Raw genomic sequence first — 72,089 nt, forward strand, 5'->3', positions numbered from 1 at the left:
AAAATCTAGTCAATAAACAGTACAAAAGAGAAATCCGGGAAGTACAAGATCAGTTGGCAGAAGTAATACAAGAATTACATATTTCAGAGGACACTCACGCTGCGGTACGGGAAGAGGGACATAGAAATACGGAACAGCCACAAAATAATAACACAGGACATTTCGGAAATTATGAAAGAAATTGGCAAGGTGCACCGAATTTTTAAATGGAACCGCCAAAACGACGTAACAATGACCGATATGCGACTCGCCGACATGATGATTTTGACTATAACCTGTTCATTACTACACGTAAATTTAAAACATTTAAGAATTCTGGCAACGACATTCATCCACAAGCGTGGCTCCATCAATTTCTCATTGTTTTCCTCCCAACTGGTCATTAGAGCACAGATTAGAATTTATGTGTGGCTATTTAGAGAATGAACCAGCTGTAAGAATGTGATCGGTCATACACGACTGTCACAGTGAAGGAGAATTTTAACATGCCTTCCTCTCAGCATATTGGCTTCAAGCTACACAAGACCGAGTAAAACATAGCATCATAATGATGAAACATTTCGAACAATCTGAATTTTCCAGTCTTGTGAAACATTTTGAATACATGTTGCACAAGAATCAGTACCTGTCAAACCCATACAGACCCTCAGAACTCATCCGCATTTGCTTAATCAAATTACCTGAGCATTTACGACATATTATTTTGGCAGGACGTTGCAAAAACGACACTGAAGCTTTTCAGGGACTCTTACAAGAATTAGAAATTGACACTGACAATCGCGGAACGTGAAAACAGGAACACAACAATTACAGGTCACATCCGTCACAATTCCGTGATGAAAGAAATAATAACTGGACACGACAAGCCTATACTCACAACACAAATCGTGACCAAAACAGACACCACCCGTATGACTACCGTTGGCAGAGTAGTAATAATTACAGGGAAAGATCACCCCTCCGCAGTAGTAACTATCACAGAGACAATCAGAGAAACAGACAATTTGGGAACCAAAATAATTATTATCAAGGGAGACAGAATAAATTTAAACGCAACAGTCCAGCGCGCAGTTACGATTCAGGGAGATATTCTCCACCACGTGACCGACAAGAAATAAACTATGGAATCTACCGACATGACGACAGACGATATGATCGTAACGACAGACCTAAATTGCATCAGAACTGGCGGAATTCAAACAGATCAGGGCCCTCTCGACAAGGTGAATTTTCAGAAGTTAGGTCTCCAAATCCCAATAACGACGCGCGCCAACGAAGACACAATAGGCAATGACTCATACCGCTGGCAGCCACAAAACGCACTTATGAAACTGACGACGCAGCTGCCGTAGCTAGTAATTACGTCAAAATAGAAGACATTAGGGATATCTTACTCCAGGAGCAGGACGTAAAAATAACAACATTGCATAGCCTGTGAGTCACATTACTGTAAATGACGTAAAATTTACGGCAGTACTTGACTCTGGCAGTCCCATTTCAGTAATTAGTGAAACAGCTTTTAGCAAATGCAACAAATCGAACGATTGTCCCTCACTTCTGTTACGTAAGATTAAATTACAAGGTGCAATCTTTGGAAAATGTGTAGATGTACGCCAACAAACCAACTTAGAATTCTTTTGTCAAAGCCACAGCTTCTCTATGAACTTTCTTATTGTTCCATTATTGTCGAGGGGAATTATATTGGGAGTAGACTTTTTGAATGAATACAAGGTAATCTTAAACTTTCACGATGCTGAAATAAGTTTAGAGAAAGAAGGTAGGTCAATAGCTTTGAAATTTGAAGACTGGCTGTCAAACCATGACGAGGAAATTAATCGGCTTTACCTTCTGTTAGACAACAGTTCGGAATTTTCTACGGAACTAGACACTAACAATCACTCTTCAAGTACTGACAGGGATGATATCGACGGCATATTTGAAACTAATGAGTTAATTCAGAATAAAATTCAAACAATTGAGAATTGTAATGACACTGATAGGCTGGACCATTTTGAGATTTTACAAGCACATTCCACAGTTTTTACTCACAAAACAGGAACAATCAAGGGATTTCAATACCAATTTCGTGTTCGTGAGCATACTAAATTTTGTGTTAGACCATACGTAATTCCAGCGCATTATAGGGACCGTGTTAGAACAGAAATACAATATATGCTTGACGAGGGCATTATTGAGCCTGCAGTAAGCTCATACAACAATACATTACATGTTGTTGAGAAGAAAAATGGATCGATCAGGCTTGTCTTAGATTCGAGACAAATCAATACTATCATTATTCCTGAAACAGACAGGCCGCAAATGTTGGAAGAACTTCTTCAAAATTTTAATGGTGTAAAAGTGTTGTCTTCCATTGATCTCAGATCCAGCTTTTATCAGATCGAACTTCACCCAGAATGTAGAAAATACACAGCTTCCCTTTGTTTCGGCGTTTGTTATTAGTTTCGGAAACTTCCTTTTGGTTTGAACATTTCTTCGGCAGCATTCATTCGCGGGCTAAATTCTATATTACCTGAGTTCTTAAAACGTCACATCACCTTATATGTGGACGATATTCTGATAGCAGAAGCCTCATGGGAACAACACAATCGCATTCTCAACAGCGTGTTACATATTTTTGCAGAATCTGGAATTACAGTTAACTCGGAAAAGTCTGAATTCGGTAGGTCAAAGGTGAGGTTTTTGGGACATATTATTTCTTCCTAAGGCATTCAGCCGGATCCTGAAAAGTTAGAAGCAATCAGAGCCATTCCAGTTCCATCCACAAAAAAACAAGTCCGCAGTTTTCTAGGTCTCGTAAATTTTTACCGTCGTTTTCTGAATATGCAAATTCTTGTTACACCAAAACTTTGTTCTCGCACTGGAAAAAATACTATTTGGAACTGGAACGAACAAGCACAGTTGGAATTCAATTCTTTGAAAGAATCGCTACTTAATGCGCCAATACTAGCTCATCCAGATCTGTCACAAGATCTCTGCCTTAGCACGGATTCTTCTAAAGTCGGTCTTGGTGCCCATTTATTTCAAGAAGCCACAGAAAATGACACTACTCTTCAGAAAACCATTGCTTTTGCTAGCCGAGTGCTAACAAAATCTGAAAAAAATTATTCCGTTACTGAATTAGAAGCTTTAGCTATCGTTCGGTCATTTAACAAATTCCGTTTCTTTATTTCTGGTAAGCATGTAAAAGTATACAGTGATCATCGTGCATTACAATTTCTTATGTCTTCAAAATTAAATCATGACAGGTTAAAACGTTGGGCAATGTTTCTGCAAGAATTCCACTACACAATAGTCTACATTCCCGGAAAGGAGAACATTGTTGCGGATGCACTGTCACGTGCACCGGCTGGGCTTGAGAAAAGTAACACAGAAGGCAACCTCGAGAAAAATTTCAGTATTCTTACATTCAGAAAGTCGCCTTTGAAAACTTCATCACCACATCTTTAAAGGACATTGCTCTTGAACAATATACAGATCCGATTTGGAAAGACATCAAAAGTAAATGGCATGAAAAGACACACACTCAGATTCGGCATTATTACCTGGTTAGAAACAACATACTCTTCAAATGCTGCACTGTTGATGACAAGCTATGGGTACTTTGCATTCCAGGCGATTTTGTTAATAAGCTCATTTGGTACATTCATTTCAGCTACGCACATTTTGGTGCACGAAAATGTTATCATATTCTTCGAACGACTTGTTATTTTAACAATATGGAAAAGAGAATTCGAAGAGTCTTGTCTATTTGTAAACTTTGTCAAAAGGTGAAACCATCTACTATCTCACATCGTGCCCCGTTGTTTCCTATTATTCCTTCTAAATTAAAAGAATTTGCTGCTGTTGATCTCTTGGGACCGCTTGTCAGAGCATCGAATCGATTTTAGTACGTTCTAGTCGCTGTTGAACTTACTTCAAAATTTGTTTCTTTCACACCGTTACGTAAAGCCACTGGGCGGTCTGTATCCAACGCCTTTGTTAAAACTTTCTTACGTGAAGTTGGACACGTTAGTAAAGTCATTTCAGATAACGGAACGCAATTCAGATCTGCTGTTTGGTCACGCATGCTTCGGAATCATAAAATCAAACCTGTTTTTATTTCATTGTACTCACCACATTGTAACCCGTCTGAACGGATTATGAAAGAAATCAATAAGCTTTGCAGACTTTATTGTCACAGAAAGCATCAGCATTGGGACAGATATTTACACTTATTTCAAAATGTGCTGAATGAAATGCCTCATGATTCCACTGCTTTACCACCTACTCTTGTATTGAAGAATGAAGAACCACCGAACAGAATCAGAGAGCTTGTACCTTTCCCGTATACACGTAAACTTCGACACAAAGAGATAATTGATTTGGCTCTTAAAAATATAAATTCTGCTGCAGACAAAAGGAGAAAACTACACGGTAAAGCAAATGCAAAGAAATTATATATTGGTCAGAAAGTTCTCATTAAAGCTCATTCATTGTCACATAAGAAGAAACACTTGAGTCACAAATTCTTTCTAGTTTACAATGGACCTTACAAAATCCTACGTATACCACATGATAATTGCGTTGAAGTTGAAACTCTGTGTACTAGGAAGAGTAAAGGTTTACACCACATTTCACATGTAAAACCGTTTATTGAAAGATAATCTGCTTTTTAACTTTGTCTTTGCCATAAAACTTTTCACTTCACATTTCTAGTATGCATTGTCAGACTTAGAAATTGTTACCATGCAACAATGTTTGAAGTTAAATATTCAATCAAGGACCAAGAGAACTTATTTAAATAGAAATTACAAATGCATTGTTATAGTGAACAGACGTCACAGTGTTATTGTGTGTGTACATTCTTGCTTGTTAGTTGCATGATTATGTAACGACTATAAGGCTTACATACTTAGAACATATACTGGTACTGCTAATGAGATTTTAATGCAACATTTTGGTTTACTTGAAAATACATTCTGGATTTAAAGTACTTTCTGTGAGATACCAGATGACACAGTGGTTAGTTTATGTGACAGCTACACGATTTTATCACGACGCTACTAATGAGTGACAATTTACAATGTTGCTTTTGCAGTGTTTCTGTTTTATATTTTCACAGTTTTTCTGCATTATTGTGTAAAGTAAAACATGTTCTAGTAGTAGCTTTTGTGGTATAGCTACAATGAGACTGCCTTTTCCGTAGCACAACAATACGTTACAGCACAGTACTTTCTTCATCACGGCAATAAGCGTAATAACTAACACATCTATACGCAAAGCATTTCACTTTTGTTTATCATGAGGTAATTACATTGGCTTCTGCAGAACTTAGCTTTCGGAGGACAATAACTATGACACTTCCACTGAGATTATCTTACAGCAAGACGCACATTTAGCGCTACAGGACACGTATTTGAGTGATTAATTTTGCACTTAAATCATTTATTTTTAAAGATATTTGAAGTACAATGATACAAAGGTTTTCTGTGATACATTTCATTCCATTGCTGTAATCTGTAACACCTGAGGGTATAATTACATTAATCCTCAGGGGGGCACACGCTTACTTTCTGTACCATGTGTTTGGCTAGCACAAGGAGCCCTAGCTGATATGGTATTTGCTTATACAACTTTACACATCGGTACCATATTTCTCTAACACATAATTACACAGCTATCTGATCATTTAACTGAGAGATAAACATTTTTTTTACTACATCAGTGACACATGTTTACGCAATTACACAGTTGGGTAACTTCACACTTATGAAATTGTATTTTGTCTGTACTTTGTGAACTGTTCATATTTTTTCGGAACCATTGTGATGCTATGAGAGCTTTGAATGATGTATTTGGTAAGGGAGCACGATTTTAAAGTACGTTTGAGGTAGATGACACTATTGAAATGAGCAGAGAATTTTTTTTAGGTTTTGACATTATTGCAGAAAGCTACGACATTTTTGAGATTTGTCTGAGGTGTTATGATATTATTTTTATGACGACGATGTGTATTATACTGTTGAGGTATGTTTATGATCAATAAGATGATGCTACCATAAATGAGGAATTTGATTATGCTACGTATTTATTTTGATGAAATATTGAAGAAGTGTCAACGAATACATATATGAATAATGAGTAGTGGTTATGGACTCTGATTTGTGGAAAAGGATGTTGGAAACCAAGAATCGTACTTTAAGAGTTATGAAATGTGTGTAAATGTGCGAATGTATCACAATACCGACGAAAACTTTTTGAACACTGTTATATTCATACGATTTTGTTTCTACACATTTACGACGCAAATTCTCGACCTGTGAAATTTCTTATATGAGACTGTCACTGTAATGCAAACTGGTGTCGTAAATATTTCAGTAAGAAAGTTAAGTGACCACCTTCACGTAATGAGTCGTGGGCACCCAGCTGCGCGACAGTCGCCTGGAAAAAAGCCATTAGTGTATGCCTTTCAGAGGCACAGGTGGAAAAAACGGTGCCATTATCCTCGCTATTGACATTCCTTTGTAGAAAGCATCACAAATACGACATGCTCAAACTTGAGAACATATGATAACACTGTGGAGCTCCTAATTTATGAAATTTACTGAAATGCCTAATGAAATGAACAGAAATATTTTTATGTCTATACACCTGATTATGACTACTGTCTTTCTAGTTGAGAGATTTTTTACTGCCTTGCGAAATGCCATATGACTAATGAATGATGTTTCATGCCTTCCCTTGTACATATTTGCTGATTTTCTTTAATATCTAGTTTCTAGCTGCACTGCAGCATTGGTTATTATAAAATTTGATAGATGTACTAATATCACTATTTTCTGTCTACAGACCCAGTAAAGAATACGTTTCTGATATACTTTCTTAGAAAAGTGAGCACAAATAGACATTTCCCTTCACAGGAATTGCATGAATAATTTTTTTAATGACTTGGTAACTTTCTTGCAGAGTAAGTTTTTGTGATGCATCACTCTAGTGTTAAGATGTGACATAGGTATTAAACATGGCCATTTTTACTGTAATATTTTTTCTGCGTGAGCTATGTCATGTTTAAATATAAGTTATTGCATTTGTTGTTGCTGCTTGCCAGGCATAGTGCTACTAAATTTCACTTTACATTACTTTGTTAAGCCAGTTTTACTACTGATTTATTTTTCTTATTTGCTGCTCTTTGCCTTATATTAGTCGTAATATTGTTTCTTGCTTTAGCAATTTGCATTTTTTTGTCATTGCTGTTTGTGTTAATTGTTTTGTGCTGCTGCATTGCCTCGTCCCTTAGTTTAGCATCTGAGTTCAGTAGATTTAAGTTAGCTTAAGATGGGGTAGGCCAGATAAGAGACCAAGTTGTGATGAATTGGAAGAAATGCATTGAGAAGCTATAAGAAAATGGTTTGGCCAAAATAGTATTTTGAAAGAGGATATGAACCAAAAAAGTAGGGTTTAGGGACAACAGGTTTAGGTAGGATTTTCTTGGAAATAAATGATGAGGTAAGATAATGGAAAATAAATAATGAGGTAAGAAATGTGTGAACATATAAATACAGAAAGCATGCTTGGATAGAATTCTTTTGGTGGAAACAAATGTTGAAATAAGAGAAAAAATATATGGAATGAAGTTTTGGGGTGGACTGCAGTACCTAATGTCACACTGAAAACAAATACTGTCCTGTATTTTTGTGTTATTACACTATATGAATTTGTGTTTTTCCTGTCTTAATGTGTTTAGCTAATAAGAGTTATGTTGTAGAATTTTTCTGATAGTATGTTATTTTCTTTGTAAAGATGTTTAGGCATTATTTAGTCTGTTCTGTTTTAATGCTTATGTGTGAAGTTGATGTTTTGAAAGTTATTCCGATCTTTTGTGTATGTACTCATGTCATAATTCCTGTAACACTGATGTATATGTTATTTCGATTCTTTTGTAAAGCCTTTACTACAAATGTTATCTGTATTGTTTTGTACCTTTGTAATTGTATTCTTATGTTATAAAATTGTAATTGACACCAGTTCATCATATCATTAACTTGTAGGTTCCATTTTACTGCACACGTTTCGGTTGGTCATAGTATATGGACAATATGTGAGAATTAGGGACTGTTAGTGTTTGCACGTGTGTTAATAATTCAGCAAGGGACTGGATAACAGCGTTGGTGCTTCTAAGGACAATTCCAAAAACTTTGTGAGTGGACAACTGGTGGTTACAGACTAGCTATATTATCCGCAAGACTCTTCAATGGTGATTGTGCACCTGCACAGTCACAACAGATGGCTGCTGGCCATCTCTACGAGGACTACAGTGGGTCTGCATCTTTGATGACACACCAATACCATTATTTCTACAAGGACTGCAATGGGTCTTCACCTCTGGTGGCCCACCAATACCGTAATCTCTACCAGGACCAGTGGGTGTGCTCTGTGATGACCTACCTACCAATATTCTTCAAAACGTCGAATGACTCTGTTGTGGGTTTGCTCTGTTGTGGCCCATTACCTGACAGCATGTCAAGAGTCAGCACTGCCTTTCCATTGGAAGGACAACACTACTTCTTCAGGGCTGCATGAAAATCCACTACTTCTGTGTGCATTGTGTTTTACTGCTCAGACTTTGAGAAAAGAAACAGCAGTTTTACTGTGATGAATGAACAGGACTGTCTTTATGGACTGTGAGAAAATTTTAGCTTTTGATCAACATTGTATTAATAAGTGTGTGCATTTTATATCTTTCTTACTGTAATTATGAAAAATTTTTTCAAATCTGTATTGGCCAGTGCCCAAAACAATTTGTAAATTTTTTTATGGGGAGCTTGGGGGCTATGTAAGTACGCTGTTTAGGTTTTTATATTGGTAACGCCACGTAGCGCTCTGTATGAAAATCACTGTCTGTGCTGTGTGCAGTCTGTGGCTGGGTGGCATTGTTGTAATATTCGCTGTTGTAGTGTTGGGCTGTCGGCTGTTAACAGCGCGTAGTGTTGCGCAGTTGGAGGTGAGCCGCCAGCAGTGGTGGATGTGGGGAGAGAAATGGCGGAGTTTAGAAATTTGTAAGACTGGATGTCATGAACTGCTATGTATATTATGATTTTTCAACACTATTAAGGTAAATACATTGTTTGTTTTCTATTAAAATCTTTCATTTGCTAACTATGCCTATCAGTAGTTAGTGCCTTCCGTAGTTTGAATCTTTTATTTAGCTGGCAGTAGTGGCGCTCGCTGTATTACAGTAGTTCGAGTAACGAAGATTTTTGTGAGGTAAGTGATTTGTGAAAGGTATAGGTTAATGTTAGTCAGGGTCATTCTTTTGTAGGGATTATTGAAAGTCAGATTGCGTTGCGCTAAAAAATATTGTGTGTCAGTTTAAACACAGTCATGCACAATTTTTCTAAGGGGACGTTTCAACTTTCGTAAGGTATAGACGTTGTTGCGATTATTCCCCTATAGTGAGTCAGAGTATAGAACAATAAACTAGTCTGCAATTCGTTACAAATTCTAGATCAGTACGCACGTGTGTCAAAATGACAGACGCACGGAGGGTATAGAATGAGGGATGTAGGAGAAATAGTGAAACGTGGTGCCATTGCTTTTAGTCTCATTATAATAAATAGGTGCTTCATCTAAGGAAGCATTCCGAATAACCAAGTTTCATATTTTCCACTACTTTCCCTTCTGAAAATGTGTTTCAGCTAATGAGCAGGGAATTTCGTTCCATTTCATGATGCCACTGCGATCAAACTGATGTTCTTCAGCAAGTGTTGATAAATCTTTGTTCACCAACAGTTCGATGGATTATTGTTTCGTTTCCATGGTGGTCTCCAAGAATTCATAGAGGCTGCAGGTACTCTCCAGACTTTCATGATTTGTCAGAGAAGAACACTACCTACTTAAATCATGATATATGATTCCCTCCCATCATACCATGGTACATTTTGGTTTATGTCTTCCAATTTGAAATGATAACATTCAAGGTTTGTTCAATGAAACTGACGACTATAATTGGCAACGAACACTAATTCTTGACAAATTCTCTACCAATTAAAAAAAGACTTTTTTTTCGTTTTCAGTTACTTTTTTAGCCCCAGTAATCATCTCTTCATCAACGATCCTTCTGTTCATGATATATTGTGTGAATAAATGACACGATTTCTCGGAAGATGCTCTGAGATATTAGAACTCAAAATGTTTGGCACTATGAAAAAGACTTCCCGTTAAAAGAATGGATTGATTTCCATCATAAATAATAAATGAAAAGCACCAGTTTTCCATCATAAATATTCACCTCTGCTATACCCTACCATCCCGCTTCACCACGATCCTCTGCTACGCGATGAAGTTATAATTTTATCAACACGTTGTACATTAAGGTCTGCTTCTATCACAATAGCATTATTGGAAAATATACGAACTGATTTCCGTGACTTTTTCCGGAGGAAACTGTCATATGAGTTACTGAGGCAGACAACTGGTATCACTTAAACGAATTACACGATGTGGCGATGTGATGACAGAGGAATAGGGAACCGTGGGCTCTGCTGTACTTTGTTTTAGGATATCCGTCTCTATTAACGTACTGAAACAGTGACAATAGCACTAAAGCCCTGGAGATTTGTTGTCTTACTCATTCCAATACCACTAAACCTGAAAATTCAGCTGGACCGCTACATCGCTAGCACGGACGGCGGGTGACTCACGTACGTGATCCACAAAAGGTTTAGCTTATGTGAATAAACCTGTTACCACCATTATAATTTTGGTCAGCCACATAAGAGTAACCAGAAATCAAGTTGAAACATGTAGACGACATTCATATACTCTCCACAGTAAATTACTCCAAAATCGTCGAATTTCGGAAGTGTACAGGAATTAATCATTAAAAAAGCTCGATGAAACAAAAGAGCCCAAAAAAGAGACGAGCTGTGACATTCCACCGATTCACTCCGTCAAACACACAGACACAGACACACACACACGCGCGCGCGCGCACGTGCTTGCGTCAGCTTCACAATTTCATGCAAACCTCATACAAATTTCGTTTGAATTAATCATGCGTTTTTCTAATTTTTGAAGTATAAAAACCAATGAAAAACGCACGCTTGAAACCACTTATCAGTTTATTTAGTAGCAATAAGATGTGCTATTACAATAATTTTCTAGAGAGTTATTTCCCTTGGTGCATCTGGAACTGAGGAAGCTCAAAACAGCTGCACTCTTCACAAGAAATTTAAATCTCCTCAAAGGTAGGAAATAAGTATGCCTATCAGTAGTTAGTGCCTTCAGTAGTTAGAATCGTTTATTTAGTTGGCAGTATTGGCGCTCGCTGTATTGCAGTAGTTCGAATAACGAAGATTTTTGTGAGGTAAGTGATTCATGAAAGGTATAGGTTACTGTGAGTCAGAGCCATTCTTTTATAGGGATTATTGGAAGTCAGATTGCGTTGCGCTAAAATATTGTGTGTCAGTTTAGTGTTGATCAGAATAAGTAAAGAGAGGAATGTCTGAGTACGTTCAGTTCTGCTCAGCTGTTTGAAAGTCAAATAATGTAAGAAGTTTATCAGCACAGTAATGCATAAATTTGTCTAAGGGGATGTATCAGTCTGTTTTGAACAGTTTTTACTAAAACGAGCCATAAACATAGTCCATCGTAATTTGATTCTCTGAACTAAGAAAATAAAAAAAAAAAAGCCACGGCAGCTGGTGCAACATTCTAAGTGGGTGGAACATTCGATATTTTTTTTTACCTTTTGTAGATATTAAAGAGGCTCCAAAAATTTTAGGCAGACCTCTATTTTTATTGTCGTCAGAGGTGGTCATAGTAAGATTTTCTTCGAATGACCTGATTTCCAGATTTTAAATGTCCAGATCAGCTACGAACTTCCAAATTAAAACAGTTTGACATTCAGCTATGACTGGGAGAAACCATATCTTGAGAATAATGAACCTTAGATGTTTTCTGTCAGGTTATTAAGAGGGATATAATCGGAATAGGGATAAGAATCAGAAACGGAAGGTTTACCTCGCGTCGTATACTACACGATTCAGTCTCCTCTAGTTAGACTAGAGGTAGCTTAAACTGTCAAGTACAAGCTGGTGTAAGTGATGACGAGAAGGCATTGACATATTTCCTAGTAGTTCTGCAACCAGAAATGCAGTGATTTTTTTTAAAAGCAGAAAAAATTAGAAATTAAGATTATGCCGATACTGAGGTTTTTAATGACAGATAAAAGCCCCACAACACAGTACTTCCAAGTGCCCGTGGCAAGAGCAAGCCATTAATGCATACAACTCTACAAAATTAATTGTCACACTATGATATATGCGTATTAATATAGAAGAAACACAACTTCAAAAACACAACAATTGTATAGCAATACTGAGACTGAGACTGATATCAGTGGTGGTTGTACATGGTGTAACGAGTGTAAGTGCAGATACTTCTATTGGTGAATGAGGATGGTATACTGAACAACATTACATCAGCATTCACTCCATTTACAGACTAATAATTGTACCTGTAACAAGTCGCACACTGTAAGGTGGTTAGTACCTCCCAGTACATGTGGCAAGACCAAACCATAAATTCTTATTTTCTTCTGGGCAGGAGGCTACGTTTTGGAAGTGTGGGCATGTAGAAGCATAATGGTAAGTCTATACTGACAGGTGTATTCCACTTAGTACTACAGTTCCGACTGTGCAGAGGACGTCAGGTCATGAAGTCTGTGACGGTTTAATGGAAAGACTGTTCGATGCAGAGAAAAAAAAAATCGAGATACTCATGTGTGTACATATTAAGGTATACCAAATAAAAATAACTGTACTTATACCCGTTACAACCAGTACACTACTTATAACACTGCAACAGCATTTACGTAGCTTGTACAATTAAATACCAAGTTTGGCTTATTACATACTATGCCCGAACAGAACAAAGCAGTCTTATCACGGAAAAGCCACGTATAACACTCCTGTCCGCTACTGCTATACCATAATCTTAAAGTAGGAGGCAGGTCGTGAAATATAATTATCTAGTTAAAAAAATTATCGCATAAAGCGACAGAGCAGTGTTACCCTCTGAGAGGAATTTGTTGTGTTGACTGAGTTGTACCTAACGGAGGTGTCTTATTGGAAATGAAAGTCAGAATTACGTAAATATTTGAACAGTAACAAACAAAATTTTTGCCTATCTGCACTGTTTAACTGTCGCCAGCCTAATTAGGCAAGAGAATGATTAACATTCTTGTTAAGGAAAATAGTTATTAGTAACTTTAGCGGATAAACACAACCTATACTTTGTCACATGCGAGTGCAATGAACTCTGACACATACATATGTTTACGGTAAGATTGAAGCTAACAGCTAGAGCAGCACAAACTATTTGCAAAAATATATCAGATACCGAAACACACTATTACTTTCAGGGCTTGTTCAAACTGAATGGTCTTTATAACATTACTATTAACATTCACTGCAGAATCATAAATTGGATATAGGTTAAGTCTCTCTCAGTTAAATACTCTACTATTTAAAATGAAAGTTAATTGGAATCCACTAACAGGTTGCTTCTCACTATCTTTTGAATAAATAAATTATGGTTTTCATAAATAGTGGTCTTCCCGTTACTTGTTACCCAGCATTAGCACAATAGACAAACTGTGGATCCTATTATGCTATTAATATGCACTTCCAATACACAAGAGAGACAAACACTTAGCAATCATGAACATATAATTTTCTACTATTGCAGTTTTCCACTTTTACTAGAGTGGAACACAATGTTGACAAATTTGCAAGAAACTGACTCACCTTTTAAAATTTACTACAGATAGCACTATGATTATAAACCAAGCAAAACTTTATAAGCCTCAATTTTAAGAACTTTAATTTATAAAAGAAACAGCAAATTGTCTTTATTACCACAGTCTTCTACTTTCAAGTAAATGATGAAATAGGTGACTTTGACACTTCACAAAACTACATTTACTGCCCCCCCCCCCCCCCCCCCCCCACAATTTCACTAAATCCACAGTAAATCTGAATATTCCCTTCTCATCAAATATCAAACAACATTATGTAATTAATTGTCTAACTTTGAGGCTTCCATTTTTTCCCCAAAATAGGACACTCGGTAATCATAGTTCCAATGGAGAGGAACCTGAGAGGTGTTGTGATAGGGAAAAAATCGAGGTAGGTATATAAATTCAGTTTAAGTTACCTGATATTTGTGCACACTAAATCACACAATAAGCTGATCCTTCACTGTACATTATTGTAGTAGGCTACTCCTTTACAGTGATTGTGCAATGTGGTGGCAACTGCATGTTGGTAGGCAGATTTGCAGACAGAATAGCTGAACTCTTCCCCTTCTTGGTGGCGATGATGGATACCTATTCCAGAATCGTTCCAGCTATTTATCCATCCAACCAAGGCATTGGAAAGTGGTAGAAAAAGCCTCTCTCGGAACCAGCACACTATACAACTTTTACATGGCAGTGCACAGTTTGGTAGCTCGTCCCCAACTGACTCTTGTTCCACCTTTTCTACCTAGGCCAACCATAATTTGCGCGCGCTACACAGTTCCGTTCCTGATGGGAACCACTACACCTTTTTCATACAAACTAACTAAGAATCCTAAGTGAAGGTCAGCAGTTTACATAACAGGAACAATTATTTTAAACAAAACATAACATTTGCACATATTGACATTTCTACAAAAAATTATTCACACAGAAATTACAGTTGTATATAGTAAGTTTTGTTCCCTCCGAATGGGACAAAGAATTTAAATGACAGATATACTACATTGCATAGAATCAAATCATGACATCAAAGTTTTTTACAAAGAAATGAGTATATAATGTTTCATTATCGATTCAATCACACACATTTACAGAAGCTCAACGATGTAACATTAAATAAAACAGAAGCAAAATAAATCAATAGGGTATTAGAGCTATGGTGTTACACACTGAATATAAAAACGAGCATTTTGTGTTAGTATTATGTAGTTACAACATAGATAAATAGACTTGCGAGCTAAAACTGTAAAAGGTTGTTGTTCAACTAAAAAAAAAGAAGACATGAAATCGACAAGTCTTTGGTAAGTGTGCGTATTTATTGGCTTCATGTGTGGCACCTCATGTCATATAATTTCCGTAGACTGGGGGGCAGATTGTGAGCGCGAAACTGGCGCCAGATGGTGTCCCAGGCACCCCAGCTGTGTCCTACGGATTGGGATAAGGCGAATCTTGTTGCCAAGACGTCAGCTTAACCATCAAGCTCCTCAAACGACTGTAGCACGATTATGGCCTTATGACACTGACGTCCTGCTAAAAGTCGTCATGGATGTCGGAAAAGCCTTTATGCATGTAGTGATGGAGATGAACCGCAATAATGTAAGCGTAATCGACGGATTTCATGATTTCTTCAACTACAACAAAATGCACCATGGAAGCTCAGGTGAGGCTCTCCCAAAGCAAAATGCTGTCCCCACTGGTATGCATCTGTTTCGAGTTGCATGTTTCGAGCAGCCAGTCGTCTGGGTAACAGCGTGTTCGGACACGACCATCGACGTCGTGTAACAAGAAGTGTAATTCACCCAACCAGGCGACATTTTTCTACGATAATCCCGTGACCAATGTAAATGTAACTGACGATGTTGGGTCTTGATGGGAACACTTAAGAGGTCGGTCTGCTCCGGAGCCCACTGCTCCACAATGTGCGCTGGATGGTTTCCTCCGAAACAATTGTGCGCCGGCCTAGGTGGCCGAGCGGTTCTAGGCGCTATAGTGTGGAACAGCGCGACCGCTACGGTCGCAAATTGGAATCCTGCCCCTGGCATGGATGCGTGTGATGTCCTTAGGTTAGTTAGGTATAAGTAGTTCTGAGTTCTAGGGGACTGATGACCTCAGAAGTTAGGTCCCATAGTGCTCAGAGCCATTTTTGAACAATTGTGCCTCCACTGGGACTGCCGTCAGACTTGCCTGTCCTGCTATATAGAGGGGCCAAGTTTTCGCCTTTCAGTTTCTGTAAAGAGGTATGGACTGCCAACAATTTATTGCCACTCGTAGTTTCACTGTCCTTATACCATCCCATGCATTTTCATGACAGTAGCACGCAAAAAACCGTCAACTACTACATTTCTGAGCTCCTCGTTCGAAGCGCTGGGGTAGACAGTTTGCTCGTGCAAGTCTTTCGAGCTGACGCCACTTCCGCGACTTGCGTGTCGATAGGGATGAAATGATGATGATAAGGACAACACAACACCCAGTCCCTGAGCGGAGAAAATCTCCGACCCAGCCGGGAAACGAACCCGGGCTGTTAGGTATGACATGCCGTCGAGCTGACCACTCAGATACCAGGGGTGGACGTTAAAATCACGTACAGAAACGGATTTCCCCATTTGCGACCGTTATCGTAGCTACAATCACTTCACCCACTTCTTACGTACAACGCCGTCACGTGACATCCACTCCCGCGATGGGCAGTGGTCATTTTTTTTTTTTTGGTCATCAGTCTACTGACTGGTTTGATGCGGCCCGCCACGAATTCCTTTCCTGTGCTAACCTCTTCACCTCAGAGTAGCACTTGCAACCTACGTCCTCAATTATTTGCTTGACGTATTCCAATCTCTGTCTTCCTCTACAGTTTTTGCCCTCTACAGGTCCCTCTAGTACCATGGAAGTCATTCCCTCATGTCTTGGCAGATGTCCTACCATCCTGTCCCTTCTCCTTATCAGTGTTTTCGACATATTCCTTTCCTCTCCGACTCTGCGTAGAACCTCCTCATTCCTTACCTTATCAGTCCACCTAATTTTCAGCATTCGTCTATAGCACCACATCTCAAATGCTTCGATTCTCTTCTGTTCCGGTTTTCCCACAGTCCATGTTACACTACGATACAATGCTGTACTCCAGATGTACATCCTCAGAAATTTCTTCCTCAAATTAAGGCCGGTATTTGATATTAGTAGACTTCTCTTGGCCAGAAATGCCTTTTTTGCCATAGCGAGTCTGCTTTTGAAGTCCTCCTTGCTCCGTCTGTCATTGGTTATTTTACTGCCTAGGTAGCAGAATTCCTTAGTTTCTTTGACTTCGTGACCATCAATGCTGATGTTAAGTTTCTCGCTGTTCTCATTTCTACTATTTCTCATTACCTTCGTCTTTCTCCGATTTACTCTCAAACCATACTGTGTACTCATTAGACTGTTCATTCCGTCCAGCAGATCATTTAGTTCTTCTTCACTTTCACTCAGGATAGCAATGTCATCAGCGAATCGTATCATTGATATCCTTTCACCTTGTATTTTAATTCCACTCCTGAACCTTTCTTTTATTTCCATCATTGCTTCCTCGATGTACAGATTGAAGAGTAGGGGCGAAAGGCTACAGCCTTGTCTTACATCCTTCTTAATACAAGCACTCCGTTCTTGATCGTTTACTCTTATTATTCCCTCTTGGTTGTTGTACGTATTGTATATGACCCTTCTCTCCCTATAGCTTACCCATACTTTTTTCAGAATCTAGAACAGCTTGCACCATTTTATATTGTCGAACGCTTTTTCCAGGTCGACAAATCCAATGAAAGTGTCTTGATTTTTCTTTAGCCTGGCTTCCATTATTAGCCGTAACGTCAGAATTGCCTCTCTCGTCCCTTTACTTTTCCTAAAGCCAAACCGATCGTCACCTAGCGCATTCTCAATTTTCTTTTCCATTCTTCTGTATATTATTCTTGTAAGCAGCTTCGATGCATGAGCTGTTAAGCTGATTGTGCGATAATTCTCGCACTTGTCAGCTCTTGCCGTCTTCGGAATTGTGTGGTAGATGCTTTTCCGAAAGTCAGATGGTATATCGCCAGACTCATATATTCTACACACCAACGTGAATAGTCGTTTTGTTGCCACTTCCCCCAATGATTTTAGAAATTCTGATGGAATGTTATCTATCCCTTCTGCCTTTCAATGTATTCCTTCCATCTATCTGCTCTGTCCTCTGCATTTAACAGCGGAATTCCCGTTGCACTCTTAATGTTACCACCGTTGCTTTTAATGTCACCAAAGGTTGTTTTGACTTTCCTGCATGCTGAGTTCGTCCTTCTGACAATCATATCTTTTTCGATGTCTTCACATTTTTCCTGCAGCCATTTCGTCTTAGCTTCCCTGCACTTCCTATTTATTTCATTCCTCAGCGACTTGTATTTCTGTATTCCTGATTTTCCCGGAACATGTTTGTACTTACTCCTTTCATCAATCAACTGAAGTATTGCTGTATCTATATCGTTAGAAAACTTCAAACGTATCTCGTCATTCCTTAGTACTTCCGTACCCCACTTCTTTGCGTATTGATTCTTCCTGACTAATGTCTTGAACTTTAGCCTACTCTTCATCACTACTATGTTGTGATCTGAGTCTATATCTGCTCCTGGGTCGCCTTACAATCCAGTATCTGATTTCGGAATCTCTGTCTGACCATGATGTAATCTAATTGAAATCTTCCCGTATCTCCCGGCCTTTTCCAAGTATACCTCCTCCTCTTGTGATTCTTGAACAGGGTATTCGCTATTACTAGCTGAAACTTGTTACAGAACTCAATTAGTCTTTCTCCTCTTTCATTCCTTGTCCCAAGCCCATATTCTCCTGTAACCTTTTCTTCTACTCCTTCCCCTAAAACTGCATTCCAGTCGCCCATGACTATTAGATTTTCGTCCCCCTTTACGTACTGCATTACCCTTTCAATATCCTCATACACCTTCTCTATCTGTTCACCTTCGGCTTGCGACGTCGGCATGTATACCGGAACTATCGTTGTCGGTGTTGGTCTGCTGCCGATTCTGATTAGAACAGCCCAGTCACTGAACTGTTCACAGTAACACAGCCTCTGCCCTACCTTACTATTCGTAACGAATCCTACACTTGTTATACCATTTTCTGCTGCTGTTCATATTACTCGATACTCATCTGACCAGAAATCCTTGTCTTCCTTCCACTTCACTTCACTGACCCCTACTATATCTAGATTGAGCCCTTGCATTTCCCTTTTCAGATATTCTAGTTTCCCTACCACGTTCAAGCTTCTGACATTCCACGCCCCGACTCGTAGAACCTTATCCTTTCGTAGATTATTCTATCTTTTTCTCATGGCAACCTCCCCCTTGGCAGTCTCCTCCCGGATATCCGAATGGGGGACTATTCCGGAATCTTTTGCCAATGGAGAGATCATCATGACACTTCTTCAATTACAGGCCACGTGTCCTGTGGATACACGTTACGTGTCTTTAATGCAGTGGTTTCCATTGCCTTCTGAATCCTCATGTCCTTGATCATTGCTGATTCTTCCGTCTTTAGAGGCAGTTTCCCACCCGTAGGACAAGAGAGTGCCCTGAACCTCTATCTGCTCCTCCGCCCTCTTTGACAAGGCCGTTGGCTGAATGAGGCTGACTTCTTATGCCGGAAGTCTTCGGCCGCCAATGCTGATTATTTATTAAAATTTAGGCAGTGGCGGGGATCGAACCCGGGACCAAAAACGTTTTGATTATGAATCAAAGACGTTACCCCTGGACCATGCGTACACTGTTTGGTCATAATGAAGGTAATATCTCCCGGATTTTCAAACCGTGTCACACTTCTGCTATCCGATCGAGATTTAGATCCCTCTTCTTAAGGAAATTCTAGTGTCGACATTTGATTGAAGGCTCAAATGGTTCAAATGGCACTGAGCATTGTGGGACTTATCATCTCAGGTCATCAGTCCCCTAGAACTAATTAAACCTAACTAACCTAAGGACATCACACACATCCATGCCAGAGGAAGGATTCGAACCTGCGACCGTAGCGGTCGCACGGTTCCAGACTGAAGCGCCTAGAACCGCTCGGCCATACCGGCAGGCGTTGAGTGAAGAGTGAACACCAAAAGATCTCGATGAAGATCCCAGTCGATGCAATCGTTGATCTTTTCTATGAAATATGACCCCGCCTAACAACCCAGAAGATTTCAACTTCAGTGAAACGGCCACGAAAGCTGCAGACTTATATACTGTCAATAATGTTTTGACTCATCAGTTTATCTCCTACTGTATTGTTCATGGTTGTGGACGACTCAATAAGTTTGCAGCCTGCAATGCTGCACTGCCCCCATCCTTGCCACTGTGGCAACACCGATTCCCGTCAGATCACCGAAGTTCAGCTATATTGTAATTGATTAGTACTTAGATGGTTTGCCTCCCGGGTCTACAGAGCGCTATCGGCCAGTGGTGAGCACTCAGATCTTCCGACGGTAATTGAGACGCTACTTCTTAAAAAGTAGCGGCTCTGGTCATGAAAGCTGACAACTGCCGGGAGAGCGGTGTGTTGACCACCTGCTCCTTCATATCCGCATCCAGTGACGCCTCACGGCTGAGGATGACACGGCTGTCGGTCGGTACCGTTGGGCATTCCGAAGCCTGATCGGACGGGGTTTAGTCAGAGTTTATTTCTCCACTCCTCCTATCCGCTTCACATTGTTGCCTCCCTCCATTCTACTTTATTTCTAAAATGAGAGTTGATCTTCATAATTAAACATGTTAGTTGCGGTTACACACTGTAGCACAACGACTGTACTAAGTGACCTCCACAAGCACTTTGTATTGAACCTTTCAACGCACTCTCATTACTATCACCGATTACGTTACTAGTCCGACGCGGGAGCTGTTCCCGTTATCCTTATTAGCTGCCTTCCGGCAGCTCTCACACTGTAAATTTTACACTTTCTCACCTGCTGCTGTAATGTGAAATGCGTGTTGCTGTCGCCGGCGGGACGGCGCGTTTCGCGGAAAGCACACGTGTGATGAGATCTGATTCCCTCTGTCACGCGGTCCCCTGAGCACGCCAAGGACAGTAATCATTACTTAGCCGGTGTCGTCCGGATAAAACATTAAAGTAATTACACCGCACGCAGTGCATTAAGTGACCCAGATATGGATCCCACCGTGACGCCACACCCGCTGCTACGCGACAGAAACCTCGAGACTACACATGGCCTGTTTTTTAATTTATACGAGAGACGATATTTCTGAAATTTCGCTCATTTCATTGTTTTAGAGAAGCACAGATGTGGTTTTTCCCACAGATATCCAATCCAACCAGAAACCTTAACTTCACATCTTTGCTTACATTTGATAAAATCGCTAAGGAATAAACATCACTACTGTATTACCATTGACTTGCTGTTTATAGTGTTGGTCCTAATAGATAAGGAAAACGACAAAAGCAGAGACTGCAGTTTCTATCGTTTCTCAATTATTTACTGCTTATAGGTAACAGTCAGTGGAATATGTACAAAATAACATAAAACGGCAAAATTCATCAGTCATATAAAAGCTAATGATAATGGCTATCGCTCAGTCCCCTCGATAAGATCGTTAATTCTAGAAATTTCAAACAATTGTATGCAGACAGAAAATCTGGAAATATGTTATATAAATGAAAAGTTTTAAAATAAATTTCTTTAAAAACCTCTGACTTCAGTAGATTTTCGAAAGAGCATTCATCCCCATCATTTCTTTAGTATTTCTAAGGAATTAGACCAACACTACCTTCTCCCGATGTTCATGCATTAACATCAACTGAAAATAATTTTTTTTGTAACTGATAAGGTGGAAATAAATTGAGGATGTGTTAGATCATGGTTTGGCTTTAGGAAAGGTAAAGGGACCAGAGAGGCAGCTAACGTTTTGTGCTTGATAATGCAAACAAGACTGAAGAGAAATCAATGCACATTCAAGGCCTTTGTCGATCTACAATGGCGCAAGAAATTACATATTCATAGAAAAATAGAAGTAACTCACAAGAAAAACGGGTGGTTTGCAATATGTGCAAGAACAAAGACTGGAAGGCCAATAACAAAGTCCTCGGATTAACGAGGCTGTAAGAGAGACCTGCAATATGTCGCCCCTACTCTTCAATCTATACATTGAAGAAGGACTGATGGAAATACACTTATCAGCTGGAACATTAGGACCATTTTCCTAATAGCCGGTATATCCACCTATGATACGGATAACAGCGGCGACGCGTCGTGGCATGGAAGCAATGAGGCCTCGGTATGTCGATAAAGGGAGATGGCACCACATCTGCACGCACAAGTTACCTAATTCCCGTAAATTCCGGAGAGGTGGGCTATCGGCTCTGACGCCACTTTCAAACACATCCGAGATGTGTTCGATCAGGTCCAGATGTGGCGAATTAGGGTACCAGCACATCAATTGGAATTCGATACTACGTTCCTCGAACCACTAAACCACTCTCCTGGCCTGGCATGAAGGGATGCACGTGGTCTGCAACCAGTGTAGGATACCCCTTGGCCGTCAAGGTGCATTGTAGGAGCTCCACAGGACCCATGGATACCGACATGAATGTCCCCCCGCCGCCACCAGCTTTCCTCCGTCCCGTTGTACAGATGTCAAAAAGCTTTTACCGTAGAAGACGACGGGTTCATGCCCACTCATTGACAGGATGAAGAACGTATCGGGATTCATCAGACCATATAATGGTCTGCCACTGCGCCATGGCCCAGTGCCGAAGGTCACGTGTCCATTTCAGTCGTAGCTGCTGATGTCGGGGTGTTAAAATTGCCACTGCTGCGCAGACCCATCGTCAGGAGTGTTCAATGTACTGTATGTTGAGACACACTTGTGCTCTGCCAAGTATTGAAGTCTGAAGCTAGTTCCGCCAAAGTTCGCCGCCTGCCGTGTTGCCGTCCAACCCCATGACGTCTGCAAGTGATTTCACCTTGGTTTCGCCACGTGTTGAAGACATTCACCACAGTAATCCTCGAACTCCCAACAAGTTGTGCAGTTTCCGAAGTACTCGTTCCAGGCCATCACAATCTGCTGTCGGTTAAACTCAGATAGATCTCGCGCCTCCCGCATTCTCCACAGAGGGTCAACGTGCTCACCGTTACTACATGCACCTTGCGCGTGTCTGACTAGCTGTCATTCCATTCCAGGTGACGCTGGTACCGCCTGGACTGGTTTATATCGACACTAGGTCGGTGGTCATAATGTTGTGGCTGATCAGTGTGAAGTAAAGATTTGATTGTGGGATTAAAATTCAAGATGAAAGGATACCAGTGGTAAGATCCATTGATGACATTACTGTCCTCAGTGAAAGTGAAGAAGAATTACACGATGTGTCGGTTGGAATGAATAGTCCAATGAGTACAGTATATGGGTTGAGATTGAAACGGAAATAGATAAAAATAAAGAGAAGTAGAAGAAATGCCAAAATTGGTGATCACGAAGCAGGAGAGGTTAAAGAATTCTGCTGCCTTGGAGCAAAATAACCCCCGAACCAAGAAGGACTTAAAAAGTACCAGTGCAGGCAGGGAGGGCATTCCTTGTGAAGACAAATTTAATTGTTTCAAACATAGACCATAATTTGAGGATGAAATTTCTGTGAATGTCTGAGTGGAGCACAGAATTCTATGCCAGAGAATTCAGTGGAGAAACAGGAATAGAACAGGATCGAAGCATTTCAGATGTGGTTCTAGGGAAGAATGTTGTAAATTATGTGGACTGATAAGATAAGGAATGAGGAGGTTCTCCACAGATTCTGTGAAGGAAAGAACAAGTGGAAAACAATGACAAGAAGACGGGACAGGATATCAGGATTTTGTTAATACATCGGGAAATAACCTCCTCGATACTAGAATAACCTCCTCGATATTACAGGAACCATTAGAGGGTAAAACTATAGGGCATGGGTGGCCAATAATATGGAACGCAAGCCGTGCCTTGGCATGGGTGTTATAATACCCAGCCTGGTAGCACGTTTCTTCCACCGACACAGCACACATTCTGAGCGTGGTGAGGGGAAAGAGGGAGGAAATTGCAAACGCGCTGCATTTAAATGGCAACGCAGTCACACTGTACGTGATTTGATTTCGTATTTCACATTTCTCAACAACATAGATGAGAAAGAAAACAAGTTTTCAGTATTTTTCATTATTTTTGCTGCACGGTAAATGTAATGTACATTTTATCTGGTTCAAGCTGTCGGTCCACGGACAAACGGAGACAATTTCACAGATTATCGCTATCCGGTCTCCACGTAATCGTAACTTACTCAGTTTCATAAACTAAAATAGGTCTTTCTCACTCATACATTGATAGAAATGTTGTAGCACTTTTATAACCTCATTATGAAGGCGTGGAAACTCTACCTGTGGAAAATAATGTAGAATTCCTGAACAATTTTAACGTAAAATAAATTCTCTCTAGAAAGAGAATTACATAACAAGTCAGTTAGTCACATGTGTACACGCACATGGCCACATCCAGCTAAACCGGCAAACGGTCCTTGAAACAGCTCTAAAACAGATGTAAGTTTGGCAGCGTCTGCAAAACGTTAGAAAGTTCTCGTTCTAATTGTTTCAAGACCACTATGAATTCTTTACCACACGCTTTTTTTTTTTTTTTTTTTTTTGATTAGTGAGCTTAGGGAACTGCATTTTTATCAGAATTTGACTCTTCTACAAGTGAGTTTTTTAAAAGCTGTGAGGTCTTCTGGGAAGTCCTGTAACAATTAAAATAAATCCATGCCAAGAGTGTAAATGTTAAGCGTAAAAAAGGTACAAAACTGAGTGTATTTATGTCGATAAATACGGTAGTCAATATGAGAGATAACCATAAACTCATTAATATGATATTTTTTGTGTTATAAATGTTAATAAAATAAGTATTTTAGTACAAAAGTAACTATACAGTATAAAGATACTGTTTGTAACCATGGATATATTATCTAATTAAGGTTAAAAAAAAAACCTTGAGTCAAAGATCAATACTTCTTTTGTCCCTGCTGTTGAAGAATTAAATCGTTTATCTGTTCTGACGCACTAAGTATTTGCTGTAAGTATTTTCTTTTCTATGGTAAAAAGTGAATTTCTTATTCAAAACCTCTCCCTCCCTGTGGAAATATTAAAGTGAAAAACAATTATTAATGTGAGTTATGTAAAAGATTACCCATCTAGCTTCCTTTTGTTGAAATGGCGCCCAGGCAGCCATCACGTAATATTTCATTAAATATTAAATATGAGACTCAACCCTCAAGTTAACATTATAAATACTTTGAATAGTGATAGAAATTTTCAAGCTTTGATATTTGCAAAGTTCATTTTATATGAATTTTTACGGAATCGCATGTATATATTATAACAGCGCTAGGCAACAACGGTCAGGCTTGCTTCACGATATCGCTGAGCTTGCAATTACATCAATTTCAATCAAGGAAATTCTTAACCTGAAATAAAGCCAGCTTGCTATTAATTAAATTATTTATCATGAATATAAATCCTGAGGCTAAGTAGATGGTTATATCGTCTCTCTCTTCGCAAGCATTAATTTAACGGGCAAAAACAGTAATAGTTTCATGATACTCCTGATCTTCTTTTAGCGATTTTAGATAACATAATTAAAGCATTACAAGCAAAAATGGACCCATTTTTAATAATATTTGTCCCGGGGTAGTAACTTTGATTGCCGGTGGCGTATACATAAGCCCCATTTACGAGCGTGCAGAATACACGGGACGTCAACAGCGTATTAAATATCATATACCTTCTTCAATAAAATTCTTCAGGGTATCAGATCGCATCGTCATAATTTAAAATGCGCCAACGTTTCGGCCAGCGTTGCAGCTAGCCTTCATCAGGGCCTTACGTTAACTGCTAAATGAACACACTTGATTCCTTAAATAGCTGCACGAGAAAACCATGTCGTTACTTGATTGGCTGTAAAGGGAGGAGGAGGAGGGGTGAAAGGTATGCTTTATTGGTGTTTCCTTTATTATCTGTCATTGGCTGAAATAGCTGTTTTCTATTGGTCTTTATATTAATCCACCCCATTGGAGGAGACGGACGAATAGCAAACATGTGATGGCTGTGACGTCACACTGTTTCCATGCTGTCCAGAAGCCGGCTGCGGCGTGCCATTGCTCTGTGTGCTCGCGACCACTACTGCGGCTCTCCGCGTGTCTGCATGGGCCGCCACGGCTCTGCCGCCGCTCCGTAGCCCTGCTATTGCAGGCAGCCAAGACCTCGGAAGCTTGTACCCGTCCTCTCTATTCATGTTGGCGGGTCTTTTGGCTATTTCTATCGCCTCTCTAATCTTTCTTTTGAAAGTGAGAGGCTGTTTCGCCAGGACGCGGGCTTCTTGAAAAAATATTGGTTTGCCGCACTCGTCTCGGTGTTCCGCCACTGCTGACTTAGTGTGTTGTTTCAAGCGGATATATCTTTCATGTTCCGAGAGCCTTGTGCTAATCGGACGTCCCGTCTCACCTATGTAGACTAATCCACACGCACAACCAATTTCATACACGCCAGCTGTGTGTAGTTTGTCAACTGCATCCTTGGTAGAACCGAGCATGTCTGATATTTTGTTTCTGCTTCGGAAAATTGGTTTGATGTCGGCTTTTCGTAGAATTTTGCCAATACGTTCGGTGACCCCTTGTACATATGGTATCACAGCAATGCTCTGTGCCTCCTCCTCCTCTTCCCTATTAGTCTTCTCCCTTGTCGACATGGTGCTGTCTATCATCTGCTTCCCATAGCCATTAGTTCCGAAGATGGACCTGAGGCGTTCAAGTTCTGTCTTCAGATGTTCTTCGTCGCTTATCCTGTACGCACTCTTCGTTAGCGTGTGCAGGGCGGACTTCTTCTGCGTGGGGTGATGGTGGGAGGAGGCGTGAAGGTACCTGTCCGTATTGGTTGGTTTCCTGTACACTTTGTGGCCAAGTTTACCATCAGGTTTTCGATAAACTTCCACGTCGAGAAAAGGCAGCACCCCATTCTTCTCTGTTTCCATTGTAAACTGAATTTTCCTATGCTGTTGGTTAAGGTACTTGTGGATGTTCTGTAACTCCTCTTCTCCGTGGGGCCAGATGACGAAAGTATCATCGACATAGCGAAGCCAACAATTTGGGCGTAATGGTGCGGACTGGAGGGCTGTTTCCTCAAATGCCTCCATGAAAATTTCTGCTGCGATAGGCGATAGGGGTGAGCCCATAGCTACACCGTCAGTTTGTTCATAAAATTGACCTCTCCACTTGAAATAGGTGGTCGTCAGACAGTGGCGCACAAGCTCACATATATCAGGTGCCACGCGTTCTTCTAGGATGTTCACAGTATCTGACACTGGGACATTCGTGAATAGGGATTTGACGTCGAAACTAACCATCATATCTTGGTCCGTAACACGCATTTCCTTTAGGAGAGACACGAAGTGAGTGGAATCCTTAACGTAGGACTCGGTTTGGTGCACTAGGTGTCGGAGCCTAGGTACCAGTTCTTTCGCTAGGTAGTAGGTCGGCGAATTTATACTGTTTACTATCGGCCTTAAGGGGAAGTCGGTTTTGTGTACCTTCGGTACACCATATATCCTTGGTGCCTGTGTCACTTGCGGGATGAATCTTCTGGCCTTGTCGAAGTTGATTCTAGAGTGCTTGAGCAGTGCCTGCGTCGTTTTGATTACCTTGGCCGTCGGATCTCCGTGAAGTTTCTTGTAGATAGGTTCTGCGAGAATATCTTCCATTCGTTTGTTGTAATCAGTTGTGTCCAGGACTACAGTGGCGTTGCCCTTATCTGCCTGTACCACTACTAAGTGGGGGTTGTCCCTGAGGTCCTTGATGGCATGGTATTCCTCAGCGTTGATGTTTTGCTTCGGTGGCTTTGCTTTGTTCAGAACTCTGACCGTTTCCTGCCGGATCTTCTCCGCCTCGGCCTGTGGCAGATGACGTACCGAAGCCTCTACGGATTCTATGATATCTTCTTTTGGAACTCGCTTAGGTGCGACTGCGAAATTCATCCCCTTGGCCAGAATTGCTGTGGTTGCTTCGCTCAAGGTGTGGCTGGAGAGGTTGACCACTGTCCGTCGCCTGTCCAGCGTCAATGTTTCGTCCGTGGCTTTCTGTTGTAGTTTGTCGTACTTTCTCATCTGGCGGTTAGTAATACTATTGCTGGTCCTTGATGCTTGCTGAAAGGTTAACCTGTCGACTTTATCCCAGTCTTCCATCTGAAGTTTTCCGGCCAGAAATAGGTGCAGCTCACACAAATTCCTGTTGTGAGCATCGAGACTTATGCGGATGTGGCGGATCCTTTCCCGTAGCAATGCTTTACTGGCTTTAACACAGATATTCCTCGCCTTGTTCGTTTTTATGTGAGACGTCAACCGCAAAGAATACGGCACAACACTCGTGTCTCTGCATCTCTTCAAAAAAGCAAGGTCATTCAGCAGTTTACATCTTTTTAAACGCAGGTTAACCTTTCAGCAAGCATCAAGGACCAGCAATAGTATTACTAACCGCCAGATGAGAAAGTACGACAAACTACAACAGAAAGCCACGGACGAAACATTGACGCTGGACAGGCGACGGACAGTGGTCAACCTCTCCAGCCACACCTTGAGCGAAGCAACCACAGCAATTCTGGCCAAGGGGATGAATTTCGCAGTCGCACCTAAGCGAGTTCCAAAAGAAGATATCATAGAATCCGTAGAGGCTTCGGTACGTCATCTGCCAAAGGCCGAGGCGGAGAAGATCCGGCAGGAAACGGTCAGAGTTCTGAACAAAGCAAAGCCACCGAAGCAAAACATCAACGCTGAGGAATACCATGCCATCAAGGAACTCAGGGACAACCCCCACTTAGTAGTGGTACAGGCAGATAAGGGCAACGCCACTGTAGTCCTGGACACAACTGATTACAACAAACGAATGGAAGATATTCTCGCAGAACCTATCTACAAGAAACTTCACGGAGATCCGACGGCCAAGGTAATCAAAACGACGCAGGCACTGCTCAAGCACTCTAGAATCAACTTCGACAAGGCCAGAAGATTCATCCCGCAAGTGACACAGGCACCAAGGATATATGGTGTACCGAAGGTACACAAAACCGACTTCCCCTTAAGGCCGATAGTAAACAGTATAAATTCGCCGACCTACTACCTAGCGAAAGAACTGGTACCTAGGCTCCGACACCTAGGGCACCAAACCGAGTCCTACGTTAAGGATTCCACTCACTTCGTGTCTCTCCTAAAGGAAATGCGTGTTACGGACCAAGATATGATGGTTAGTTTCGACGTCAAATCCCTATTCACGAATGTCCCAGTGTCAGATACTGTGAACATCCTAGAAGAACGCGTGGCACCTGATATATGTGAGCTTGTGCGCCACTGTCTGACGACCACCTATTTCAAGTGGAGTGGTCAGTTTTATGAACAAACTGACGGTGTAGCTATGGGCTCACCCCTATCGCCTATCGCAGCAGAAATTTTCATGGAGGCATTTGAGGAAACAGCCCTCCAGTCCGCACCATTACGCCCAAATTGTTGGCTTCGCTATGTCGATGATACTTTCGTCATCTGGCCCCACGGAGAAGAGGAGTTACAGAACATCCACAAGTACCTTAACCAACAGCATAGGAAAATTCAGTTTACAATGGAAACAGAGAAGAATGGGGTGCTGCCTTTTCTCGACGTGGAAGTTTATCGAAAACCTGATGGTAAACTTGGCCACAAAGTGTACAGGAAACCAACCAATACGGACAGGTACCTTCACGCCTCCTCCCACCATCACCCCACGCAGAAGAAGTCCGCCCTGCACACGCTAACGAAGAGTGCGTACAGGATAAGCGACGAAGAACATCTGAAGACAGAACTTGAACGCCTCAGGTCCATCTTCGGAACTAATGGCTATGGGAAGCAGATGATAGACAGCACCATGTCGACAAGGGAGAAGACTAATAGGGAAGAGGAGGAGGAGGCACAGAGCATTGCTGTGTTACCATATGTACAAGGGGTCACCGAACGTATTGGCAAAATTCTACGAAAAGCCGACATCAAACCAATTTTCCGAAGCAGAAACAAAATATCAGACATGCTCGGTTCTACCAAGGATGCAGTTGACAAACTACACACAGCTGGCGTGTATGAAATTGGTTGTGCGTGTGGATTAGTCTACATAGGTGAGACTGGACGTCCGATTAGCACAAGGCTCTCGGAACATGAAAGATATATCCGCTTGAAACAACAAACTAAGTCAGCAGTGGCGGAACACCGAGACGAGTGCGGCAAACCAATATTTTTTCAAGAAGCCCGCGTCCTGGCGAAACAGCCTCTCACTTTCAAAAGAAAGATTAGAGAGGCGATAGAAATAGCCAAAAGACCCGCCAACATGAATAGAGAGGACGGGTACAAGCTTCCGAGGTCTTGGCTGCCTGCAATAGCAGGGCTACGGAGCGGCGGCAGAGCCGTGGCGGCCCATGCAGACACGCGGAGAGCCGCAGTAGTGGTCGCGAGCACACAGAGCAATGGCACGCCGCAGCCGGCTTCTGGACAGCATGGAAACAGTGTGACGTCACAGCCATCACCTGTTCGCTATTCGTCCGTCTCCTCCAATGAGGTGGATTATTATAAAGACCAATAGAAAACAGCTATTTCAGCCAATGACAGATAATAAAGGAAACACCAATAAAGCATACCTTTCACCCCTCCTCCTCCTCCCTTTACAGCCAATCAAGTAACGACATGGTTTTCTCGTGCAGCTATTTAAGGACTCAAGCGTGTTCACTTAGCAGTTAACGTGAGGCCCTGATGAAGGCTAGCTGCAACGCTGGCCGAAACGTTGGCGCATTTTAAATTATGACGATGCGGTCTGATACCCTGAAGAATTTTATTGAAGAAGACAACGGCCGCGGCAGCCTACGCTTACATTTATCATATACCTTTTTCCCCAACAATTCCGACCACGTCTTACATTCAAACCAATACATTTTAATGCCAGAGAAGAAAGAAGGACGTTATAATGCATCCCCATAAAATTATAAATAATTTGTTTCTCACCTTGCAGTCTCACTGTGAACAGTGTGCAGTCAAGTCCACTTAAAAGGCGACCAATTCTGAATGTTTTAATTTTTGTTCCTGCAGTCTCTTAACCTTCATAAATTCAACAATAGCGCGTTTGAAATCTAAAAATCGTTTTACACATTCCCCTTGACTTAACTATCGTGCTTTATGGTAAGATATTTAAGTCTCCACACACTTCGTTCAGTTCTAGCGAGAACTGCTGCAAGTGACTGTGGGGTAACGCGTATTCCGTAGTGTTTTAAGAAACGCTCTTTTTGTTTTCGTGTGGACTGGAAGACTTACTGTTATTCAATTAATATAATAGGTCATCAAACAGTTCCCGTTTGAGGGCATAGCGGCAGCGTGTATGCAAACTGTACGTGCCTCCGATGCGGGTGTATAAACACCAAGATGTAAGCAAGGGATTAGTGTTGCATTCGTGGCATTCTGCCGTGCTTGTGGTAACAGCGAAACGTGCACTGTGAAGACATTGTTACTAAATACGTCCAAACAGGAACATCCTGCTGTTATTCTTTCCTTGGCTGCTGAAGAAAAAATCCGGTACCCATTCATCGCAGAATGAAGGATGTGTGTGGGCCAGCATGTCTATCGAAAACATAATTGTGGAATGGTGCACCAGGTGCCATGCTGATCGCGATTGCACAAAAGACGCCGGTCCATCTGAGGGGGCAGCCAGAAATTATGCCATTACAAGTGGGAGGCACTCAAGCATTCACCCTATTGTCCTGATATTTCCCCACGCGACTATCACGCATTCGGTCCCTAAGAAATGCTTTGGAGGGTGGACGATTCCTGTCGGATGAAGATGTTCAACAGGACACGATGTTTTACGAAATTGGTATCTTCAACTTGGTGCGTCGGTGAAATGTTTGCCTCAGTGATCACGATGATTTTGGATGACTGGCATATCGACTATGGGCAGTGCGAAATTAGAACAGAAGCTTTTGATCGTCCCTTATACGGGCGAATTCAGCCTACATCGATTCTTCATCGTCGTCATCTTACATACAGGAACGATGTATCTTCCTTTTCCTTCTACACAATGTTTATGTCCATCGTTCCCTTGATCAACGTTTATATCTGCTTCCTTCTGGTTAGCAGATCGGGATTTTCTTGGGTAGGGTTTCATTCTGTTCGCATATTGCTTCCATCTCTCCCTGCATTGGGTTGTTTGCTCATTGACAGGAATTACATTGATCTCGTATTGAACATCACATTTCTTTTCCTGCCCTTCTCCCTCTCCCCGAGAATTTCATCTCTGCTTCTTACATACACTGCTACCTTTCTTACGGTCTATCAAGTTTTTGTCTCTTCCGATTTTATTGTTAAATCTGGTGTTAATTGTTCCACATAACATATATACATCTCGCAGCCCGGATTTTTAATTGGGACATCAGTTCATTTACTTCGTTGTTAACTGCTGTTTGTAAAATGTAATCTTTCATGTCCGGAAATGTCACGCTTCATAAAATGTTCCGGGCTATTATGCCGTGGTCGAATGCATTTCCCCTTAAAACCCAACATTTCCTTCCTACATGAGGAGGACATTTTCAGGGGGTATTCTCACCCTGGCTCGCTACAGGCAGTACAGAGCCAGCGTGTGAGTCGGACATGCTAAGAAGCAACGACCCCCTGAAAATGTCCTCGGTTTCAAGGTGAAATCCATTCGACCACGGCATAACCGCCCGGGATATTTTATGAAATGGTGCAAATGGCTCTGAGCATTATGGGACATAACGTCTGAGGTCATCAGTCCCGTAGAACTTAGAACTACTTAAACGTAACTAACGTAAGGACATCACACACATCCATGCCCGAGGCAGGATTGGTACCTGCGACTGTAGCGGTCGCGCGGTTCCAGACTGTAGCGCCTAGAACCGGTCAGCCACAACGGCCGGCGATATTTTATTAACTGTAACTGCTATTTTCGACTATATTTGGTATTTTCCGTAAAAGCAGTTCCTTTAGTTTAACAGATGTACTGCAAATTAGATGTTGTTATTACTTTCTCTATTATTACTTTATCATCCGCAAAAAGCAGTGCACCTTTATTGGTGTGTTTATCTAATTCTGACCTTAGATTTTCTGTTTTTAGAACATTGCCAACAGATATGTGTTGAAAAGAGTCTTCCAAGAAAACTCTCCCGTGTCAATCCGTCATTGATTTGTATCTCCTTTATCCTTTTTTCTCCTGCATTAAATATTTTCGTTTTGTTTCACGATGTAAGGTTTTGTTTGGCCTTATTACTTATCAGAGTCATGAGATGAACGATCCGATCCAAGGGCCCTACGTTCTCGATCGTGGGATTGCTACACGAGTCACTTGGTTTATTCTAAATTGTATTTTTTATGATAATTCATGAGAAAGGTTGTTGAATTTTCCTAGACAGAAAGTAAAAAATAGGAAGACACATAGGAACACACAGTATTCTTTATAATTTTCTGGTTTATATTATAAAGATAAGGCTAACATCAGATTTAGGGTTTATGCCAACACAGCAACGCATTACTAGACGTGGTCTTAATGGCGGCGGAACGACGTCATCGTCTTGCGTCCTGTGAACTGACTCACATGCATTCAAGTACAGAGGTTTCGTTGCTGCAATGAAATTCAAAAGCCCAGTGCAATCTTTAAGTAAAGGCTCCTCTGACGCTGAGTCTTTAAGAATTTACATAGTAACTTAAAGCCACACGCCAGACATTAAAAAAGAAGATTGCTTAAATGCAAATAAGAAATCTTTGAAGTTAATATAACTCCACTAGAAAACTTACAACAACCAACATCTTAAATGTAAGACAGAAACAATTAAACACTAGTAATTTACACTGTATACAGTCTATCAATTAGTAAAACTTGGATATGTTCGCGTATTAGTTTTAAACTAGGGATACATTTGCGTTAACGTTGTTGAATTATGTCTTTATTTACAATTCTGTCCTCCATTTTAAATACTCATCAAGAATTTTAGTCCATTTTGTAAGTCACGTAAGCAGTCTACTCAATTTCAATCACTACAGTTTCAACTAAAGTTAACATTGTTACCAATACTACACTGGAACTGACATAATCCATATCGCAGAGTGCCGCAGAAGTCTTTGCCCCACCTATCATGTGATGACGGCTTTAATTTTGGCGGGCACGGCACTCCGCTGGCGCCACTAACTATTTGGGCTGCTGATATCGACCCTGATCACATGTCGGGAGCTGGGTCTTTGGTCGAGGGGTGTGTGGCTGGTTTTGGGGCATGAATGGCAAGTTGTTGGGTTCTGGGAAATCCTGCTTTCCAGTGCGGGACTCGAGGAGCCTCGAGTGGTTAAATTGGTCGGAGGATTAAGGGTTGACAGCGGCGAGTTGCGGGAAGAGCAGCGGACGCTGCGTGCAACCTGGTCAGCAAGTTCCGGACTAACTCGCGCAAGCTTAAATTTTTCGGCACCTGGAAGATCACCTGTACAGATAGGATGCAGTAACACCCCTGCTTGGAATTCTGAAAGTCACTGCTGCTTCACACCTGAGTGGAGACAAGTGTTGTTTTTTATTAGTAATTCTTATCGTAAGGTCACGTCTGTGTTAATTTAGAATTAGAACTGCCATACCAACCCGCCTTCGAGTGAATGTGTGCGTGGTCATTGGTCAGTGTAACATAATAATTTGTTGTTCCAAGCTATATTTCATGCAAGTGTACGAACATTCTATGTTGTAAATTGAATTGTTAAAACTGAAATTGCAACATAGTCTGTCAATTTTTGTAGATGAGGATGCCCTATTAATTGGATTTCCACGGGCTGATACTTCACCTTGTTAATTTTCAAGTAATTGTCAGTAGTGTTAAGTTTGTAACTTGTATTTGTAGACAATTCCGGAGTAAGTTAATATTGCATACATCTTAGATATTCTCGTTTGTAGCCTTATTTGGGCTCATTACTGTTTCCTTCTGATGTGTGTCGGCAGGTTAGTTCGGGCAGCAGGCAACGTAGTCCTATTTCCTGGGCCCAGAGAAGAGACTTGTTTTCTTTCTGATGCAGTGACACATCCGTCATCACACGACGTCTAGATTGGCTTCAATCTGGGGCCTCTACCGGCCGCTTCGTGTTGGCTCAAGTTAAGTAAATGTGATGATTTGATACGTGCCACGTCGGAGTGTCACCAGTTAATTTCGGAACTCTTGATCTATTGAGTATTGTGAATTCAGCAAACACATAATCTACGAAGCTTGTTCTGCAAATCCGAAGTTATGGTCACTATATTCGCTCTTTAACATGTTTAAGCGTTCCACCCTTACTGCTAGTTCTGGAGCATCTTAAGTTTTACAGCCCTTTACTCATGATCATGAACTGTTTTCCTTTTTTACCCACACTCATTAGCTAACTCTATTCATTGTGAAACTCTCCTGCTTCCTGCCTGTTGGCTGCGCTAGCCGTCTGCCGTAATTTGCCACCTTTTGTTGTGTTTTGGGGGACCGCATATTTATTTAAGGTTCATTGTTAATATTTCTGCTGGACTTTACCAACTGGGAGTTACGTTTAAATTGCATGTCTTCCCAGCGTTATCTTGTATTTTGGGGGATTGTATATTTACTTACGGGTATCAATGTATCTGTGTACCAACTGGGACTCACATTTAAATTGTATGTCATTCCAGCTTTTATTTTATTTTAAGAGACTGTGTATTTTGTTGCTTAAGGTATTTTTATTAAGGTTATAAATTGTTAAGGGCCTTCCAGCAGCTACAATCAGTGACATGACTTGCTATTCTTTCTGTATTCTGAATGTACGTTGTCTATTTGTCTTATGTATTATCTATGAGTGGGAATTGTTACTACCCTTAGTGGCAGTGATTTGTAATTCATTTTACTGGTAAAAATTAGTTTCTTGAACGAGCTTCGTGTGACTTCTTACTTGTATTTGGGGACTTATGTATATTCCTCGTTTTAAGCCCTGTTCTTCATAATATAGATTGTTAAAGGCTTTTTACTAATCATCTGATTCCATTCAAGTTTAAATTATTGTGACCATTGTTACTTACTTTCTGAGAAGGTTTTCAATATGTAATCATAGTAATTGTTGTTAAGCAATAAAGTGTATTCCATGAGATGACACATGATGAACTACGTGGATCCACCTTCCATGTGTTTTCCTCAAACATATCCCAAAACTTATTGTGAGGTATCAGTACATTTTAGCAAGGAGTAAGTACAAGTGTGTGGTTATCTCTAGTGTTTGGATAATTAAGATAACTGAGTAATGTAAACAGGAAACAAACGATTTTCGGCCTCAACCGTTTTCGGTACAATAAGTTAGACATTGTGACTTATACTCGGTATATTCTGGAAAGGAATAGTGTCGAACCTAAGGAAGAGCATGCTGTCACATGTCACATGGCTCGGACACCACATAATTTTGGAGATATTTTCTTGTATAAGTTATAAAATGGAGATTATCGTGAGCCTGCAATTTGTTAGAAATATTTGTCGATAAGCAGAAAATAATGGAAGAATTAATTTGATTGCATGTACTTACAGAGCCCCTGGTCCGACCTATGCATACACTATTTTTCCGTTCCTACATTTCCGAAACCGATAAAAATTTTCCTTCAGTTTTAATCGAATAAAGATTGAAAGGACCTGGACCATGCTTTAATTATTCAGTGTTTTAACTGAAAATCTGTTTTTCTTTGAGTGTTCATGAAGGAGCAGAAATTGAGGCTAGACACCCAGAATTTATCACATGGCTTTAATAAGTCTAACTGAGCCATGAACAAAAAGATTTTAGGAATTTCATTCCAGGTCTCAAAAATATTCATCGAGTGAACTATTGTTCGGATTTTGTTCGGTTCTCTATCGGAAACTCTGTTCTTAAGTAAAACACTTTCATTATAATTTTGGAAGACTTGATGACTAATCTCACTTATTAAAATACACAAATGTCAAATGCTTACACGTAAATAACGGAAGTGAAATTCCATTCAGTTCTCGTACTGATGTGTGGAAAGTAGTAAATTAGTATGTAATATGCAGGGTGTCCCAGAAACGTTGTAATATACTTCGACAGGTTGTGGAAGATCTCTTGACGATGCAGCAGAGGACAGAAACCCATGCACGGAAACGTCATCCAACGACTCTACAGAGCATCGAAGTTACTGGCGAAGGAGTCTGCCATAGGCCACCCCTTCGGCAGCAAACGTGACTTTGTGTCCTGACGGACCGTAGGTGGAACGTCCCGCAACGTTGTTTGTTGTTCAGTGATCGCGACTGATTGCCACGATCACTAGTGGAGCAGACTGAGGTAGTTGCTGCGAAGACAGGCCTTCGCCATCAGTCGCGATCACTGAATAACGAACAACGATGCGAGTCTTTCCGCCTATGGTCTGTCAGTGTACAAAGCAACGTTTGATGCTAGTGGCCAAATGGCAGATGCTGCTGCCTACAACTTCGAAGCTCCGCATCGTCGTTGGGTGGCGTTTTCAGACACGGGTTTCTCTCTCCCATTTGTTCCTATAGACGCTCTCTAGAGCCCTTCGAAGTTTGCCCCAACATTCGTGGCATACCTGTGTAGTGGGAAGTAATCTGATTACATTTTGTAAGAATGAGGAAATTAAATTTCACTACGAACGTTTTGGCTTAAACTTCCCATTGTTAACGGGGTAATGGGGGAAGCAGGCCTTATGATTGATTAGGGAAAAAGTTATTACCCCAGACATCAAGCAAAAAGCCTGCTCTTCAATTTACCATCTCATCATGGATTTCGAGGCCGCTGGCTGCAGTACCAGATGTACCCGGAAGATATAAATGAAATGGATGCGCAGTATGTTCTCTGGGAACTATGTATTACTGACATCAACCGTCCTTAAATAATGTGCGCTGTCATATCAGGGCCCCACAATATTAGACATGATGTGACACCCCCAGTGACTGATAGCAAAATTTTCAGCTCGAAGCTTCGAAATCGACCGTAATCTAATAAAACGATGAGTATTTAATTGCAGTTTGGGTCAAGTTGGGCCTTATTGTTTCTTGTTTAAATATGTCTGAACTGGAAGCAATGTTGTAAATTTCTAGTATACTACGTTTTTATTAGGACCAAATAGAAATGCATGTTTCTATTTTTCATTTCTATTGTAATTGATAGCGTAGCGCAATTCATATATAGCGCATGCAGTTAATAAAATGTCCATCAAAACGTGGATCAAATTTAGTGACTTGATAATTAAAATTCTGTGTAATATATTCATATAACTGTATTATCATGGTAGAAGGGAGTAGGTGGGAAATGTGTGTGTGGCGTCTTTGAAAAAGTATGTTTTCAAGAAATGCGATATACGTAATTTCCCTAAAACGAACGTCCCTTTGTTCCAGATTGCACTAGTGCACTGTAAGACAATGTTGGCGCAAGTGAGGTCGTATTTCAGCATAATTGCTTCTACAGTCAAAGGGAATCCGTGGACGTTGGCACTGGCTCTGAAAAATTACAGAACCGTGAAATGGAACTGCCTTCACAGCAGGCCATTATACCCTTCTGCTCATGCGAGGCTTTCGTGAAGATTAAGAACGAGACGGAAATAAAATCCTTGTGGTTTAGTGTGCCCGAGTATGTGGCTTCAATGGCCTTACCGTAAAGTTTTATTCTCGAGTTTTATTCGCTTGATAAAACTGCGCCGTTCGTCTTCAGATAAGCAGACTTTGCATTCTTAAATTCAAGGCGATTCTCGCCCAGTGGTATATCATTTCTGCCAAAGTTTATACTGACCCGTCAGTATTCTTCTAGAAGCACATGGTTTTTATTTTACCGCAAAATATCTCACTCTCTGCAGTTTCCAAGCTCTCATAAAAAAAGGTAATCCTGTCGCTCCTATCACAGATCATTTAATACAGTAATTCAACTATAACGTACGTTGGTTCTCCAGAAACTAAACAAAGACCAAAAATACCAACGAATGACTTTATTGACAAAGTTATAACTCCTTAGTATATTTTTCAATGCAGTCGCCATAGCTGTCAAGACACTTACGGTAATGTGAAACCAATTTTTCCGCTCACATGTTGCACTCCCCAGCCGCTAAAGCTTTCAGATTCAGTACTTGTTTAAGATCTTCATCGCCGGCCGTCGTGGCCGAGCGGTTCTAGGCGCTTCAGTCTGGAACCGCACTGCTGCTACGGTTGCAGGTTCGAATCCTGCCTCGGGCATGGATGTGTGTGATGTCCTTAGGTTAGTTAGGTTTAAGTAGTTCTGAGTCTAAGGGACTGATGACCTCAGATGTTAAGTCCCATAGTGCTTAGAGCCATTTGAACCAAGGTGTTAATCGTTCGCGAACTGTTATGCACACAAATATTCCTTCAGGTTCGACAATCAGAGCTGCATGGACAATATCCAGAAATTTCCCATTCAAGCCGGCCGGTGTGGCCGAGCGGTTGTAGGCGCTTCAGTCTGGAACCGCGCGACTGCTACGGTCGCAGGTTCGAATCCTGCCTCGGGCATGGACGTGTGTGCTGTCCTTAGGTTAGTTAGGTTTAAGTAGTTCTAAGTCTAGGGGACTGATGACCTCAGATGTTAAGTCCCATTGTGCTCAGAGCCATTTGAACCATTTTTTCCCATTCAAGACGGTGAAATTCTTGCTGAAGCATGAGGCCGCGCATTGTCGCACAGCAAAAACGTCCTTGTCAACAACTTTACACATCTCTTGCGAATGGGATACGTGGTCAATGTGTTTTTGTTTAATGACAATGCGTGATACGCGTCGGCTCGAACACAGCTAGAAGTTCAGTGGAAATTTTTGGACATCCTCCTTTCAGCCCTGACTTGGCACCAAGTGATTTTCACTTCTTCCAAAACCCAAAGGAATTTTTCGGTGGAAAAAGAAATCGCAAGCGATGAACACTTCAAACAAGCAGTGACATTCTGACTCAAGATTTTCGCGGGTAAGAAGTACAACAGAGGACTGGATTAATTTGTGAAGTGCTTTGACAGCTATGACAACGATACTGAAAAATAGTGTAAGGTATTGTAACCTGGTAAATAAAGTTTTGCATTTTTATGTTTCGTCCTTATTTAGTTACGCCAAAACTTTCTTTACTTTCTGCGTGAGGCTCATATAACATGTCACAGATAGTTCCGTGCATAGGCACTTTTCAACAGCTGAAGTAGCCAGTATATTCGACCCAGAACTCAGTGGTAAACTGGTATCATCTGAAATTGGGCTTCAGTCCGGAACCGCACTGCTGCTACGGTCGCAGGTTCGAATCCTGCCTCGGGGGTTGATGGGTGTGACGTCTTTAGGTTAGTTAGGTTTAAGTAGTACTAAGTCTAGGGGATTGATGACCTCAGATGTTAAGTCCCGTAGTGCTTAGAGCCATTTGCACTATTTGAAAGGATCACCTCCCTCGTCTGTCTACAAGCGAGATAGATTAAATTCGATGTACGTGTGGTAAGATCAACATTGAAAGAAAAGCTTGAATACAAGGCGAAAAGAACATAAGACTTTGACGACTACGAAAATTGGAAAATTTGGCTGTAGCAGACCATTTTTTTCAATAAGGAAATCATGAAGTGAAATTTTCAGAAGCCAAAATTTTGTCTACAGTGACAATGTATTATCCAGGGCTGTATAGCAAAGCCATGGAAATATATAAAAATGTGTATAAATTTAACAAAAGAGAAGCAATGAAAGTTACGACGTATAGAGAATCGATAGATAAGTTTTATCTTTGACTGACGACAATCCACAGTTAAGTTTCATTACTCACAAGGATTACCTCACCTGATAACGTCCATACTTCTACCACGCCTCTTTCTCATAGGGTTTATACAGCTCTCCGACGTCTGACCAGTCAAACTTCAAGACTCGTCGGAATGGAAAACACCTCTGAAAATGTCTAGCGTTGTTCTGAGAGAAACGTCAGAAACGGAAAAATTTCATGTATCACTATCATACAACCCTGAAGTTTGCCAGCATCTACGACGTCTGGCCGTGAAAATCTTCAACAGATGAAAGCACATAATTTTAAAACCTGCAAACTTATTCCAGTTATAAAGTGAATACAAGGATATTTCAAACCTAGCAAGGAAATTATAGTCTAAAAGCTTTGTTAGTTATGAAAGACTGTTCAACATTGTGCATTAAGTCTCAGTGAAGAAATGCCATTGGAGCCCCACGTAAAAAGTAGATGTCATTCATCTATTAAACATAATTACAATTCTTTAAGGTTTATGATTTGATTTAAATGTAAAATAAAGTAAATGATGTAGCTGTGTATTTTATAATGCAGTTCCTAACAATGATAAAAAGTGTCCAACACAACCTACTCAGGATATTTCTGATTAGATCAATTTGTAACTACGGAAAAATCAGGAAGTATACGGATTCCATCGACAGAAATGATAACGGTTGGGAGTAAGCGTCTGATAAGTGTTATTCACCATCTGATCGTTGAAATATGGGGAAAAGAAGTGATGCCGGACCAGTGGGACGTGACCATTATTTGCCCTACTCATAAGAAGTAGACAACAAATCGTGCAAATCACCACATCACTTGACACACAACGGAATGGTCCAGTCAGACACGTCACAATCCACCCTGAAATTTATTATGCAGTATGAGTACAACGAAAGGAATAACCTGCCAAAATTCTAGCTGCTAAGGCACTATACAAACATCTTTTTAAAAATTATTGAAGCTCCTCATTTTTGTCGCGTGGAGAACCACTTGCACACCCCTTCCTACCTGCTGTTACGTTATTTATGACAGTTCATTGTAAGCTAGTTATTTTTGTTACTGTTTTTGTGGGAAACAAAGCGCGCGATCGACCGTAAAAAGAGAGCGTAGCTCCATGTGGTGTTAATACCGGGAGTGACGCAAGCTAATCTGAAACACATAAACCTTTAAAAAAATGTCACCTATCATTAATGTTTTAATTAGATACGGTACGTATCGACAGCTGAGCTGCGGCACATTTAGTTATTACGAAAGTGAGTAGCAGAAGAAATTAAATGAAGGCAGTATTTAATGTTACATCACAGGCGACTTTATCAGTCGTGAGTTTAATTTATGGAAAAGAACTATTTCTTACACATACATCACTTTACAACAAATCCTGTAGCACAGTTATTATGATACGCTTTGAATAATGTATATTTTAGTAACAATGGAATAGTTCCTTGTTCATTCCCTGTAGTCTTCAAATTAATGCTAAATGTCATCTGTATGACGAAAAGATACGTTTTTATAACACCAGGCACATGGCGAAAGAAAAATCAATGCTTTCAGGCAAGTCACAGTAATTACTAATTTTATTTAGACATGAAAACGGCGGATTAAGAAATGGCCCAGGCCGTTGCTCAGGTTATTGTGCTGCATACAGATCATATTTAAAGCAATTCCTAAAATGTGCCGAAAGAAACCGATAGTGCACAAATGCCTGAAACTTACGAATATTGTTTTCCCGATAAACCTCAAATGAGACAGACCTATCAGAAATTAAATTGTCCAACAACCTCCATAAAAATACTTTCCACAGTCGAAAAATTCTTTATTGAGAGTCACACTGGTTCTTCTTGGTGGAAACTAAATTGTAACAACAGTCACTTCATCGTCCTCTTGAAAGAGGTATCGTTATGTACAGGCCAAGAGTGCAACATAAACAATAAAGTAATTTTTGCAGCTGGTTAGAAACAGAGTCGAATGACATTTTAAAATTATTCTTTCCCAATTTACCTGATTTTGATAGGTCTATTATAAGATTTTTGCCACTGAACAGTCCCTTTTTATTTTTAGTCCTAATATGCCTTGATGTCACTGAAGACAGGTTTAAAGCTGCCGAAACAATAATCCACTCATTCTTAACACTGTTACTGTTGTATATGAATGTGTCAAAGCATTTATGGATTGCACAACAGGCTCTGCCGTTTTTCGCCTCGAATGATGAGGTACGGCTAGCTCAGATTTCTGGGTGATAGGCGTTAGACACAGCAGATGTTGGAGTAAAAAGCTTCGTGTGCACGTCAGCTCCGAATTAAAGGACTCTCCTCTATGCTTTTTGCTCAAGTAAACTTCATTGTTTCGAGACTTTCTTAAGTAATTCGAAGAAGACTTCACATCAGCAATGTTCATCTCAATTGTCATTCGGGGGCTCCGACTCATAGATCTGTATCGATAACGGTGCATTGTTTCTTAAGGACAGCGCCACATGGTTCACATTCCAAGGAAACTCCTATAAAGAATCGTTATTCATATTATTTGATCCAGATTAGGTGTTTATGTTGGTTATAAATGGGAGTTAGCGAGCACTTTTTTCAGTAAATCTCACATAATTTTTCTTTCACAGTTTTGTAAGTTCAATTGTTGCGTCTTTCTCCGGTGTATGCAGTTCATGATTAGATTTTACGAAGTGAAACCAGGCTTATACACTGCTTAACATAAGCGTTAAATGCAATGAATATTAATTCAGTTTTATCTCCATTGTTAACACTTACGCTACAGCAAAAGAAACCGGTAGTTACTATGAGTATTAAATAAGTCTCAGATTTGAGTGAACAGTAAATGCGGAAAGTTGTTTCACAGAAACTACCCACGAAAACTGAAATCCGCTTTGCAAATTACGATCACGCTGAGTCGTCTTACCTGTTTACCGATGTGCCGCCAAGGATATGTGACTGCCACCTTGCACAGGCGCAGCTCTCCGGAGCTCTGGTAAGGCTATACATTTCTCCACCTGCCAGGCTACCTATGCATTTCCCAGTCTCGAAGATTTTTCTAAAGAAAAATACTTAAAGTGCGTCTTAGCAGCTAAAATTTTGAAGTAGTCTTTCTTTTGGTGTATTCTTCCTGTGTAAAATATTTCAGGTCATGTTTCAATATGTCGGATTGGACCATTCCTCTGCTAGTATTGCATACAAAGCCATAGAGAAAGTCATTCCTATGGCACTCAGTCCCCTTGCAGTAGATTACTTGGAGACGACCAGTGTCGTTTACGACAATGCAGAACAACAGCTGGCCGTAACTTCTCTGTAAGGCAAACAATGTAGAAATGTTATGATTGTAATGCGGTTGAACATCAGCTCTTTGCACGTTTCAGACAGGCTTATGGTACCGTTGAAAGGAAAAACCTGTGTCAGATCCTAACGGATATGGAATTTTCAAGTAAAGTAATCAGATTAGTACAAAAGACACTTACCGCCATAAAATGCCAAGAGGGAGTAGGAGAAAATCTCATTAAAGAATTTAAAATTAACCAAGGGTTGCGACAGGAGGCTGTATTATTTAACACAGTTTTGGAGAGGATATTGAGATCAATAAACCAGGTCGGACTCTGTCCGTATGAACCAAATCTAGCATACATAGATGATGTTTATACGCTGTTAGGAGCACTTGGTAGACGGGCAGGAGGCAGAAGAGATGGGGCTTGGAGAAAACGACCCGAAACACAATATTTATTATCTTCCAGGAGAGACGCTGATGTTACAGAGAAATACATCAATCTTTCATTTCATCATTTTGTTGATACATGACCACCAGCTTTTTTTTAATATTTCATACAAAGTTTACTAACAAATCTCTCACAGTTGCAGTGCACGAATTTGCCAAACAAATGTACTGCAATTGTGACAGATTTGTTAATAGTCACTTCGTGAAAGAAATACATCAAGCTGAATGGAGCCAACTACGAGAGGGATGAGAGTTCCAGAGCTTCGGAGCACTTGTAATTGATGATAACAGCTTAGGTGAAGATATAGAAGCCTGTATTCCGGCGGGAAATAGTGCTTACTGTGTCCGCTTACAGTGTCCTGATTAAAGTTATTCAGTCACATAGCCAGAGCAGAAGATCGAAGATGAGTGTCTAAGTAACAGTTATTAAGCCGGCGGTAACGTATGGCTCAGAAAACATGGACAGAGACTGAGATGATGCGAAAAGACAATATTAAAAAACATTTTTGAGACAGTGAGGGAGGATACGACAAAACAAGGAGCTGGTTCTGCTGACCTAGTATCGAAAATCAAGGGTAACAGATTAAGGTGATAGGGCCATGTAGAGCGTATGGCAGAGGACAGATCTACCAAGAAGGTCTACGGAGGAAATCCAGGTGGCAGAAATCTGCAAAGGGAGACCACAGAAACAATGGGTATACGGAGTGGAGAATAACTTGAGAACTATGGGAATAAGAAGGCGGAGGAGACGAGAAGAATATCGTTAAGACGGGCAGCAATCGTCAGAGAAGCCCGGGTGTTACCTGGGCTGTGGTGCCAAAGAGTAAAACAGAAGTGATTTCTGGCGTTCCTCAAGGTAATGTTATAAGCCCTTTGCTGTTCCTTATCTATATAAACGGTTTTGGGGACAATTTGAGCAGCCGTCTTAGGTTTTTTGCAGATGACGAAGTCCTTTATCGACTAATAAAGTCATCAGAAGATCAAAACAAATTGCAAACCGATTTATAAAAGATATGTGAATGGTGCGGAAATTGGATCTTAACCCTGAATAACGAAAAGTCTGAGGACATCCACATGAGTGCTAAAAGGAACTCGTTAAACTTCGGTTACACGATAAATCAGGATAATCTAAAAGCTGTAAATTCAACTAAATACCTAGGTATTGCAATTACGAAAGACTTAAACTGGAAGGAACACATAGAAAATGTTGTGGGGAAGGCTATCCATAGAATGCGTTTTATTGGCAGGACACTTAGAAAATGTAATAGATCTTCTAAGGAGACTGCCTACACTACGCTTGTCCGTCCTCTTTTAGAAAACTGCTGCGCGGTGTGGGATCCTTACCAGATAGGACCAGATAGGAGTACTTAGAAAAAGTTCAAAGAACGACAGCACGTTTTGTATTATCGCGAAATATGGGAGAGAGTGTCACAGAAATGACACAGAATTTGGGCTGGACATCATTAAAAGAAAGGGGTTTCTCTTTGCGAGCCGGCCGCTGTGGTCCAGCGCTTCTAGGCGCTCAGTCCGGAGCCGCGAGACCGCTACGGTCGCAGGTTCGAATCCTGCCTCGGGCATGGATGTGTGTGATGTCCTTAGGTTAGTTAGGTTTAAGTAGTTCTAAGTTCTAGGGGACTGATGACCACTGATGTTAAGTCCCATAGTGCTCAGAGCCAGTTGAACCAGTCTCTTTGCGACGTAATCTTCTCACGAAATTTCAATCACCAACTTTCTGCTCCGAACGCGAAAGTATTTTGTTGACACCGACCTACATAGAGAGAAATGATACCCACGATAAAATAAGGGCAATCAGAGCTCGTACGGAAAGATATAGGTGTTCGTTCTTTCCGTGCGCTATATGAGATTGGAATAATAGAGAATTGTGATGGTAGTTCGATGAACCCTCTGCCAGGCACTTAAATGTGATTTGCAGAGTATCCATGTAGATGTAGATGAAAGAGTAAGTAGTAAGTATACTGACCCCCTACTGCGAATCGTGAGGTGGGAGCTGTAAATAAGAAGGGTGACGAAAAAGGCTTATGTTCTGGAATCCGAAGCAATTGGGAAATCGAGGAATCAATAAAATACCTGAAGGGTAATTAAATTTTGAAATTACGTAAACTTACTTGAACTATTAACCGGAGCTCCGAATACAATAGTATTGCTATCATTGGTCATCACATTTGGGAAAGATTGCAAAATGTCTAAAATGAAAGCATATTTGTCAGCATGCGCTCAAGGGTCGCTGCTCCCTTTTACTCACACGTACACTCTTGCACACACACGCACTACGAACAGTCTATTACTGCCGTACCACACTGCACATTTGCGGGCTGAGCTGTTGTCACTGGACGAACGTTACGTCGAACGGCGTCGTAACGGCCTAGTTTGCTGACACAGCTGTTTGCCTTCCACCACTTTGTTTGTATGCTCTTCACACCAATAAAAGGTCCATACCGTCCCTCTTTAATTAACGTTAACTCCGAGCCCGAAATTCTATTCAAAGGCGTTCTCGTGGAACGGCTTTTACGAGTATCTGCTCGCTGACTTGTTGTATGCGTTTTTGAAAATCTCCTCCACAGATTCAGTGCACGTTTTACAGTAAATATAAGGTAAAACTGTATTGAAGAAACGTTTAATTTATTACTTTGACGTGCCGTTATTGGCTGTTCTAAACTAAATGATACAGCTGATCCTGCCTCACATGCACGAACAACACATTGCTCTTCCACGAATCACGTTGTGTAGTAATTGGGTAAATACTGAAGTAAATACTGAACTTAAGTGAATATTACACGTGAAATACATTTAACCCATCAAGCAGTTTCCTGGACTGCCATCCTCATGCAGTTTTCTACGTACATTGCTATTGACGGCAAAGCAGATGGGTTTGCTCGTGGTTGTTCTCGTACTTCTACAATGTAACTGCAACAGTAAACTTTGTGGGAGTATCCTATACATGCGAACATATTTTGAATGTTAGCTACAACGGAACACAAACGGTAATAAAATGGCAAACAAACATATATTAGGAAGCACTACACCATGGTAGGTTTCGCATTTCAAACAGGTATCAGAGGCTTATACGTTCAGGACATGTATGGCGCGAAGAAGAGGTGGAGAGCATGTCTAACGCTCAATTGATCACAAGTTCATTCGACGAGGAGCACAAGCCTGGTTAGGATAACGATTGAGAAGCAGACCGCCCTTTACTCTTTTCAACGGAATCGTAGCACTATTTACACGATAGATTCGCAGGATCTACGGAAAATCTGTATCCGGGTCGCCAGGCGAATAAAATAGCATTCCTTCGGAAAGCAAGTACACCGCCCCAAAGTAGCGCTATCCTCTTTGGTGGACTTTTAATGATATGATACTCCAAGGCGAAAATTAAATAGGTTTTTAAAGTAATCAAATCCAGTGAAAATTATCATTTACCTTTCAACTGACCTATTTATTATCCACTTGCAAGCAAAGTTCTTTTGAAGCTTACCTCTACTGGCAGTTGGTGTGAAATTTTCAATGATAGCAAAATTGGTAGCGACACATAACATGTACATTTGGCAGCAGTCTTAGAGGAAGGAAGTAAACATTGTCACCTCAGTGGTCTATTATTAAAATCTTTCTTTTTCTAAAATCACCTACTACATCTACATTCCTAAGATATTGTTTGTATTGTTCATTTTGTTGGAACTTGTTTTGTAAGTTAAGATTCCTATTTTCCTGCGTTTTCTTTAAACTCAATACTTCCTCACTAGCAGTGCTGCCTTGCCTAAAACGAACATTAAAACGTGCTGTTACCTTACACTAATCGTGGTAGAGAGGGTTGACTTTGATTTACACTGAGGTGACAAAAGTTATGAGTTAGCGACATGCACATGTACAGATGGCAGTAGTAACGCGTGCACTAGTTATAAAAGGGCAGTGCAATGACGAAACTGTCTTTGTACTCACGGGATTCATGTGAAAAGGTTTCGAACGTAATTATGACCACGCGACGGGAATTAACAGACTGGAACGTATAGGACATTCCATTTCAATGAAATGAACACCCTTAGCTGCTTATAGGCGTTGACATACGTCAACGGGGACAGATGAAAATGTATGCCCCGACCGGACTCGAATCCGAGATCTCCTGTTTACATGGCAGACGCTATATCCATCTGAGCCACCGAGGATACAGAGGATAGTGCGACTGCAGGGATTTATCTCTGGCACGCCTCCCGCAAAACCCACATTCTCAACGTGTTGTCCCGCACTACATTCGTAGTGCCCCGCCCATTATACTCATTACTCGCGGCGCGTTGACGATTCCCGTAAGAGTTCGAGCACTGTTTGTGCATTCTCACAGAAGAAGAAGATGGTCAAGCGGCCGGTGAGCCTAAACTATATATATATATATATATATATATATACTAAGATGGTATCTGTTCTGACATGTCCGAAAGAACAGATACCATCTTAGTATATATACATTCCATTTCGTCGGAAATCGTTAGGGAATTCAATATTCTGAGCGTGTATCGAGAATGCCTAACTTCAGGAATTACCTCTCACCACGGACAACGCAGTGGCCGGCAGCCTGTACCTAACGACGAAGAGCAGCGGTGTTTGCATAGACTGTTAACAGACAAGTAACACTGCGTGTAGTAACAGCAGAAATCAACGTGGGACGTACGACGAACGTATTCGTTAGGAAAGTGAGGCGGAAGTCGGTGTTAATGGGCTATGGCACCAGACAACACCTGCAGCGACTCTCCGGGGCTAGTGATCATATTGGTTGGATGCTAGAAGACTGGAAAACACTAGCTGGTCATACGAGTCCCGATTTTAGTTTGGAAGAGGTGATGGTAGGCTTAGAGTGTGTCGCAGACCCTACAAAGCCATGGAACCAAGATGTGAGCTAGGCATTGCAACTTGGTGGTGGCTCCATAATGGTATGAGCTGTGTTTACATGAAATGTACCACGTCCTCTCGTTAAATTGAACTGCTCATTGATGGGGAATGGTTATATTCCACTAGTCATTGGTAGTTGGGAGATGGGAGTGCTGGCGCAATTTTGATATCAAATTAATACGCAATTTAATTACATTGATCAATTAATTAGCCCACAAACACCTTCATTCCACTCCACCCCACCCCTAGATGACTATGGGTTTTCCTCAGCTTGCACGTGTCTCCCCGTCCCCTCACCCATCCACACCCCTCCCCCAACCCTTACACACCTACCCTTTTGCTAGCAATTTCGATTTTTGAAGAGATCGAATTTTGATGAGAATTTCGAATTTTGACGGGAATTTCTCTGCCCCAGGACTGTGCTGATGACCCACCTACCTCCTATCCAGAAACTGGCTGGAAATAAAAAATGGTGGTGCCCCTACCGGGACTCGAACCCTTGTCCTCCTGGGCGGAAAGCCCAATTGCACACCATGGTACATGGAAAATTTCCTGATGCAGGAGGTGAAGGTTACTTGTTTTTGTTGGGAAACAGAAGTACAGATCGGTCCTAATTACGTAATCCTAAAGATTTGGCCTAATTACACAACTATATGCTTAGTGCTATACAAGCACTGCCTAAACTCGCAAGACAGCTAAAAAATTGAAGACGCCATATAACTGGCATTATCCTGCCGGGAAAAATTTCACAATACGACTCGAAACTAGTGGCAGACACACTCAATCCTACACCTACAAGCTGACAGGAAAAGGCTGGGGTGTAAGGTGCTATCTTTTTGTTTCTGGCAGGAAATGTGAACTGGTTACGTGCTGATGTTGAACAGAGAGAAGTTTAATAAGTGTTTTATCTATAAGCATACAGCTGAGGAATGTATCTACCACGGTTAACGTCAGGATTCACTACAGATGTCTGCTTGACAACCACCCCGCAGCCTAGGTAATCAGAGCCAATACACGCTCCCACAACTGATGGAAAACGCATCACTGCTCTAAATACACATCGAAATTGCCGTGAAAAAAAAAAACAAAAAAACAAAAAATAACACTCGTAATCAACAGGTCCTAATGCAGCACATGTACTGCGGATTGGGAAAAAAACATCGTAATAGCACATCTACAACAAAAACTGACCCCAGAAGGTTGGAGAGGGGCAGTAGTTGCACATGTGTCCACCTCAATGGGCGCTCACTAGCTAACCAACTTGGACGCAATCTTACCCCTCCCCCTTTCCACTCCTCATCGCTCCTAATCTCTCTTCCTCTCCTCGCCATAGCTAGGGATAGAGTCCTGTTCTATGTTTCCGCTGGTGGTCCACAAAGAGATCCTTCTGGTGTCATTGATATACTGCTTCCTGTCTGCGGGAATAAATCACAGATAGACAAAATACAAGAACGAGACGCGCCATGCAATCTCGTAAATATGTTTCTTGGGAAGATTGGACACTCCACAGAACAACAACGAAATTTCGGAGAATTCTCCAGACTGCTTTTTCAAACGTCTACTGCTGGGAAAGCAGGAGGCCCTCCTCCTAAAGCGACCGCAGACCACCCCTTCCCCCCCCCCCTATCTGGCACCAAAGTCTTCCTCAGCTGCGATAAGAGCAGCCTGAAGGGCATTGCACGAGCTCCTGGTCGCCTTGAGGTGATGGTCCTTTACCAACGCAAAAGGGAAATTTAGTGGCAATGCCCCAACCTACGCGCTGCCCCTCTAGAAATGCAGAACTGCATCTCTGATCTCACACACACCAGTTTGTCCTCTACTCCGCCTCATTGCAAGCGACCACAGTTCTGTGATAGACAACAATTTTATTGAACGTCATTGCATCTCTTACAATCTACCACGTTTTAAAAGCGAAAAGACAATTGCGATAATAATAAATGTCCTCTTTCCACAAAAATAGGCGCGGTCTATATTATTTTAGTTTTAAGAATAAAATAGGTATAGTTTTACGGTCGACTGCAGGATACAGTTCGCATCTCAGTATTTTGAGACATCCAACGAAATGCACCACCGTCATTTACAACTGAGCAAGATCTACACCTCCTGTAATGTACATCCTGTGTAAAATTGGGAAAAAGGTTTCACTATTTTGCCGATGGAAATTCCGATTACCGTGGAATGTTCTCATTCTTTCGAAACCATCATCAGAGTAAAGAAAAAGCGAGAATTCAAACTGAAAAAAAAACATCCGTGTAAAACAATTTCTTTCAGCTTGATGGACGAATTACATTACCTGAGAGCATCTCTCGCAATCTAATCAGTGTCTGTAAATCAACTATCATGCGTTACATACATTCTGACACGTGAAATAACATTAGAGAATACAATCTATCACTCAAGTGGCTCAAATGTCGGAAAGAACACAATCGTCTTATATTCGACAACAACAAGTTATAATTTAAGATGATATTGCTTTTTTGCACACTATGACAAGTCCCGTTTTACCAATGTGAAGCTATATTACACCTGTGTTTACGAAATAAATCGTGAGAGCTTGTCTTGTAATAGAACCTCCCATAAGATTTTACCGCATGATTCTCTCTTCTGTAACATCGAAACGAGTTACCCCCAGTTTGCTTACATTTGACATTTTTGCTCCATAACTTCCCTCTACCGACATGTCTGTAATATTTCTACCATACAGGAGATACTTGCGTTGTATTTCTGTAAGCAATTTGATCATTACAGCATGTTTCGCACAATCTACTCACATGTCGGGAAAAAAAACGCTGTCATTTCTAGGTGCCATAAGGAGCTATAATTCAAGATTTTTCTACTTTATAATTAGAGTTTACGAAGTATGAAATAACACAGGACCTGCGGTAAGCTAAGTTTTGAAACAAGAAATCATGATGATATTAATAAGAACAATCATGATTCTATGCGAGCAGATACAGCCAGTTGCTATTAGTTTTATGAGCAAAATTGGTGTAGTTTTGCGAGAACAATCTGCAGCCAAACTTTGAGCAATTATACCACTCCTTGTAGTACAACCCCTATAAGATTTTTCCGCATCTCCCTCTTTTTTCTGCCATGGCTTCGAGGTGTGTGTCAGCTGCTAAACCGATATTAACACGTTTCCATCCTTTGGCTGTCAGAGAAAGCTGAACATCACGTGGTGTAAACTATGCAGCTCTCACAAGATATAGATTGGTAGAAATAAAACACAGAGAAGATGTGTCTCATCGCTAAAAATATGAAGATATCGGAACATATGGAATCTGTGGTGTCACCGCCAGACACCACGCTTGCTAGGTGGTAGCCTTTAAATCGGCCGCGGTCCGTTAGTATACGTCGGACCCGCGTGTCGCCACTATCAGTGATTGCAGACCGAGCGCCGCCACACGGCAGGTCTAGAGAGATTTCCTAGCACTCGCTCCAATTGTACAACCGACTTTGCTAGCGATGGTTCATTGACAAAATACGCTCCCAATTGCCGAGACGATAGTTAGCATAGCCTTCAGCTACGTCATTTGCTACGACCTAGCAAGGCGCCATTACCAGTGACTATTGATACTGTAATCATGTACCGTCAAGAGCGACGCTCATCATTAATGGATTAAAGTTAAGTATTCCACCAGCTACGTCCATTTTTCTAAAGTCTAATTTCCTTGTCCTGTTCCAGACCTCACGCCAGCCTGCGTGAGCTAAAACGCGTGCCTTTCGGCTTCCTCTAATAATACGGTGTTGGCTCTCCTGCCAACCCACAACAGAATCTCTAAGAATTTGTAGGATTTTAGAGCGTTTTCAAGAGATACTCTAAGGTGGTGACCTATACAGTTAATCTCATCTTCCACAGCGACCGGGTAGTGGATGTCTCAGCGTTATGGTTCGAAGAGCATTGTTTGCTTATATTGCAATCATGTATATGATTACTGTTCCAGTGTTGACCATTGACAAAAGGTGGCTTTCACAAAATTCGTGAGATTGTACAAATAAAAAGAGGTACTATTATCTTATTGGTGAAAGAAATTAAGAAAAATATAAAAAATGAAGGGCATCGCAGTGTACGGAAATAGGACTGGTCTGAAGCACTGAGGAACGCTTCCCAACAACTGTCTGAAGGTGATGAACTCTACATTTAATCCCTTGCTCCACAGTGACAAGGAGCAGATACTCAACGTTCCGCCATGTCTCCCACCATCTCAACCAAGTGGTCTCAGTCAGTCATTACGTGGTAATTAACAGCGTAGGGTAGCACCTCTTATCGGTGTATAGTAGACATGACAGTGTTGCGGTGATATAACAGATAGTTAAGAAGAAACGCGGGGTTTATACATGATGGAGCTCCAGGTGAATGGAGTTTGAAACATTCCACGTAAACAACCGTGCTATCAATTCTGAAGCATTTTTCCACTATCTTGAGTCAGTGCCAGGAAGGCATTGGCATGAGAGAAATGATCATAGAGCATAAACACACAATGTAATGGTTACAAGGTTCTGCACCTAAAAATGCTATGCTTTTAATGCCATATGGTTTTCGATGAATTAGTCATGCAGAATGCAATGCTGTTAATACTGTAATGCGGGATATATTTCTCCAACATCAGACATACAACCACCCTGCCAGTTAGCTACCCCCATGATTACAGTGACAAACTTTAAAATGATAAAACTAGTTCCTTCTACAATATTCTGGGGTCCTAGTATGGCATTGTCAATATACCCCTACCCTAAATCACACTTCCCGCAACGCTTCCCGCATCCATCGTGCATATAATTAACAGCAGCAATATTGGGTTTGATGGATGCGGCTATGTCTCACTAGGAAATAGAGTGAAGAAAAACCGACATGAATATTTTCGATAGCTGATCCATTGAGGCACCATCCACACACTGCTGCATGATAATGCACACAAAGAAGCAGCCACTTCTTATAAAGGAGCAAGCACCACGATCAATACATAAGAATAATACCCATGAAGGACTGTCTCCGTCCTTCAAATGGACATCTAGGACACAAAATAGTGGAACTGGGAAGAGTATGTGCCGTCATCATGTATCTTTAAGAGTATGAAAGGAGATGTGGTAGGCACAGCAGGATGCCATTGTTTGTTATTATCGGAGAATCTATACAATATTGTTACGAAATATCGGTAATAGAACTTGCATCGAAGATGTTATGCTCTTTAGCAGGATGAATTTAAATGTGCTTACATCCTCTACAGAATAGTTTTGCGAAGACTTTTTCGCTTTTTGCAGGGCTGTAGCAGTGTCGAAAATGACGTACAAGTAGTTGAAATCGAGACGCAGAGTAGTATGTTTGTAGAGATGTCAGCGGCGGGCGGTTGAAGTTTGCATGCATAAGTTGATAACTGTTTATTTATAAATTACGTTTCTGTGGTACATGCTCTATTGGTATGGAGATGCTGAGTGCAGTCGCCACACTGTTACCTAACGAATAACGTATTACTAGGATAAAAAAATACTACAGTTTGTAGATGCCCTGACATGGTTGTGGGGACGTATCAGAGTAGGAAGACGTAAACAAAACTAGCGAAGCTAATCTGGTCAGCAATAAGAGTATATACGTATGGGAAAGAAATATCAGGGCATCAGCAGAAATCAACTCAGTAGCAATGTCAGCTCCCTGTAGCGCATCCCTACATGATAAGGCGGAAGTATGACGAAAGAGTAGCCAGCCATTGTGGCCGAGTGGTTGTGGGCTCTTCAGTCCAGAACCGCGCTGCTGCTACGGTCGCAGGTTCGAATACTGCCTGGGGCATGGATGTGTGTGCTTGTCCTTAGGTTAGATAGGTTTAAGTAGTTCTAAATCTAGGGGACTGATGACCTCAGATGTTAAGTGCCATAGTGCTCAGAGCTATATGAACCATTTTTATGAACGAGTAGCTGTGCCAGACCTTGAGTTTCCATCAAGTGTGTCGCTACATAAGTCTGCAGACAAGTTCTTTGAAGTGCCATAGTGAGATGTAACAAGGTACACTCTCACCTATTTTTCATTTACGGAAAATTATTAGAGATTTTTTTTTTACAACCTGACATACCTTGAGCAAGACTCTAGAAAGTTAACAGCCTGAGCAGATGTTGATGGAGCCTGGTAGGGTACTAAGAGCATGAGGTATTTTTATGGTTCTTAGCTCATAGAAACAGCATGTTGGGAGTTGGAAGCAATTGGCGGCGAGCCCATCCCTCAGTAAATCTTGTCGCACAGGGCCACAGTCGTACAGGGCAGACAGAGCAGCTCCTCGTTGAGACAGTTCTCCAGCAGAAGAATGCCACGATACTTGCATTGGCGCCAGCCGGAGCCTAGGCTGGGGCTATGGACTGATGGAATGTGTCTACAAAGTGGAGTCGTAAACTTGGTATTATGTACAGAGCCATGTGTAATCAAATTCACAAGTTTTCATGTTCGCTGATACTGCAAATAGGCCTGTGACCTACTTGCATTTGCAGCCTTGCTTGTATAAGAAACTCCAGCGTCTGAGGAACGTTTAAAGATAGAATCTTTATTACACCTCATAGCTAGGACTAACATGCTCCAAGGCACAGGCGATTTAGATAAAAATATTTAAGCATGTATCTGTTTCTTTGTTGTCACAGGAAGCAATGTGGCTACTCCCCCCTTCGTGAAAAATTTAAAAAAACCAGTAATTGGCGGTTTTTTTCCAGAGATGCAGGTTTCTTAACTCTTGTCCTCGTTCGACAGGAGTTTGTGCTGTCATGTGGGAGGGGAGCCTTAGCGCCTCTAGAGCACTATGATTGGCTGAAGATGGCATGAAGGTGGTGTAGTTCGTGCGCTTTTGGAAAAACGGATTTTTTTTTCTGAAGAGGTGCAAAGTACACGGGTGCTGGACTTTGGTCTGATGAGAAGACTACTGGTCGAGGCTCTGGCATGTGTGGTTGGTGCTTGTGACCTGTCCTGAGACTGACTGCACTTGCGAGAAGTTTAGACTGGGGAGCCTGAGCTGAAGTTCTTACTGTACCGACAGAGTGACTTCAAACGTCTCGCACTACTCATTTGCTGAGAGCACACTTATCCGTTTTTGGTTTACCAGTCTTGACATTTGGTATCCTTGTGCGCTTTGTTCTGTAAGTGAGCCAAATTGGTCCTTGGTGCGTGTAGCGAATGGGTGTGTCACGCACTGAAATTTATTGTGATTTCATGGCTCTGGTAGAGAGTAAATTGTGATCCATCTGTCTGATCGCTAGACCATGAGATTTTTGCATTTATTTCGTGGCCGCGATGGATATACAGGTGCCGCCTCAAGTCTCTCTCTGCCACACCCATCTCATCAGCTAAAAGTTACATCACCACACGAAGCAAACAGGGTAATGTACTGCTGCTCCGGCAATGTCAGCGCGTACAGACCGCAATCGCCACTTGCTGTCAGCTGTACATATGTAGTGAAACCACAGTAGATTTAATCCATCAAAGTCTGCTCAGCGTCAGATCAATTCAGATTGTGTTATCCACATTTTTAGGGCCAGAGTACTTGACTCATTTCCGCTGCTCAGGATCCTTGCCCATTGTACTCTTAAACCAACTGTTAGTTGTTTACAGTATTCAATCAATAACTTGTTTAGCATAATTTACGTGTGCCTTTGTTTTGGGAAAGTAAATGTTGTTAGGAAACTGAATTTTCGATACATTCTCAATCGTTTACATAACAACCCCCCCCCCCCCCCAATCCAAAACATATGCATGTAAAACAAGAAGAGGAAATTCTTAGTATTTTTAAGTAGGCCGGTGCACACAAACATCTCAGCAGAAAATCAAACAACGCATGAGTATGTCGGCATTATGACCACATACATACGGAAAAAAGTCAAAAAATATGAAAAAACTATAGAAAATCGTTAAAAACCTAAGAAATCTGGTATAATTACGATAAACTAATGGGAAATATGTAAAACTGAAACACGATGAAACGAAAAAACTTGCAACATTACTTAAACTGACTGAGAATATATAAAATTAGAGAAGAAATACTACGAGATGTGGGGAATTAAGGTGGTTTGGATGTACCCAGACACTCAAGACCGAGAATAGCTTAAAATTTATGATCTGGCTGCATTCACTTTTAACCCTCGCCCACTACCTGTGAACTGCATTGGTTTTTGTAACCCATACTCCAACAAAAGTGACGTAAGTATTACACAGAGGCCCCATACTAAAGGCCCCAAAACATATGAATCCCAATCCATAGTTGTGTTCTCATACATGAAGCTGAATATATATATATATATATATATATATATATATATATATATATATATATATATATTACCTAATTACGGCTGATTGTTACGAACAATGTTATTCCCTAAGTATTAAGGAGAAGAAACAATGTGTTTATCATAATTAAGCCATTCCATAGAGTGCCTTTAATAGGGTGAGGAGCTGTACTCGAGAGAAGTGGTGTTAGGCCGAAATTACTGTATTATTCTACACATGTTCAAAACTACCTATCATCAGACCAGAACTTCTATGTGCAAGAGGAATGCTACGAGAGCTGTGGTGATGCTACTATAAACACCTGTAAGAGTGTTAAATCTCCTTTGGTTACTGATCGTGGTGCTTACTCCCTCGTAAGTGTTTGCTGCTTCTTTTTATTTTTTTATTTATTTATTTATTGTTCCGTGGGACCAAATTAAGGAGAAGTCTCCATGGTCATGGAACGAGTCAATACATGAAATTATAACACGATTGTAGAAACAGATAAAATGAAATATTAGAAACATATTCAGGCGACAAGTCGTTAGTTTAAATAAAGAAAATCAAGAATGTAACACTGGAATTTGCTTAATTTTTTAGCTCTTCCAGGAGCTCCTCGACAGAATAGAAAGAGTGAGCCATGAGGAAACTCTTCAGTTTAGACTTAAAAGCGTTTGGGCTACTGCTAAGATTTTTGAGTTCTTGTGGTAGCTTATTGAAAATGGATGCAGCAGAATACTGCACTCCTTTCTGCACAAGAGTCAAGGAAGTGCATTCCACATGCAGATTGGATTTCTGCCTAGTATTAACTGAGTGAAAGCTGCTAACTCTTGGGAATAAGCTAATATTGCTAACAACAAACGACATTAAAGAAAATACATACTGTGAGGGCAATGTCAAAATTCCCAGACTACTGAATAGGGGTCGACAAGAGGTTTTCGAACTTACACCATACATAGCTCGAACAGCCCGTTTTTGAGCCCAAAATACCCTTATGAATCAGAAGAATTACCCCAAAAAATAATACCATATGACATAAGCGCATGAAAATATGCGAAGTATACTACTTTTCGTGTTGAAATGTCACTTATTTCAGATACTGTTCTAATGGTAAATAAAGCGGCATTTAGTTTCTAAACAAGATCCTGAACATGGGCTTTCCACAACAGCTTACTATCTATCCGTACGCCTAGGAACTTGAACTGTTCCGTCTCGCTTATAACATGCCCATTCTGTCTGATTAAAATGTCAGTTCTTGTTGAATTGTGGGTTAGAAACTGTAAAAACTGAGCATTACTGTGATTTAGCATCAAATTATTTTCCACAAGCCACGAACTTATATCATGAACTACATTATTTGATAATGTTTCAATATTACACACAAGATCCTTCACTACCAAGGTGGTGTCATCAGCAAACAGAAATATTTTTGAATCACCTGTAATACTAGAAGGCATATCATTTACATAAATAAGAAACAGCAGTGGCCCCAGCACCGACCCTTGGGGAACGCCCCATTTAACAGTGCCCCATTGGGACTGAACATCATTACCACTCTCAATATTGCGGAGGATTACCTTCTGCTTTCTGTTCTTAAAGTAGGAGGCGAACCAATTGTAAGCTACTCCCCTTACTCCATAATGTTCCAACTTCTGCAGTAATATTTTGTGGTCAACACAGTCAAAAGCCTTCGTTAAATCAAAGAAAACACCTAACGTTCGCAACCTTTTATTTAATCCGTCCAAAACCTCACAGAGAAAAGAGACTATAGCATTTTCAGTTGTTAAGCCATTTCTAAAACCAAACTGTGCATTTGACAGCAAATTATGTGAATTTAAATGCTGCAGTAACCTTGTATATACAACCCTCTCGATAACTTTAGCAAACACCGATGGCATAGAAATAGGTCTATAATTGTCAACATTATCCCTGTCTCCCTTTTTATAAAGTGGCTTCACTACCGAGTGCTTTAATCGGTCAGGAAACCGACCACTCCTAAAGGAAAAGTTACAGATATGGCTAAGTACTGAGCTAACATACGTGGAACAATACTTCAGTATTCTGCTAGATACCCCGTCATATCCATGAGAGTTCTTGGTCTTTAGTGATTTAATTATTAACTCAATCTCCCTCTTGTCAGTATCATGGAGGAGCATTTCAGGTAACAGTCTCGGAACACTTTTTTCTAAGAGCGCTATATGATTCCCTGTTGGGACTAGGTTTCTATTTAGTTCACCTGCTATATTCAGAAAGTGATTATTAAGTACTGTACATATATGCGACTTATCAGTAACACGGACATCCCCACTACGCACTGATTCTATATTCTCGACCTGTCTCTGCAGACCAGCCACTTCCTTTACGACTGACCATATGGTTTTAATTTTATCCTGAGACTTAGCTATTCTATCTGCATACCACATACTTTTTGCCTTCCTAATAACTTTTTTAAGCACCTTACAATACTGTTTGTAATGGGCTGCTGCATTTAGATTTTGACTGTTTCTAACGTTTTGATATAGTTGCCACTTTGTTCTACAAGATATTCTTATCCCTTTAGTCAGCCACCCAGGCTGCCTGTTTGTTCTAGTACCCTGTTTTGAACGTTCTAACGGAAAGCAACTTTCGAAAAGCACGAGAAAAGTCTTGAGGAAAGCATTATATTTATCGTCTACTGTATCAGCATTATAAACATCTTGCCACTCCTGTTCCTTGATAAGGTTTACAAAAGTCTGTACAGCAACTGGATCAGCTTTCCTAAAAAGTTGGTAACTATATTTAACATGTGTTGCAGCACAAAAATCTTTTAGACTTAAAATTTGTGCATCATGATCTGAAAGGCCATTCACCTTTTTGCTAACTGAATGCCCTTCTAATAATGACGAATGAACAAAAATATTGTCTATGGTTGTTCTACTGTTCCCTTGCACTCTCGTTGGAAAGAATACGGTTTGCATAAGATTATAGGAATTAAGGAGGTCTACCCAGCATCCTTTTCCTTGCACAATCACTTATACAACTAATATTGAAGTCACCACATATAACTAACTTTTTGTATTTCCTATAAAGTGAACCAAGAACCTCCTCTAGCTTTAGCAAAAATGTTGTGAAATCGGAGTCTGGGGATCTATAAATAACAACAGTAAGAAGTTTAGCTCCACTAAATTTAACCACACCTGCACAACATTCAAACACCTTTTCAGTGCAGTACTTTGAAACATCAATTGACTCAAATGGGATACCGTTTTTCACATACATGGCTACTCCCCCACACCGCAAAGAGCTCCTAGAAAAGCTGCCAGCCAACCTGTATCCTGGTAAAGGAAGCCTCTGAATTATCTCCTTATTTAAGAAGTGTTCAGATATACCAATAATTTCAGAGTCAACATCTATAAGCAGTTCACTAACTTTATCTCTAATACCTTGTATATTTTGATGAAATATACTAATTCCCTCATTAATCGGATACCCAAGCTTTGTAGAAAGTGGTTTCTTTGTTAGAGAGACTTCCCTTAAGCAGGAATACCTATCAGCTGACTTCAATCTAAAAAAGGTACAGCTCTAACACCCACAACTACCGGAATTTTCCAATGAGTGATCCCACCACCCCCACCTATGCTGTCACCTATAAGTTTTGCCAACTTCTCCTTCCCATACCTGTTGAGGTGCAGGCCATGTCTAGTGAAACCCGTCCTACTGATAGACTCCACCGACACCACTGAAATGTGACTCATGCCTTCTGTCATCAGCGCACCCCCAAGTCTCATGTTATTACGCCTGACGGCTGTATTAAGATGAGGCCGATCGTGACGCTGAAACAGTTCCACGAAATGCACATTCGTGTTGCCAGTCTGAGTGGCTATCTTTTCCAGGTCACCATCTATGTCATACTCCCCATCCCTATCAATACTATTACCAGCCCCACCCACAATCACTACCTCATCCTCTTTAGTAAAATCCCTACATAACCCCCCCTATGTTAAAAGTCACCTGAGCCAATCCTGCATTAGGCTTCACAATGCTGGTGACCTGGTACTCACTCCCCAAAACTTCCTGCAACTGCTGGCCTACACCTCTACCATGAGAACTACCTAACAGCAGAACCTTCTTCTTTCTCTTAGACTTTGCAACTGTCCTAGCCACCGTAACTGCTGAGGTCTGCTGCATACTTCCTACATCTACAGCTACTAGAGATTCCTCTCCACTAGACTCTGACAGTTGGTCATATCTATTACAAACACCAATAGTAAAACTATCTGAAAATCTCCTTCTCCTAGCAGATCTCTTGCCAACAGCCAGCTCCCATTCCCCAACCCCCTTCTCCCTCCTCATCCTATCTAGCTCCTCCTGTGCGTTTTTCAACTGCACCTGAAGGGCACAGATCTTACGCTCCTGCTCCTCTATCAACTTACTCTTGCTACATAACCTGCAGTTCCAGGAGAGGATCTCACCAGAATACCCACTGGCTTCCCCACTGCATTCCCCCCAGTGAAAATACTTCGAACAAGTCTCACACCGCAATCCACTACTCACGAACCTACGGCAAAGCCCACACTTCTCACTCATGGTAAAATTTTACAATTATTGAAACAAGAACACAACTTTATCTAAGTTCCGCTGCTACAATAAGAAGATGTTAAAAACTGACTACAATAATCACAAACTTGCTCTACAAGGGAAGTAACTACTAGTGTTGACAGTATTAATCAACAACAAATGAGAATATAACAAAATACTAACACAGAAAGAAAATCAAACGTCTAATGACAGTAACGAAACTGAAAGCAGTTCGCAAAAATTTTTTCTGAAGTTATTTCACCGGAAAACACCAAGAACACCGGTTGAAGACTACTAAAGTTCCTAAATAAACTACTATACACAAACAATTAATTAGTACTTAGCTTTCGATGCGCCGCTACAGCTGCAACTGGTCAGCGCGGAATGTAAACACGGGTAAGAGGTTAAGTTGCTCGATACTAAATACTCACAAATATCAGGCCACAACACAAGAAATGCAGAGGTGAATGAAGAAACCACTAATAAGTCACTTATATAGTAAATATTATCACAAAAACAGTTAAAATATATATCTGAAACTTAAAAATAGATGAAAACTTAGAGAGCGATCTCACACGCAGTCACGCGCTTATGATGGAGCAGGATGTGGGCGGTACCTCAATGAATGAGCTATTGAAAATATGTGTGTTTTTCTTCACTCTATTTCCTAGTGAGACATAGCCGCATTTGTAAAATCGATACTACTGCTACTAATGACATTTATGACTGACGAGGGAAGTGCGGTTGAGGGTACCTACGTTTCCGACTTGATAAGACGTATAAAATCAATTAATTTACTAAGAGACAGAACAACAGTCTCCATTTCGTTTATAAGCAGCTCGAGTGGTGGATATACACTGACGATACCATCCTAGGACACCAGAAGAGTGTATAGGGAAGTAGTTTTATCATTCTTAAGTTTTTCTCCGTGGTTATTTGGGCAGGAAACTTGTGGGATGATTGTCTGATGTTTGGCAAGTATGTCCTGCATTAGAGTATGAAGAGCATTGCATTCCGCATGGCTAATACATCGGAAACCGTACGGCATAACAATATAGCATTTTTAGGTGTAGAACCGTGTGAAACTCGCTATTATGGGTAAAGGGATGTAAGCTAAAGGTTAGGGCTCATGTCCCATCATATGCCATTTAGTGTACTGCCTTATTGACCCATATATCCCTGAAACAGGTAGGGGTTTGGCAAACACAATTTGAATTCATTAAAACGCTGATTGTGTAAGACATTAATCTCAATCATATAGCAAAAAGAGAGGCAGTCCTAGCATAATAAGCGTTTCAGCTAACCCAAATTATGAAATAGCTCTTCATTTAATTGAAAGAAGTTCGGCTTTCAATAATATAAACATCAGGTAAAGTCAAATTACCAAGTAGAAAGCAGGCAGAACTTCAGTAATAACAGCTTCAGTTAAGTCAAATTACCGATTACAAAAAGGCAGGCCTTCAATAATAACAGCTTCAGTTTAGAAAAATTGTTGTTGTTGTGGTCTTCAGTCCTGAGACTGGTTTGATGCAGCTCTCCATGCTACTCTATCCTGTGCAAGCTTCTTCATCTCCCAGTACCTACTGCAACCTACATCCTTCTGAATCTGCTTAGTGTATTCATCTCTTGGTCTTCCTCTACGATTTTTACCCACCACGCTGCCCTCCAATGCTAAATTTGTGATCCCTTGATGCCTCAAAACATGTCCTACCAACCGATCCCTTCTTCTAGTCAAGTTGTGCCACAAACTTCTCTTCTTCCCAATCCTATTCAATACCTCCTCATTAGTTACGTGATCTACCCACCTTATCTTCAGCATCTTCTATAGCACCACAATTCGAAAGCTTCTATTCTCTTCTTGTCCAAACTAGTTATCGTCCATGTTTCACTTCCATACATGGCTACACTCCATACAAATATTTTCAGAAACGACTTCCTGACACTTAAATCTATACTCGATGTTAACAAATTTCTCTTCTTCAGAAACGATTTCCTTGCCATTGCCAGTCTACATTTTATATCCTCTCTACTTCGACCATCATCAGTTATTTTACTCCCTAAATAGCAAAACTCCTTCACTACTTTAAGTGTCTCATTCCCTAATCTAATTCCCTCAGCATCACCCGATTTAATTTGACTACATTCCATTATTCTAGTTTTGCTTTTGTTGATGTTCATCTTATATCCTCCTTTCAAGACACTGTCCATTCCGTTCAACTGCTCTTCCCAGTCCTTTGCTGTCTCTGACAGAATTACAATGTCATCGGCGAACCTCAAAGTTTTTATTTCTTCTCCATGAATTTTAATACCTACTCCGAATTTTTCTTTTGTTTCCTTTACTGCTTGCTCAATATACAGATTGAACAACATCGGGGAGAGGCTACAACCCTGTCTCACTCCTTTCCCAACCACTGCTTCCCTTTCATGCCCCTCGACTCTTATAACTGCCATCTGGTTTCTGTACAAATTGTAAATAGCCTTTCGCCCCCTGTATTTTACCCCTGCCACCTTCAGAATTTGAAAGAGAGTATTCCAGTTAACATTGTCAAAAGCTTTCTCTAAGTCTACAAATGCTAGAAACGTAGGTTTGCCTTTTCTTAATATTTCTTCTAAGATAAGTCGTAAGGTTAGTATTGCCTCACGTGTTCCACCATTTCTACGGAATCCAAACTGATCTTCACCGAGGTCCGCTTCTACCAGTTTTTCCATTCGTCTGTAAATAATTCGCGTTAGTATTGTGCAGCTGTGACTTATTAAACTGATAGTTCGGTAATTTTCACATCTGTCAACACCTGCTTTCTTTGGGATTGGAATTATTATATTCTTCTTGAAGTCTGAGGGTATTTCGCCTGTCTCGTACATCTTGCTCACCAGATGGTAGAGTTTTGTCATGACTGGCTCTCCCAAGGCCGCCAGTAGTTCTAATGGAATGTTGTCTACTCCCGGGGCGTTGTTTCGACTCAGGTCTTTCAGTGCTCTGTCAAACTCTTCACGCAGTATCTTATCTCCCATTTCGTCTTCATCTACATCCTCTTCCATTTCCATAATATTGTCCTCAAGCTCATCGCCCTTGTATAAACCCTCTATATACTCCTTCCACCTTTCTGCCTTCCCTTCTTTGCTTAGAACAGGGTTGCCATCTGAGTTCTTGATAATCATACAAGTGGTTCTCTTCTCTCCAAAGGTCTCTTTAATTTTCCTGTAGGCAGTATTTATCTTACCCCTAGTGAGACAAGCCTCTACATCCTTACATTTGTCCTCTAGCCATCCCTGCTTAGCCATTTTGCACTTCCTGTCGATCTCATTTTTGAGACGTTTGTACTCCTTTTTGCCTGCTTCCTTTACTGCAATTTATATTTTCTCCTTTTATCAATTAAATGCAATATTTCTTCTGTTACCCAAGGATTTCTATTAGCCCTCGCCTTTTTACCTACTTGATCGTCTGCTGCCTTCACTACTTCATCCCTCAGAGCTACCCATTCTTCTTCTACTGTATTTCTTTCCCCCATTCCTGTCAATTGTTCCCTTATGCTCTCCCTGAAACTCTCTACAACCTCTGGTTCTTTCAGTTTATCCAGGTCCCATCTCCTTAAATTCCCACCTTTTTGCAGTTTCTTCAGTTTCAATCTGCAGTTCATAACCAATAGATTGTGGTCAGAATCCACATCTGCCCCTGGAAAAGTCTTACAATTTAAAATCTGGTTCCTAAATCTCTGTCTTACCATTATATAATCTATCTGATACCTTTTAGTATCTCCTGGATTCTTCCAGGTATACAACCTTCTTTTATGATTCTTGAACCGTGTTAGCTATGATTAAATCATGCTCTGTGCAAAATTCTACAAGGCGGCTTCCTCTTTCATTTCTTCCCCCCAATCCATATTCACCAACTATGTTTGCTTCTCTCCCTTTTCCTACTGACGAATTCCAGTCACCCATGACTATTAAATTTTCGTCTCCCTTCACTACCTGAATAATTTCTTTTATATCGTCATACATTTCATCTATTTCTTCATCATCTGCAGAGTTAGTTGGCATATAAACTTGTACTACTGTAGTAGGCATGGGCTTTGTGTCTATCTTGGCCACAATAATGCGTTCACTATGCTGTTTGTAGTAGCTAACCCGCACTCCTATTTTTTTATTCATTATTAAACCTACTCCTGCATTACCCCTATTTGATTTTGTATTTATAACCCTGTAATCACCTGACCAAAAGTCTTGTTCCTCCTGCCACCGAACTTCACTAATTCCCACTATATCTAACTTTAACCTATTCATTTCCCTTTTTAAATTTTCTAGCCTACCTGCCCGATTAAGGGAACTGACATTCCACACTCCGATCCGTAGAACGCCAGTTTTCTTTCTCCTGATAACGACGTCCTCTTGAGTAGTCCCCGCCCGGAGATCCGAATGGGGGACTATTTTACCTCCGGAATATTTTACCCAAGAGGACGCCATCATCATTTAATCATACAGTAAAGCTGCATTTCCTCGGGAAAAATTACGGCTGTAGTTTCCCCTTGCTTTCAGCCGTTCGCAGTACCAGCACAGCAAGGCCGTTTTGGTTAATGTTAAAAGGCCAGAGCAGTCAATCATCCAGACTGTTGCCCCTGCAATTACTGAAAACACTGCTGCCCTTCTTCAGGAACCACATGTTTGTCTGGCCTCTCAACAGATACCCCTCCGTTGTGGTTGCACCTACGGTACGGCCATCTGTATCGCTGAGGCACGCAAGCCTCCCCACCAACGGCAAGGTCAATGGTTCATGGGGGGGGGGGGGGGGTGGGGTGGTGGGGTTAGAGAAAAATTACCAAACCGAAATCAACCAGGACTCCAATGATAAAAGCTTCAGTTAAGTGAAATTACCAAATAGAAAACAGACACACCTTCAGTGATAACCGCTTCAACGATGGCAAAAGACCTATTGGTATGTGCAGGCCTCAAAATCCAAAACGTATTTAAGATTCACGAACAGAAACTGAAAATGGCCAATTCCAAAGGGGTCTAGAATTCAGCACAGCGAAAGAGTCTTCAGCTCCCTCATTGGTGCGTCACGTGCCCGAGTTGGCTGATCAGGCTACACGAGAAGACGGCATTCAAAATCAGCCACAAATTTAAATTGACTCACAAATATGTCCTGCAGCCACTCGCCAGACTCCATGCTCAAGACGCTTGCGCAAGTCTTCGCCTTACTCGCCAGGTGGACCTCTCACACCCTCCTCCTCACTCCGTTACCACTCACCGTCTCACCATGCCACAACACGGCCTGTCCCCATCAACAACTTCGACCAAAGATCTTAGTGGCCGCAAACCAGAGTGACATCACATGACAGACCGAGCTAGTGCCGTTCGGATTACGAAAAGCGACGCCAGCAACCCCACCATGGCTCAATGTGTGGCCATCGCAGTGGGTGTTTATGCTCTACAATAATTGCACTCATGCCAGTATCTTCCTGGTACTGATTCAAGACAGTGGGATAATGCTACAGAATTGATAGCACAGTTGACTTACGTAAAATATTTCAAGCTCTATCTGTCTGGAGCATCAAGGTGTATAAACCGCACATGTCGTCTTAACCGTCTGTTGTATCAGTGAAACACTTTCATGTGTACTATACAACACACACGCGTCTGGAGAGATCTTATGCTGTTACATGGGTACAATGGGTGAGACTGGTGTTGCAGGGAGGATTGGTCAATGACAGTATGGGAGGAATCTGTCAGTCTTCGACTTTATACTACGAATGCATTCATACAACCACACAGGGAAAGATAGCCAATCGTAAATAAATTCTGCACTACGATCGACCCACTGGAAATATGTAGATAACCTAGTTGCATCAGTATAGGACGCTGTATTGGGTACTTTGTTAGTATATTGTCGAACACCAAAAAATAATTAATGTAGAGTAGCAAAATAACGGGAATACATTTGTCTAAGTAACATATTTAAGTGATTAACACTGCAGGATCGCTGGTTAACGTAAGCGCTCGATAACTCGCTGCAAATGTTAAATGCGAGTACATTAATAACCGGTTTAACCACCAGAATGTTGAATACGAGCATGGAAACGTGCATGTATTGTGTCGTAACGTATCGGATGTCTGTTCGTGGGATGGAGTTCCATGCCTGTTACACCTTGGGATCAATACAGGAACGATTATTGCTGGTTGTGGATAAGGAGTTGTCGTTCAATGATGTCCCGTATGTGTTTGATTCAAGGTGTAGTAGCTATGCAGAAACTAAGAGGCATGCGCATGATAGACTGGCTTCGGGAGTTGCATCAAACCAATGTACATGACACTTATTCGACCCCTGATGACGTACGCAGCCCCTGTGTGGGGATACGCTGCACCCACACGCCTTCGCCGTCTGTAGCTCATACAGAACAAAGTACTCAAAATCATAAGCAACGCTCCGCGCTACACACGCATCGTGGACCTTCACCGGGAATATTGGCTAGATACCATCTTGCAGGTATTCCAAAAACTCTCCACACGGCTGTATAATAACACGAGACACTCGCGAAACCCGTTTATTCTTTCTCTGGGTAACTATGACCACAACCATATATGGAAGCATAACAGGCCAAAGACACTATTGGCAAGGAACTATGGTCCATAGCGCGCTAACACGACAGTACTGGCGAACCCCTGCAACACAGCTGCTACTGGTAACCCCAGATGCTCGACCCGCCGAAAAACAGGCAGCCGCAGGGACACCGTACTGTATACAGCACGCAAACCAGCCACACACACCCCCTACACTGTCTGTGAGCCGATCTATGACCGCTCGCCCACTAATGTATAACGACCTTGAACTGTTGCGGGGACGCTGCAACTGCAGCAACGAGCTTCCGCAACGACAAAGGTAACTATGCATGATACCTCGCACTAACACAACCATACCTTGCATGCACTGTCGCTGATATCAAGTCGCTACTGCCCTTACGACCCGTCCTACTGTCGCAGAGGTTTATTCCCTTGGCGCTTGCCTTGGCACTTTTTTTCCTGTGCCCTTACAACCGCTACCCTTCGATCGCTTTCTTCCACTTTCTGTCTCCTGATGGACCATGTTAATGAGTAATCTTACCCAGACGCAAGGGATAACATCACAGTCCGCATCCTGTGACTCCTGATTCAAAAACTAAGATGTTATACGGAGGTGACAGTACAACTTTTGGTTTGGTCACCACGTTGGTGTGGGCGTGGAGGGGCCCCCATCCTTTGCATCAAACCAGTGGACTGCAGACCACAACAACAACAACAACAACAACAAAAAGGTCCTGGCTGGGCATCAGAAGCAGTGATTAGTGAGAATTCTCGGGCGTCGTGCAGTCCGCTTTTCCAGCAAAGTAACGAAAGCAGAGCGGCATCATACGTCTGTGCAAGCTCATTGCCGGCGTACGCCAGCCGGCGTGCATACAAAGCGGCTGATTTCGCCCGCTGCGCCGCGTCACCCGCCGTGGCAGCAGCTGTGTTGGCAGTGGCTGTGGCGCCACAGAAGAATAACCCTGGTTAGCCCACTGTGCTGCACGGTCGCTGGCGCGATCCCGCAGGATGGCCGCTCCGCGCTCCTGATTAATGTACTGTTCGGCCGGGCGCGGAGCGGCGCGGTGCTCCTGGAAAATTCAATTACAAAGGTCTCCCGGGGAACCAGCGCGGCCCGTCGCATTTCAAAAATTAACAGTCGGCCTGGCAAAACTGTGCCAGCAACCGGACTCTGGACCGGCATTCATTATTGCTGTGTAAACACGGAGGTATTTGTCATCTCCGGGGAGGAGTTAGCAGCTATTCACTCGCAGATGTACCATCCTCGTCCTCATCTACATTAATGTTTTATGGGTTAAAACCCTAAAAAAATACGTTTCGCCACCCTTATTCGGTTTCTGGCTGGATATCTTTTGGGACCAAAAATAACGTTGTTACGACTTTAAGCAAAGAGTTCTTACGCAAAATACATTTTTTTGGGTCTTCTTATGTAGGTAGCGTAGCGCAATAGAGCTTTTTCTGTCACTGCATCAGTAATTTTGGTCTCTCCTCTCGAAATCTTCTTTCAAATTCTGACCCTTACATGTAGGCGGGGCCACATAACACTTTTCTGTTTCTCTACTCTGTTTCTCTCGTTTTATACCAATGAAAATTACACACAGAGCACTTAGGATCCTACTTTACACGATACTGTAAGCTCAATATTGCTGGTATGATTTATTGGCTGGTTCAAATGGCTCTGAGCACTATGTGACTTAACTTCTGAGGTCATCAGTCGCCTAGAACTTAGAACTACTTAAACCTAACTAACCTAAGGACATCACACACATCCACGCCTGAGGCAGGATTCGAACCTGCGACCGTAGCCGTCGCCCGGTTCCAGACTGTAGCGCCTAGAACCACACGGCCACTCCGGCCGGCTATGATTTATTAAAGTTATATTTAACAAAACGCTAAAAGCGAAGGAAACGGAATTTAGCCGCAAGCCTAGGGTAAACATCCTATTGTTACGGGGGCAAATTTCGGCACAAAATGAAATTATTATAATTAAAACCGACTAAAGGAGAATTACAGTATTTGCTAGGTACTGTCATCACTAACTTGTATAATTCATTACTTATAAGAGTCATCACCACCATCACAATTATCATCGTTATTGTCTCCATAATGTGATCGAATTAAACATCAAAATATGACACTAGCGTTTCAGTAATTTAAATACAGAACATTTTAACGAAAAGAAACACGTAGTATTATTATTATTTCGCCTCAACTTGCCACAATTTTCATCCATCTTCCCGATACAGCCTGTGTTTCTATTTCGTTTTTGTTATAGACTCGATGAGGTGCAAAATTATAGACTGCAAAGTTCCCAGGTTGCAGAAAACAGGTCCATTTATTCTTTATTGAACGCCATTATCTTCCCGATACTGATTTTATCCAGTTGCCTCGAACTTAAATTAAGGCGAGCGATGAATGATCGATCCTAGTCTTCCGCTGCCACTTGGGTTTCTTTATTAAATGAATTGTTTGCTACATTTCTTTGGGCTAACTGATGTGTTAAACGTGTTAAGTTTTTAAAAGTAGGGCGCTATTACAGTGCCCAGCACAATTCAGTTTCCTCTGTCTCATAAAAAAACTCTCCTGAAACGATCCGATCGTTTCATTCCACACCTCGCATTACGTCTTTTACGCCATGTTGATTCATTACATTCACGTGTTTTAGCTGCATTTCTATTGTAAGATCAATTTTATATTAGTTTCTTAGCTTCCTCTATCATGTAGGACGTTCTTCTCCCATTTTTCTTTAACGTGAAGTTGAACTACTTTTATTAATACTGAATCACTCGATTCGAAATAGTAACTATAAATTAAGGTCCACTACATACGTCAAATAAAACTATTCGTCAGTATTAAAATCGAAGAAATAAATTACAAACTTTTTGCAGTAAAAATACCAATGTCGACATTTGAGCCAGCTAGTCCGTACGATCTTTGTCCCACGGCGCTCATTTCTGAACCTCTCGTTTCAGCTGATAGACATGGTAGCTTGTTAAACTAGCAACTAAGCATAAAGCGAGAATTATTTTATGTCGTTGCATAGGTACTTACATCTGGTACTAACGCGATCAGATGCTGTGCTGTGGGGTAAACTGTTACATTTAGAATGCAAATCCATGTGATGATAAAATAAATTACAGGTTTTAATAACATATTCAGATAAAGGGGGAATGCAGGAGTAGGTTTAATAATGAATAGGAAAATAGGAATGCGGGTAAGCTACTACAAACAGCATAGTGAACGCATTATTGTGGCCAAGATAGATACGAAGCCCACACCTACTACAGTAGTACAAGTTTATATGCCAACTAGCTCTGCAGATGACGAAGAAATTGAAGAAATGTATGATGAAATAAAAGAAATTATTCAGATTGTGAAGAGAGACGAAAATTTAATAGTCATGGGTGACTGGAATTCGAGTGTAGGAAAAGGGAGAGAAGGAAACATAGTAGGTGAATATGGATTGGGGGACAGAAATGAAAGAGGAAACAGCCTGGTAGAATTTTGCACAGAGCACAACATAATCATAACTAACACTT

This window comes from Schistocerca piceifrons, chromosome 2 (genome assembly GCF_021461385.2).
Source record: "Schistocerca piceifrons isolate TAMUIC-IGC-003096 chromosome 2, iqSchPice1.1, whole genome shotgun sequence".
NCBI classification, from domain to species: Eukaryota; Metazoa; Arthropoda; class Insecta; order Orthoptera; family Acrididae; genus Schistocerca; species Schistocerca piceifrons.